At 43.9% G+C, this 60,948-nt stretch overlaps 1 protein-coding gene across 1 annotated transcript; it reads left to right on the forward strand.

Annotated features, from left to right (window-relative positions):
* Positions 1–22,411: 22,411 nt before the first annotated feature.
* rin3 (Ras and Rab interactor 3) lies at positions 22,412–59,167 on the forward strand. The gene is made up of 14 exons (XM_033988628.2): positions 22,412–22,488; positions 28,994–29,423; positions 32,925–33,033; positions 34,491–34,563; positions 35,038–35,129; positions 36,612–37,587; positions 38,297–38,477; positions 40,832–41,003; positions 42,370–42,491; positions 42,561–42,747; positions 49,128–49,259; positions 50,048–50,214; positions 51,099–51,240; positions 56,122–59,167. The coding sequence occupies exons 1-14, from the start codon at positions 22,460–22,462 to the stop codon at positions 57,006–57,008; spliced, it is 3,699 nt and encodes a 1,232-aa protein (XP_033844519.1). The 5' UTR covers positions 22,412–22,459; the 3' UTR covers positions 57,009–59,167.
* The last annotated feature ends 1,781 nt before the right edge of the window (positions 59,168–60,948 follow it).

Here is a 60,948-nt window from a genome sequence, read left to right on the forward strand (position 1 = left end):
CTTCTTTTTTTCTTTGCCCCCCTTTTCTCTCACTCCCTCTTTCTCTCCTTCTCTCTCATCCTCCTTCTCTCTCTGTCTGCATCTGTCTTTCTCCCTCTTTCTCTCTTTCTCTCCTTCTCTATATTGGTTTGATGAAAGGGAGTGGAAAAAATACATTTAACCATCAGTTCTGCCCTTCTCAATGTGACTGGATGCTATAGTGTCTCAAACACACAAAGTCAGACACATGCAACTGAGACACATACAAAATTAGCAGCATCCTCAAGCATCCATCCATCCATCCATTTTCTTCCGCTTATCCGGGGCCGGGTCGCGGGGGCAGCAGTCTAAGCAGGGACTCCCAGACTTCCCTCACCCTGGACACGTCCTCCGGCTCCTCCGGTGGGACCCGAAGGTGTTCCTAGGCCAGCCGAGAGACATAGTCCCTCCAGCCTCCCCTGGGATCAGAGAGAGGCTCTCCCGGAGGTGGGAGTTGAAGACCCCTCTGACAGAGGGCTCCGTCAGACGTTCCCAGCAGACCCTCACGATGCGCTTGGGTCTGCCAGGTCTGTCCGGCTTCCTCCTCCGCCAGCGGATCCAACTCACCACCAGGTGGTGATCAGTTGACAGCTCAGCCCCTCTCTTCACCCGAGTGTCCAAGACACGCGGCCGGAGGTCAGATGACACGACAACAAAGTTGATCATCGACCTCCGACCTAGTGTCCTGGTGTCACGTGCACTGATGGACACCCTTGTGCTCGAACATGGTGTTTGTTATGGACAAACTGTGACTAGCACAGAAGTTCAATAACAAAACACCACTCGGGTTCAGATCAGGGAGGCTGTTCCTCCCAATCACGCCCCTCCAAGTGTCACTGTCGTTACCCACATGGGCATTGAAGTCCCCCAGGAGAACAACGGAGTCCCCAGTTGGTGCACTGTCTAGTACCCCTCCCAGGGACTCCAAGAAGGCCGGGTACTCCGCACTGCTGTTTGGCCCGTAGGCCGACACAACAGTGAGAGACCTGTCCCCGACCCAGAGGCGCAGGGACGCAACCCTCTCGTTCACCGGGGTGAACTCCAACACGTGGCGGCTGAGCTGTGGGGCAATGGGCAAGCCCACACCAGCTCGCCGCCGCTCCCCGCAGGCAATGCCAGAGAAATGGAGAGTCCAGCCCCTCTCAAGAAGTTGGGTTCCAGAGCCCAAGCTGTGCGTGGAGGTGAGGCCGACTATATCTAGCCGGTAGCGCTCAACCTCCTGCACAAGCTCAGGCTCCTTCCCCCCCAGCGAGGTGACATTCCATGTCCCCAGAGCCAGTCTTCATGTCCAGAGATCCGGTCGCCGAGGTCCCCGCCTTCGACTACCGCCCGGATCTCTCTGCATCCGCCCCTCATGGCTCCTCCCGCAGGTGGTGGGTCCACGGGAGGATGGCCCCACGTCGTTCCTTCGGGCTGTGGGGAAAGGCCCGACCACCAGGCGCTCGCCACCGAGCACCCACCCCAGGCCTGGCTCCAGGGTGGGGCCCAGGTAACGCCAGTCCGGGCGACGTAACTGGCCTTGTTCTTTTTCTCTTCATGTAGGTCTTCTGAACCGCTCTTGAGCATGCCCCTGGTAGGGTCACCCATAACAAACAGGTCCATCCTCAAGCAGGTGTGGACAATCTCCTTAAACAGGGACATGGTGACGTGCACGATTGGCCAGGATTCCACGGGGAAAGGGGACAGGACTCAAGCACACACAAAACATCCTCCTCCCTCTTTACCCCTCTCCTTTCCTCTTTCTCGCTTACTCTCCCTCCTTACACATTTCCCTCTCCCTCCTTACCCCTCTCCTTCCCTCCTTCTCTCTCTCTCTCCCTCCTTACCCCTCTTCTTCCCTCTTTCTCTCTTCCTCTCCCTTCTTAGCCTCTTTTTCCCTCCTTCTCTCTTTCTCCCCCTCCTTACCCCTCTCCTGCCCTCGCTTCTCTCTTTCTCCCCCTCCTTACCCCTCTCCTGCCCTCTTTCTCTCTTCCTCTCCCTCCTTAGCCTCTCCTTCCCTCCTTCTCTCTCTCTCCCCCTCCTTACCCCTCTCCCACCCTCTTTCTCTCTTCCTCTCCCTCCTTAGCCTCTTCTCCTTCCCTCCTTCTCTCTCTCTCCCCCTCCTTACCCCTCTCCCGCCCTCTTTCTCTCTTCCTCTCCCTCCTTAGCCTCTCCTTCCCTCCTTCTCTCTCTCTCCCCCTCCTTACCCCTCTCCCGCCCTCTTTCTCTCTTCCTCTCCCTCCTTAGCCTCTCCTTTCCTCCTTCTCTCTCTCTCCCCCTCCTTACCCCTCTCCTGCCCTCCTTCTCTCTCCCCCCCCCCCCTTACCCCTCTCCCGCCCTCTGTCTCTCGTCCTCTCCCTCCTTACCCCTCCCCTGCCCTCCTTCTCTCTCCATCTGTCTGTCTCTCTGTCTGTCTGTCCGTGAGCAGCAGACAGCACAGGAGCCAGTGTAGACAGGAGAATCTCTCACACTTATTACAGAGCTGAAAAAGACATTTAGAGCTTTGAAATGTGAGAGAGTCTGAGCAAGGAGACAAGGAAGGGGTTAAAGTGACAAACAGCTGTTGAATGAAACATGACTTCATGTTTCTACAGCTTCAAAGGAGTTAAAACACAGGTCTGATGCACGGCTGCAGTGGAGTCAAAAGTCCACTACAGAAAAATGAACATAATAAGATAGAAATAATGTTTCGACAGTGAAACCAGAAGAGTTTGCAATGAGAGCACAGAGAGACAAACCTCCATCCAGAGCATACACTCTTTATATAAATGGGCATAGCTAACCTGCTATTCGCCACGTTACAAACAGGAAGTGATCATGGGTGCACTTCAAGCTCCATCAACTCTGGCTCCAATTCACTTTACATTAGAAAACTGTACATTAGAGCTTTACATTAGAAAACTTTACATTAGAACTTTACATTAGAAAACTGCAGCTCCGTCTGGAATCTGGAAAAGGGTTTTCGCTCAAACCCCCCCCCCCCCCCTACAAATACACCAAAGCCAACTAAATCTAGACAAATGTTCTGTATAAAAATGAAACCTAGAACATTATAATTCTAAGGCTGTCTACGTTACTGCTTTGCCTAAAATGTTCCATAGTATGTTCCATAGTGTGATATGTCTGTGTCATACTATGGAACCACACATTGGTATTGATATGTGGATGACAACTGGACTAAAATCAAAATTCAAGATCTGGAACACTTTACTGCACATATTAATGCTGTGGATCCAAACATCAAGTTCACATGGGAAGAAGCCAAGAAAAACAAATGGGCCTTCTTAGATTGTGCAATAGGAGAGGACAGGCGACTCCAGGTAGAAGTCTTCACACACACTGACCAATACTTGCTGTTTGATTCACACCATCCACTGCAGCACAAACTCAGAGTTATCTGTACTCTACAACAAGTGGTGCCCAGAAACACAGAGGGAAACGTAAAGGAGCAACAACACATGGAGAAAGCCCTCTCTGCTTGTGGATATCCAAAATGGGCCTTCAATAGATCTAAGAGAGCCAAAAAACAGGACAACAGGGAATCTGAAAAGTGTAAACCATCCCTTCCACAGCAGGTGTGTCTGAAAAACTTCAGAGAATCTTCAGACAGTATGAGATTCCTGTCTTTTTCAAACCCACAAACACTTTAAAGCAAAAATTGGTTCACTCTAAGGACAAAACCTCGAGCCATAAACAAACTAATGTAGTCTACTCCATTCAGTGTAGTGAAGAGTGCAGTGAGCGTTACACTGGAGAAACTAAACAGCTGCTCCATAAGAGGATGTACCAACGCCAGCATGAGAGTTCCTCTAGACCCCAGTCCGCCGTGCATCTCCATCTTAAAGACACTAACCACTCCTTTGAAGAAAGTGAAGTGCAGATCTTGGCCAGAGAAAATAAATGGTTTGAGAGAGGAGTTAAAGAAGCTATTTTTGTTAAGAAAGAAAATCCTTCCTTAAACAGAAATGGGGGCCTGAGACATAATCTCCCCCCATTTACATCTAGTTTCAGATGAAACCGGAGAGACAATAGATGTTTCCAGTTTCAGTGTAGTTCCCCCCACCCCCTTCGGATAGATGTAAGGCAATGGCTACCAGCATTCTGACCAGAACTGAAGAAATGGCTTGGATGAGCAGCAAAACGTCTTCACTCTTACAACGATTTGTCCAGTTGACAGATTTGAACTTCATCTTTTGCTATAGTGTGACATGTAATCCCACACATTTTCTAACACCCCTCATGTGTTTGAGACCTTTTTTTGCAATATAAATGCAAGATAGATAAGTTTAAAGCCATACTGTGGAACATTCCAGATAAGGACAAAACACAATGTAGGTTAGCAGGTGGCAAACCAGCAGAAAAATTACGTATTGAATCTTTAAGAAAAAAAAGTATGACACTTAAAGTTCACTGTGACTTTCTCTTTGAGAGTCTTGGTGCTTAGACTCTTAGTGTTATTGCTTTGCCTGTAATGTTCCCCAGTATGGTTTTAAACTGACTTATCTCCAAACAGACAAACAGGTGATGCCACTAGGCCAAGGTACAGGTCAGATCTGTGGAGAGGCAACCCCACTCACTGTAAGAATGCATGTTTTTCAAGGTATTTTAAATTTGAGCTGTAAAACACATGTAATTAAATAAATGCAGGAAATGTAATGGCTTATTGTGTGTCTCTGTCACTCTTCTTCTCTCTCAATCTTTCTCACACTCCCTCCATCTCTCTCTTGATCTTTTTCATTCTCCCTCCTTTTCTCTCGCTCTTTCTTACTCTTCCTCCTTCTCTCATCTCCTTCTCTCTTTTGATCTTTCTCACTCTTTCCCTATTCTCTCTCGACCTTTCTCTCTCCCTCTATCCCTCCTTCTCTCTCTCTCTTCTTCTCTCTCAATCTTTCTCTCTCTCCCTCCTTCTCTCTTGCTCTTTCTCTCTTTCTTCCTCCCTCTCCCTCCTTCTCTCTTGCTCTTTCTCTCTCGCTCTTTCTCACTCTCCCTCCTTCTCTCTCTCTCTACTTCCTTCTCGCTCCCGCTTTCTCTCTCTCTCCCTCCTTCTCATTCCCTCTTTCTCTCGCACTCATGTTTTTCGAGGTATTTTAAATATGAGCTACAAAAACAAATGTAACTAAATAAATGCAGGAAATGTAATGGCTTACTGTGGAACTTTCCAGGTAAAGCAATACCATCTTCATGGAGACAAGAAGCTGACTTACATAGTGTAACTTTAAAATGAGAAAAACTCTACTCCTAAGAGCAGCCAGAACACATGACATTAGTTTTATGTGTTTGTCTTTCATGTTTCAGATATTCAAAGGGCTGTTTGATTTTCCAGTAATATTTTCTGATGTCTCTGTCTGAAAACCCAACCTGCTGCTGTCAGATGAAGCCTGAGAATTACCATGTTGTCAAATGATGTCTTTTTTAATTTGCTCCTGTCTCCCTCAGCAACCATGACTCATAACAATAACAAGAGACGCAAAAGCCACAAACCAGGACTGTATGGAAGACCAAATATATTCTATACAAAACTGCAAAAAGTGGGATGTTTCAAGCCGTTTTCCCACTTCACACATACATTATTCTGCATTGTTTCTCTCTTTTTCATTTTATATAATTATTTTTTGCCTTTCTTATTCTGTAAAGCACTTTGAAATACTTTGTGTACCATTTGCACAAATACTATAAACTTGCCTCACCATAAATACAACTAATAAAACAGTCTACAGTTGTCTATCACTATATCACAGTTTACCCTTCACGGTCTCACTGTTTTGTGGATTTTTTTTTGGTGCAATGTTGCATGCTTTTTTTCCACAGTGTATGAACGTGCATTGCAGTCCTGATTGGCTGAGGGACGTGCCATGTCTCCTGTACAGTAGAGAATGCGTTCGGCCAAATTTACATTAATGTTGGATCGCAGTGTGACTCTGAAGTGCTGTATGTTTACAGATTTTCTCCTTGACAAAACCCACAACGACAATGAAACATTCTGCACTGACAAATTTCAGAAACACTTTGGATTTAAGTGTTTCTCTACATGAAGAGGCGCCTCTATGGATACCACTGGAGCAGAGGCACATGAACAACAAATTTAAAGCGATTATCAAACTTGAACTTTGAGTGTTTAAACAATAGAGAAATGTGAGAAAATGTCTGTCTGAGAAAAGTATATAAAGTGTGTGGTGAGGGGTTTTACAGCCTTAAAACATATATAATAATTGTAAAAAATAAAGTTTTCTACTTCGCGGATTTCGCCTATTGCGGGCTATTTTTATAACATAAACCCGGTGATAAACCAGTGAAGACTGTATTTAAAATGTTTCACTGGGATTAACTTGCATTATTTCGATCTTAATCAGTGTTATTGTGACAGGCCTAGTTGTGCACTGCAGACTCGCTGTTATGTGTCCAGTTGGAAAGTACAGAGATCAGGCCTGAGCCAATGAAACATATGTGAGGCTTCAGGCTGTGTTTGGCCTACATGTTTCCACAGGCAGGACCATGTACAAGTAAAAACATTCATAATTATATCATGTGATCAGAGATGAATCAATATGGTTTTCTTCATGTCTAAAGCGATGTTGCTTTTTAAAATCAAGCCAAACACTATATTTCACTTACACAGACTGAAGCATTTGCCTGAAGCACAGAATGACTTTTTCTGTTTCCCGCAGCTGCCTCTATAAGCTCACAGGGGAAGTGATGCAGTGCACATCCTGGTTCACTGGATCGAACTCCCTGAAAAGCCCCCATAACTAAACAGCTCAGGTTTCTGACCATCACAGCAGAGTCGGAAGGTGGATTATGCATCGTCAAGAAAGAGACTGACTCCTGGGCCCTGCGTGTGATTGGAGTGACGACCCAGAGCCTGGCTAATCCTGGCTTTCCACCTGTGGCAGCACACCTTAAAAGGAACCGCCCCCTGCCACTCCTGGCTGCTGGATTTCAGACTGAACCGCATGCCACTTGTAAATTGTAAAACTGTTGAACTTTAATCCTTGTAAAATATTGTAACCGACAGAACTAGAGAGTTAATGTTGAGACTGTGTAGTTTTGATCTTTTGTGTTTTAACTTTAACCAGTTTTGAACTCGCTGAGCCTTCTGTCGTTCATTTTTTACGGCTATTATGACACCCTCATTTACTTCATTATTAAAAGAGCCGCTTATTATTTACTGTTTTACATCCAGGGTCGTGTTACTTCCTTTCTACAATAGAAACATTTTTTAACACTCCAGTGCTTCCCAAACACCATCAGAGAAAAGAAATGTTTTATCTAGAGCAACCAAAAGGGGAAAGTGTCCGAACGCTCCTGCAGTTGGGCAAGAGTGAACATCAGAGCAGCATTTGAGAAATTTGGACACTTTTTGTCTCTTTGCCTTGTTATTGTCAATATAGTTATGATTATGACCCGTTCACAAGCTGCACTTGAGCCATGACGACATAGTGTCAATTGTTTTTAAATAAAGCTAATCATTTTTAGCCGCTCACGAGTTTACGACCAGAATGTAATCAAAACAGAATAAAGTTGATCAGGTTGTTTCTGGAGGAAGGCCGAGGAAGTGTCTTTGAGAGTTGTTTGGTTTGTGCTTGTTCAGGCCTGAGCACCGTGAACACATACAATACAACACTGCAGTTGCACTTCCGCGCCAAATGCGAAATACTAGAACAAAAAACGTAACTCCTGCATTGCTCCTTTAAGTTAATCAAAATCAAATAAAAAATTATCGCCTGTAGCAGGAACCATGAGCTGAAACCATGGATACCAACAGAATGGAATAAGAAAACACCATTGTCTTTTGTCAAAAAGCCTATTTTATTATCTGAAATTAAAAAAAAAAAGTTTTGAAATCCTCATTTAACATTGTAGAAGTGTTTGTAAAGTGCAGATCTGTAGTGATGCAAACAGCCCCGTCTTCAGTCAAATCAAACACTCCATTTCTGCTCAAACTGCTCATCACTTGTTCATTTATCGACCCGTGATTCAGATTCTGATTCACACGTGCTCACACCCACCCCCACCCCCTTCCCCTCTCTCTTTCTTTCTTTCTTTCTTTCTCTTTCTCCATCAGACAGTGGGTTTTGTGGGGTTTCTTTCTCTCTCTATCTCTCTCGCTCTCTGTCTCTTTCTTTCTCTCTCTCCATCTCTTTCTTTTCATCAGACAGTGGGTTTTCTGGGGTTTCTTTCTGGGGTTTCTTTCTCTCTCCTCTATTTCTTTCTCTCTTTTGCTCTCCTCTGTCTCTGTCCATCAGACATCTCTCTCTCCATCAGATGGTGGGTTTTGTGGGGTTTCTTTCTCTCTCTCTCTCTCTCTCTCCATCAGACAGTGGGTTTTCTGGGGGTTTCTTTCTCTCTCTTTCTCTCTCCTCTCTTTCTTTCTCTCTTTTGCTCTCCATCTCTGTCAATCAGACATCTCTCTCTCCATCAGATGGTGGGTTTTGTGGGGTTTCTTTCTCTCTCTCTCTCTCTCTCTCTCTCTCTCTCTCTCTTGCTCCTCTCTCTCTTTCTCCATCTCTCGTTCTCTCCATCAGATGGTGAGTTTTGTGGGGTTCCTTTCTCTCTCTCTCTCTCTCTCTCTCTCTCGCTCCTCTCTCTCTTTCTCCATCTCTCTTTCTCTCCATCAGATGGTGGGTTTTGTGGGGTTCCTTTCTCTCTCTCTCTCTTTCTCCATCTCTCTTTCTCTCCATCAGATGGTGGGTTTTGTGGGGTTCCTTTCTCTCTCTCTCTCTCGCTCCTCTCTCTCTTTCTCTCCATCAGATGGTGGGTTTTGTGGGGTTCCTTTCTCTCTCGCTCTCTCTCTCTCTCCTCTCTCTCTTTCTCCATCTCTCTTTCTCTCCATCAGATGGTGGGTTTTGTGGGGTTTCTCTCTCTCTCTCTCTCTCTCTCCATCAGACAGTGGGTTTTGTGGGGGTTTCTTTCTCTCTCTTTTTCTCTCCTCTCTTTCTTTCTCTCTTTTGCTCTCCGTCTCTGTCAATCAGACATCTCTCTCTCCATCAGATGGTGGGTTTTGTGGGGTTTCTTTCTCTCTCTCTCTCTCTCTCTCTCTCCATCAGACAGTGGGTTTTCTGGGGGTTTCTTTCTCTCTCTTTCTCTCTCCTCTCTTTCTTTCTCTCTTTTGCTCTCCGTCTCTGTCAATCAGACATCTCTCTCTCCATCAGATGGTGGGTTTTGTGGGGTTCCTTTCTCTCTCTCTCTCTCGCTCCTCTCTCTCTTTCTCTCCATCAGATGGTGGGTTTTGTGGGGTTCCTTTCTCTCTCTCTCTCTTTCTCCATCTCTCTTTCTCTCCATCAGATGGTGGGTTTTGTGGGGTTCCTTTCTCTCTCTCTCTCTCTCCCTCCTCTCTCTCTTTCTCTCCATCAGATGGTGGGTTTTGTGGGGTTTCTCTCTCTCTCTCTCTCTCTCTCTCTCTCCATCAGACAGTGGGTTTTCTGGGGGTTTCTTTCTCTCTCTTTCTCTCTCCTCTCTTTCTTTCTCTCTTTTGCTCTCCGTCTCTGTCAATCAGACATCTCTCTCTCCATCAGATGGTGGGTTTTGTGGGGTTCCTTTCTCTCTCTCTCTCTCGCTCCTCTCTCTCTTTCTCTCCATCAGATGGTGGGTTTTGTGGGGTTCCTTTCTCTCTCTCTCTCTTTCTCCATCTCTCTTTCTCTCCATCAGATGGTGGGTTTTGTGGGGTTCCTTTCTCTCTCTCTCTCTCTCCCTCCTCTCTCTCTTTCTCTCCATCAGATGGTGGGTTTTGTGGGGTTCCTTTCTCTCTCTCTCTCTCTCACTCCTCTCTCTCTTTCTCTCCATCAGATGGTGGGTTTTGTGGGGTTTCTCTCTCTCTCTCTCTCTCTCTCTCTCTCTCTCTCTCCATCAGACAGTGGGTTTTCTGGGGGTTTCTTTCTCTCTCTTTCTCTCTCCTCTCTTTCTTTCTCTCTTTTGCTCTCCGTCTCTGTCAATCAGACATCTCTCTCTCCATCAGATGGTGGGTTTTGTGGGGTTTCTTTCTCTCTCTCTCTCTCTCCTCTCTCTTTCTCCATCTCTCGTTCTCTCCATCAGATGGTGGGTTTTGTGGGGTTCCTTTCTCTCTCTCTCTCTCGCTCCTCTCTCTCTTTCTCCATCTCTCTTTCTCTCTATCAGATGGTGGGTTTTGTGGGGTTCCTTTCTCTCTCTCTCTCTTTCTCCATCTCTCTTTCTCTCCATCAGGTGGTGGGTTTTGTGGGGTTCCTTTCTCTCTCTCTCTCGCTCCTCTCTCTCTTTCTCTCCATCAGATGGTGGGTTTTGTGGGGTTCCTTTCTCTCTCTCTCGCTCTCTCTCTCTCTCCTCTTTCTCTTTCTCCATCTCTCTTTCTCTCCATCAGATGGTGGGTTTTGTGGGGTTCCTTTCTCTCTCTCTCTCTCTCGCTCCTCTCTCTCTTTCTCTCCATCAGATGGTGGGTTTTGTGGGGTTCCTTTCTCTCTCTCTCTCTCTTTCTCCATCTCTCTTTCTCTCCATCAGATGGTGGGTTTTGTGGGGTTCCTTTCTCTCTCTCTCTCTCGCTCCTCTCTCTCTTTCTCTCCATCAGATGGTGGGTTTTGTGGGGTTCCTTTCTCTCTCTCTCTCTCTCTCACTCCTCTCTCTCTTTCTCTCCATCAGATGGTGGGTTTTGTGGGGTTCCTTTCTCTCTCTCTCGCTCTCTCTCTCTCTCTCTCCTCTCTCTCTTTCTCCATCTCTCTTTCTCTCCATCAGATGGTGGGTTTTGTCGGTCACATACAGGGACAGACATCAGTGTGAAATCCAGAATAAACAAGTGAATAAGTGAGTCAAAGCCAAGCTCTTCAAACATCCTCTATTTTATGTCACATGTGCTCAGGAGTTTCACATCAGGGTTTTCAGGTGTTTTAAAAAACACCTGTACTTGAATAACAGATACATTTAATGCTATTTTGTGAAACATTACATGCAAAGACGTGGCATTGCACTGAGCCCCTTCTCTTTACGCTGTGGCCCTTGTGTGTCAGTGTTCAGGCGGGACGACAGTTCAGCATATGGTGCCTCCACCAGACCAGCTCCACCAGATCAGCTCCGCCAGACCACCTCCAATAGGCCAGCTCAAAACAGAGACTGTATATCTCAATTTGCATAGCTAACCTGCTAGCTGATGCGTTCCCAAAAGGAAGTGATCATGGGCACGCTTCCAGCTCAACTCTAATTCATTTTTACTGAAAAACTGTGTCCTCTCTCTCTGTAACTGCTGCAGTGAGCCTCATCATTTTGGTCTTAAATGTTCGTATTAACCCACTCATGATCCTGGGGATTTTATTTTGCTATTGTGTCTGTAAATCAAGATATGAACAATAATAACAGACAAATCAGGCGCCTTCTTTCCCCAAGGCCACTGTCGCGAGCATTAGCAACAGGTTTGATTTACAATGTTGCTTGCTCCCTGCTAAAATAATGGTTCGGGCAGGAAGGGGCGTTACCTTCAACAGCATGGCTCTGGATTGGCTCTTTGGTTGCTATGATATTCGCGGTTGTAATTTCAAATATAGAACTCTGCTCCAAATTGGCAGAGCTAGCCTCGATGAGCTTCATGATGTTACTGCATCATCAAGAAGTATCACATTCCTCTCGTGTAACTTCAAGGAGACAATCAGGTCATGACATAAGGCCAACTTACAAGTCAGATCTGTGGACAGGAGAGCTAACTCACTGTAAGAATACATGTTTTTTTCTGTGTTTTTTTATTTTATTTATTTATTTTTATATTTTTTGTAAATGCAAGATTGGTATGTTTAATGCCATACTATGGAACATTTTCAGGCAGTTTTTCATCATTCTGAGACACATGGATGACGTGCACGGTTAAAAATATAAAGCTTTAAATTTATTTTGAGAGAGAATTGAGTTTCTTTTAATGCTACTGCAGAATTGTGTAGTTTACTCAGGCTTTTGAATGGAAGCGTAGCCACCTGTCAGATATCACTACTGTGCTTTCTATTTCAGTCTGTGATTGGCACATTCAAAAGTCTAACAAAAGCTACAGAGATACAGACAGATTGCTATGTTTCCAAAATACAACTTTGCATATTTAAACAGAAGTTTTATCTGCACATTACAAGATATTTATGTGAGTGAAACAGACTTGCCTTTGTTCCACTTCACTCCTACTGATATTATGGTTTCTTTAGGCATGGGTAACACTGACAAGAATGATTTGTTTTGTCCCAGTAATGTTTATTAGGCAATATAATGGAATCTATCAGACAGAAATGAATGTAAAGTTATGGTGTAGCTTAATCGTTGGGTTTCAGATTCAGAGGGTGTTAGTTAAAATGAATATGGTTGAAATGCAGATTTTGCTGTAAGGGTTTGAGTTCTAGGGGCTACAGTCACAAATAGAAATGATCAGTTTTCAGTATTTCTGAATTTATCTTTTGGATATTATTTACAATGTAATCAAGAGGAAAAATTGGCTCTTGTCCTGCATCTGGGAGTATCAGAAGATTTTTATTGCCATTGTCAGTTAACACAACTCACAATCTAGGAACTTTCTTTGGTGATAAAGTGCAACATAAAAACACCGAATAATAATAATAATAGAAAAAAGTAGAAATATAGCTATTATAATAAAACAACAAATCACCATGGTGATCTACGTGGCGCCATCTTGGAAGATCAGTAGAGCCTTATCTGAAAACCACTATGGACTTAAAAACTAACATCACTGCGGACTTACAAACATTGTTTTTCAATTCTATTTATCCTGTGTGAGAGCATGAATGAGGAAGTACATAACACCATTGTACTACTATACACAGCGCCTTTCTTAAGTTATTTTAGAGACTCAGAGTAGTTTCGTGTGAATCAACATATCTGGTTTAACTGCACAGCTACAGGGAACCTTTGCGATCACTTTGAGGTAGAGTGGACTGAGCTGTGGCTCCCTCTAGTGCCTCGTTTTTGGTTTGTACTGCATTATGACGACTTTTTTTCCCCCATTCAAAAGATAGAATATTTAGATTGTAATTATTAATTGCCATGGCAACAATCATATATTTGTTTCCCTTTCTGTAACCCATGGATACTGTCTTTAGAGATGGGGGTGGGAACCAGTATAACAATTGTATCACAAGAATAAATATTCAAAAGTAAAACTGATAAAGGTTGTGTTTGATTATAACATTGTAAACAACTGTAATCATATCTGAAAGGTCACCTACAGTCAGGCAACTAAACCTAGGACCTTCTGGTTGCAGGGCAGGAACACTAACCAGGAGGAGGATGAGTGGAATGCGGTGATGTCATCTGAAACCAGCGTTTATGTCACACATTCCTGTCACAGGAAGCAGATGTGCAAAGATAGCACCACCTAACTCACAATACTCCACCATGTTTTTCACTGTAACCACAAAGCAGAACTTCAATGATACACGGACTATCACCTGGAGTACATGTGTAGTTCACATAGTTATTAAGATTTCACTACAAATTTTACCTAGTTTCCATAGTTTGACTTCCTGGCTGGGCATTGGCAGCAAATGTGATAACATAACTGCTACCTGGCAACCACACTCTAAACAAGACAAACCAAACGAGCCAAAGCTGGGCTCATTCACACAGTAGATATGACTTGACAAATACAAATATGTCAGCACTTAGATTTTGTTAAATGAAGTTTTAAACTGTCAGAGAAATGTGCTCTTTGTGTGTAAATGATCTGACCATTTTGGACTGAGTTTTGCAGATTATGACACAGATAGTCAGATTACTTTTGAGAACTCTGAGCTACTTCCTGTAATTTCTACTTTCCTCAATTTCTATTTTTTAAACTTCTTCTTCAGCTTCAGCTACTTCTTCAAAGGCTCACACTTAAAACCTGTTATGTGCGCTTTAAGTCGGAGGAGTTAACCACAAACTTACAAAGATATAGAGAGTTAAAATGAACTCTCAATATAAACATAAATGTATGCTACTGCTCCTGACCAAGATCCTTGCTGAAGATTTAATGATGCTCCCACTGCTCCCACTGCTCACTGAAGGACGGGTCAAATGCAGAAGGCAAACTAAGCCAAAAATACAATGTTGTTTTCAAACGCTGGGTTAGAGTTGTGTACTTAAAAATCTGGAGTGCTAAAAAAAAAAAGTGCTACAATGCTGATCATGTCAAAGGAACATAAAAGTGCATTCTTCTGTCTGAGGTGTAGCCTCGAGCATCTGGAAGTGTTTAAAGAGGAGGAAGAGGAGGAGGAGTAGGAGGAAGTAGAGGAGGAGGAGGAAGAGGAGGAGGAAGAGGAGGAAGAGGAGGAGGAGAAGGTGGAAGAGAAGGAGGAAGAGGAGGAGGAGAAGTGTAGATATAATATGATATAATGCAGTTCTGTTCTAGTTACACTGTAAAAATGAATCAAAACCAGTTGAAATCAAGTCTGAGATCTGAGCTGCTCTGTCTCATGCTTCCTCGGCTCACACACTATCTCACACTATTCACTTACACTGTTTTATGGTCAAAACCAGACTTGAAAACATGCATGTCTCCACAGATCTGACCTGACTTGTCTAGTGGGTCACTGCTATGTCTACATGGAGATTTGTTCAGTTTAATGCTATATTGGGAAACATAACAATCAAAGTAATACAATAAAATCACCATGGAGAAAATTTGGTGGCAGACCCCCCCTCATGAAAAATTACATAGTGCAGCTTTAATTGTGTTTTTTACTACTTCTCAGTTTAAATGCTTTTAAATTTAAATTATATTTTTTAAATTTCTCAAACAGAAATACATTTTTGCAGAGTAGGTCTTTATCAAATGCAAAAAAAAAAATATGGAAAGTATGAGGGGGATTCAGCTCTACCTTTAGTGTCACTGTTACAGAAGGAGGAGGGGGATTCAGCTTGAACTTTAGCGTCACTGTTACAGAATGAGGAGGGGGATTCAGATCGAACTTTAGCGTCACTGTTACAGAAGGAGGAGGGGGATTCAGCTCGAACTTTAGCGTCACTGTTACAGAAGGAGGAGGGGGATTCACCGCTAACTTTAGTGTCACTGTTACAGAAGGAGGAGGGGGATTCAGCGCTAACTTTAGTGTCACTGTTACAGAATGAGGAGGGGGATTCAGCTCAAACTTTTGTATCACTGTTACAGAAGGAGGAGGGGGATTCAGCTCGAACTTTTCTGTCACTGTTACAGAAGGAGGAGGGGGATTCAGCTCAAACTTTTGTGTCACTGTTACAGAATGAGGAGGGGGATTCAGAGCCAACTTTAGTGTCACTGTTACAGAAGGAGGAGGGGGATTCAGCTCTAAATTTAATCTCACTGTTACAGAAGGAGGAGGGGGATTCAGATCGAACTTTAGTGTCACTGTTACAGAAGGAAGAGGGGGATTCAGCTCTAAATTTAATGTCACTGTTACAGAAGGAGGAGGGGGATTCAGCGCTAACTTTAGTGTCACTGTTACAGAATGAGGAGGGGGATTCAGCGCTAACTTTAGTGTCACTGTTACAGAATGAGGAGGGGGATTCAGCTCAAACTTTTGTGTCACTGTTACAGAAGGAGGAGGGGGATTCAGCTCGAACTTTAGCGTCACTGTTACAGAAGGAGGGGGGGATTCAGCTCAAACTTTTCTGTCACTGTTACAGAAGGAGGAGGGGGATTCAGCTCGAACTTTAGTGTCACTGTTACAGAAGGAGGAGGGGGATTCAGCTCGAACTTTAATGTCACTGTTACAGGAGGAGGAGGGGGATTCAGCGCTAACTTTAGTGTCACTGTTACAGAAGGAGGAGGGGGATTCAGCTCGAACTTTAGCGTCACTGTTACAGAAGGAAGAGGGGGATTTAGCTTGAACTTTAGCATCACTGTTACAGAAGGAGGAGGGGGATTCAGCGCTAACTTTAGTGTCACTGTTACAGAAGGAGGAGGGGGATTCAGCGCTAACTTTAGTGTCACTGTTACAGAAGGAGGAGGGGGATTCAGCTCGAACTTTAATGTCACTGTTACAGAAGGAGGAGGGGGATTCAGCTCAAATTTTAATGTCACTGTTACAGAAGGAGGAGGGAGATTCAGCTCGAACTTTAGCGTCACTGTTACAGAAGGAGGAAGGGGATTCACCGCTAACTTTAGTGTCACTCTTACAGAATGAGGAGGGAAATTCAGATCCAACTTTAGTGTCACTGTTACAGAAGGAGGAGGGGGATTCAGCTCGAACTTTAATGTCACTGTTACAGAAGGAGGAGGGGGATTCAGCTCAAATTTTAATGTCACTGTTACAGAAGGAGGAGGGAGATTCAGCTCGAACTTTAGTGTCACTGTTACAGAAGGAGGAGGGGGATTCGGCGCTAACTTTAGTGTCACTCTTACAGAATGAGGAGGGAAATTCAGATCCAACTTTAGTGTCACTGTTACAGAAGGAGGAGGGGGATTCAGCTCTAAATTTAATCTCACTGTTACAGAAGGAGGAGGGGGATTCAGATCGAACTTTAGTGTCACTGTTACAGAAGGAAGAGGGGGATTCAGCTCTAAATTTAATGTCACTGTTACAGAAGGAGGAGGGGGATTCAGCGCTAACTTTAGTGTCACTGTTACAGAATGAGGAGGGGGATTCAGCGCTAACTTTAGTGTCACTGTTACAGAATGAGGAGGGGGATTCAGCTCAAACTTTTGTGTCACTGTTACAGAAGGAGGAGGGGGATTCAGCTCGAACTTTAGTGTCACTGTTACAGAAGGAGGAGGGGGATTCAGCTCGAACTTTAATGTCACTGTTACAGGAGGAGGAGGGGGATTCAGCGCTAACTTTAGCGTCACTGTTACAGAAGGAAGAGGGGGATTTAGCTTGAACTTTAGCATCACTGTTACAGAAGGAGGAGGGGGATTAAGCGCTAACTTTAGTGTCACTGTTACAGAAGGAGGAGGGGGATTCAGCGCTAACTTTAGTGTCACTGTTACAGAAGGAGGAGGGGGATTCAGCTCGAACTTTAATGTCACTGTTACAGAAGGAGGAGGGGGATTCAGCTCAAATTTTAATGTCACTGTTACAGAAGGAGGAGGGAGATTCAGCTCGAACTTTAGCGTCACTGTTACAGAAGGAGGAAGGGGATTCACCGCTAACTTTAGTGTCACTGTTACAGAAGGAGGAGGGGGATTCGGCGCTAACTTTAGTGTCACTCTTACAGAATGAGGAGGGAAATTCAGCTCGAACTTTTGTGTCACTGTTACAGAAGGAGGAGGGGGATTCAGCTCAAACTTTAGTGTCACTGTTACAGAAGGAGGAGGGGGATTCAGCTTGGACTTTAGTGTCACTGTTACAGAAGGAGGAGGGGGATTCAGCGCTAACTTTAGTGTCACTGTTACAGAAGGAGGAGGGGGATTCAGCTCGAACTTTAATGTCACTGTTACAGAAGGAGGAGGGGGATTCAGCTCAAATTTTAATGTCACTGTTACAGAAGGAGGAGGGAGATTCAGCTCGAACTTTAGCGTCACTGTTACAGAAGGAGGAAGGGGATTCACCGCTAACTTTAGTGTCACTCTTATAGAATGAGGAGGGAAATTCAGATCCAACTTTAGTGTCACTGTTACAGAAGGAGGAGGGGGATTCAGCTCGAACTTTAATGTCACTGTTACAGAAGGAGGAGGGGGATTCAGCTCAAATTTTAATGTCACTGTTACAGAAGGAGGAGGGAGATTCAGCTCGAACTTTAGTGTCACTGTTACAGAAGGAGGAGGGGGATTCGGCGCTAACTTTAGTGTCACTCTTACAGAATGAGGAGGGAAATTCAGATCCAACTTTAGTGTCACTGTTACAGAAGGAGGAGGGGGATTCAGCTCTAAATTTAATCTCACTGTTACAGAAGGAGGAGGGGGATTCAGATCGAACTTTAGTGTCACTGTTACAGAAGGAAGAGGGGGATTCAGCTCTAAATTTAATGTCACTGTTACAGAAGGAGGAGGGGGATTCAGCGCTAACTTTAGGGTCACTGTTACAGAAGGAGGAGGGGGATTCAGCGCTAACTTTAGTGTCACTGTTACAGAATGAGGAGGGGGATTCAGCTCAAACTTTTGTGTCACTGTTACAGAAGGAGGAGGGGGATTCAGCTCAAACTTTTCTGTCACTGTTACAGAAGGAGGAGGGGGATTCAGCTCGAACTTTAGCGTCACTGTTACAGAAGGAGGAGGGGGATTCAGCTCAAACTTTTCTGTCACTGTTACAGAAGGAGGAGGGGGATTCAGCTCGAACTTTAGTGTCACTGTTACAGAAGGAGGAGGGGGATTCAGCTCGAACTTTAATGTCACTGTTACAGGAGGAGGAGGGGGATTCAGCGCTAACTTTAGTGTCACTGTTACAGAAGGAGGAGGGGGATTCAGCTCGAACTTTAGCGTCACTGTTACAGAAGGAAGAGGGGGATTCAGCGCTAACTTTAGTGTCACTGTTACAGAAGGAGGAGGGGGATTCAGCGCTAACTTTAGTGTCACTGTTACAGAAGGAGGAGGGGGATTCAGCTCGAACTTTAATGTCACTGTTACAGAAGGAGGAGGGGGATTCAGCTCAAATTTTAATGTCACTGTTACAGAAGGAGGAGGGAGATTCAGCTCGAACTTTAGCGTCACTGTTACAGAAGGAGGAAGGGGATTCACCGCTAACTTTAGTGTCACTGTTACAGAAGGAGGAGGGGGATTCTGCGCTAACTTTAGTGTCACTCTTACAGAATGAGGAGGGAAATTCAGCTCGAACTTTTGTGTCACTGTTACAGAAGGAGGAGGGGGATTCAGCTCAAACTTTAGTGTCACTGTTACAGAAGGAGGAGGGGGATTCAGCTTGGACTTTTCTGTCACTGTTACAGAATGAGGAGGGGGATTCAGCTCTAAATTTAATGTCACTGTTACAGAAGGAGGAGGGGGATTCAGCTCGAACTTTAGTGTCACTGTTACAGAAGGAGGAGGGGGATTCAGCTCGAACTTTAATGTCACTGTTACAGAAGGAGGAGGGGGATTCAGCTCAAATTTTAATGTCACTGTTACAGAAGGAGGAGGGAGATTCAGCTCGAACTTTAGCGTCACTGTTACAGAAGGAGGAAGGGGATTCACCGCTAACTTTAGTGTCACTGTTACAGAAGGAGGAGGGGGATTCGGCGCTAACTTTAGTGTCACTCTTACAGAATGAGGAGGGAAATTCAGCTCGAACTTTTGTGTCACTGTTACAGAAGGAGGAGGGGGATTCAGCTCAAACTTTAGTGTCACTGTTACAGAAGGAGGAGGGGGATTCAGCTTGGACTTTTGTGTCACTGTTACAGAAGGAGGAGGGGGATTCAGCTCTAAATTTAATGTCACTGTTACAGAAGGAGGAGGGGGATTCAGCTCGAACTTTAGTGTCACTGTTACAGAAGGAGGAGGGGGATTCAGCTCGAAATTTAATGTCACTGTTACAGAAGGAGGAGGGGGATTGAGCTCTAAATTTAATGTCACTGTTACAGAAGGAGGAGGGGGATTCAGATCGAACTTTAGTGTCACTGTTACAGAAGGAGGAGGGGGATTCAGCTCTAAATTTAATGCCACTGTTACAGAAGGAGGAGGGGGATTCAGCTCTAACTTTAGTGTCACTGTTACAGAAGGAGGAGGGGGATTCAGCTCAAACTTTAGTGTCACTGTTACAGAATGAGGAGGGGGATTCAGCTCAAACTTTAGTGTCACTGTTACAGAATGAGGAGGGGGATTCAGATCGAACTTTAGTGTCACTGTTACAGAAGGAGGAAGGGGATTCACCGCTAACTTTAGTGTCACTGTTACAGAAGGAGGAGGGGGATTCAGCTCGAACTTTTGTGTCACTGTTACAGAAGGAGGAGGGGGATTCAGCGCTAACTTTAGTGTCACTGTTACAGAATGAGGAGGGGGATTCAGCTCGAACTTTTGTGTCACTGTTACAGAAGGAGGAGGGGGATTCAGCTCGAACTTTAGCGTCACTGTTACAGAAGGAGGAGGGGGATTCAGCTCGAACTTTAGCGTCACTGTTACAGAACGAGGAGGGGGATTCAGCTTGAACTTTTGTGTCACTGTTACAGAAGGAGGAGGGGGATTCAGCTCGAACTTTAGTGTCACTGTTACAGAAGGAGGAGGGGGATTCAGCTCTAAATTTAATGTCACTGTTACAGAAGGAGGAGGGGGATTCAGCGCTAACTTTAGTGTCACTGTTACAGAAGGAGGAGGGGGATTCAGCTCTAACTTTAGTGTCACTGTTACAGAAGGAGGAGGGGGATTCAGCTCAAACTTTAGTGTCACTGTTACAGAATGAGGAGGGGGATTCAGATTGAACTTTAGTGTCACTGTTACAGAAGGAGGAGGGGGATTCAGCTCGAACTTTAGTGTCACTGTTACAGAAGGAGGAGGGGGATTCAGCTCTATATTTAATGTCACTGTTACAGAAGGAGGAGGGGGATTCAGATCGAACTTTAGTGTCACTGTTACAGAAGGAGGAGGGGTATTCAGCTTGAACTTTAATGTCACTGTTACAGAAGGAGGAGGGGATTCAGCTCTAAATTTAATGTCACTGTTACAGAAGGAGGAGGGGGTTTCAGATCGAACTTTAGTGTCACTGTTACAGAAGGAGGAGGGGGATTCAGATCGAACTTTAGTGTCACTGTTACAGAAGGAGGAGGGGTATTCAGCTTGAACTTTAATGTCACTGTTACAGAAGGAGGAGGGGATTCAGCTCTAAATTTAATGTCACTGTTACAGAAGGAGGAGGGGGTTTCAGATCGAACTTTAGTGTCACTGTTACAGAAGGAGGAGGGGGATTCAGCTCTAAATTTAATGTCACTGTTACAGAATGAGGAGGGGGATTCAGATCGAACTTTAATGTCACTGTTACAGAAAGAGGAGGGGGATTCAGCTCTAAATTTAATGTCACTGTTACAGAAGGAGGAGGGGGATTCAGATCGAACTTTAGTGTCACTGTTACAGAAGGAGGAGGGGGATTCAGCTCTAAATTTAAAGTCACTGTTACAGAAGGAGGAGGGGGATTCAGTTCTAACTTTAGTGTCACTGTTACATGTGAAGGAGGCAGACTGAACAGAGGTAGAGGCGGAAGTTAGGTCAGTTCGCTCAGCTTCTTCCTGTCTGACACTGTGGAAGTACACACAGAACTACAGCCACGGCCACACTGCAAAAACAGCACATAAACATGGCTTCATACTACTCACTGGGTGTAATACACTAATCCTTAGTTTCAATCTGATGTATCTGGCAACATTGCAGGAACATTCACAATTAAATGGTCTTTCTGATTTTGGCTTGGTTGGGTCTACTAGTCTATGCTAGTTTAATCCTGGTTCGGTCCTGATGTAGTCCTAGTTAAATCTTGATGTACTCCAGGTTTAGTCCATGCTAGATTAGTCTTTATTTAGTCCTGGTTTAGTTTATACTTGTTTAGTCCTGGTTTAGTCCTGATGTAGTCCTGATTTAGTCCTGATGTAGTCCTGATTTAGTCCTGGTTTAGTCCTAGTTTAGTTCTGATGTAGCACTGATGTACTCCTGGTTTAATCCTGGTTCAGTGCTGGTTTATTCCTGGTTTAGTCCAGTTTAGTCCTGGTTCAGTCCTGGTTTAGTTCTAGTTTAGTCCTTGGCTTAGTTCTGGTTTAGTCCTAGTTTAGTCTTGGTTTAGTCCTAGTTGAGTCCTGGTTTAGTCCTAGTTTAGTCCTGGTTTAGTCCTGATTTATTCCTGGTTTAGTCCTAGTTTAGTCCTGATTTATTCCTGGTTTAGTCCTAGTTGAGTCCTGGCTTAGTCCTGGTTTAATCCTAGTTTAGTCCTGGTTTAGTCATAGTTTAGTCCTGTTTTAGTCCTGGTTTAATCCTGTTTTAATCCTCTTTTGGTCCTGGTTCAGTCCTGATGTAGTCCTGGTTTAGTCTCAGTTTAGTCCAGGTTCAGTCCTGGTTTAGTCCTGGTTTAGTCCTGGTTTATTGATTAAAAATAAACCGTATTCTCCTTTTGGTCACCTGCTTGTCTCCATATAAATTCCCTATCCTTGAATTCCCCGCAATATAGCATTAAACATGTCTAAATATCTTCATGAAAACAACCATACTGATGTTGCCAAGTTACAGGTCAGATCTAAGGAGAGTCAAGCCCACTCACAATGAAAATGTTGTTCAATGTACTGTTTTAGCAGCAACTGTAATGGAATAACTGCAAGATGGATATGTTTAATTCCCTACTGTTGAACATTTCAGACAAAGCAAGGAGCACAAAAGTTACAGCCTGAGTTTAAAATCACTTAATCTAGGTCTAAACAAATATTACCTAGTAGGCACTACTCTATGCTAATGCTATAGAACTCATTTGAACTTTTCTACAGTGTGGTGACAAAAGCATTTTCCCCTTCGACTTTTCCCTTATTCAGGCTTGAAGCAGGAAGAAGGGAGGAGGAGGAGAAGGGGGAGTCAAAGAACCTAAAGGGGTGTGGTTTTCTTTTTTGTACAGTATAGTGACATAGTAGGAGCCTCTAACAAAACTTAAGCAGTGGTGCTGTGATGGAGGCGAGCATTGTTGCAGACACTGGGTGAGTGTAAATGCCTATGTGAAGTAAATGGGAGTATAGATGTAGATTTAAAAGTACTGCGTAAAGTTCTTTGAGTTGTGGGGGTTGGGGAAAAGGAGGAAGGGGGAGGCAGAGTAGAGCTGCCAAAGCACACAAAACAGATGTGAATCATTTGACTAACATATAGGTCAAAGCGAGACCAGTCGTTTTGAATCGCAGCTTTTGTTCAATGTAAAAAAAAATGGCATTATAACTCATAAATTAAACAATAGTATGTTTCATTGCAACTATGTGTTCGATTTGGAGGAACTCTTTAGGGTAGTTCAGACGGCATTATGTTCTGTATGGACCTAATTTAGTCCAGGTTTAGACCAGGTTTAGTTCTGGTTTAGACCCTAAGACCCATAATCCCTCCCTTTATCCAGCGAAATTCCATTTTAGACTTGGTTAGAGAAATAGTCTTTAGTCCTGTTGTAGACTGTGTTGTTTATCTAGACCTATCTGTGCTGATTTTGACCCTTTCAGTCCTATTTAAGAGATGTAGACGTGTTTTAGTTCAGACTTTGTTAAATCATGTTTTAGACCTGGTTTACACCCAATTTAGTCCTTGTGTAGACTGTGTAGACATGTTACATGTTGTTCCTGGCTTAGTTTTGGTTTAGTTATAGTTTAGACCTGGTTTATTTCTGCTTTAGTCCTGGTTTAGAGCTGGTTTAGTCCTAGTTTAGACCTGGTTTATTTCTGCTTTAGTTCTGGTTTAGACCTGCTTTAGTCCTAATTTAGTCCCGGTTTAGACCTGGTTTAGTTCTGCTTTAGTCCTAGTTTAGACCTGGTTTAGTTCTGCTTTAGACATAGTTTAGTTCTGGTTTTGACCAAATTTAATCCTAGACTTGGTTATGTGCTGTTTCAGAGTACATTCACATTAGTCCTGGTTTGATCCTAGCTTTAATCCAGTTTAGCCTTTATGGAGACTCAGTTTGGTCCTGGTCTAGTCCTGGTTTAGTCCTGGTTAATCCTGGTTTAGTCCTGGTTTAGTCCTGGTTTAGTCCTGGTTTAGTCCTGGTTTAGTCCTGGTTTGGTCCTGGTTGAGTCCTGGTTGAGTCCTGGTTGAGTCCTGGTTTAGTCCTGGTTTAGTCCAAGTTTTGATGTATGCAAGCGTGATCTACTTAAGTCTACCTAGTTTGTGTTAATTTTGGTTTGTGTCTGATTTTAGAACTGGTTTAGTTCTAGAGTAGTCCTGGTTTAATCCTTGTTTAATCCTGGACAAGTCCTGGTCTAGTCCAATTTTTGATGTATGCATGTGTAATCTACTTAGGCCCTGGTATGTGTTACATAGTCTGATTTTAGAACTGGTTTGGTTCTAGTTTAGACCTGGTTTAGTCCTGATTTATTCCTGGTATAGTCCCGGTTTTGGTGCGTATGCAGTTTGCCTGGAATGCATGTTCAAAGGTTGACTTTCATAACTTAAAAAACAGATGTAACTTTGTGGCAATTCAAGACATATTTTCCATTAGCTGTGAGACGTCTCAGGTTCAAATCAAAACCCCCCTAGCCACTGAATAAACTCTTTTGACTAACGCAACAGTATTTCATAAAGAATTTTTCACTTTTGATAAAACATAGCTTTTGCTGGGAAGGATAGGCTTTCACAGGGTCAAATGAGGCAAGCTCCATTTGTTTACATAGAAGATTAACATGTCGGCTGGCCCACATCTGTTTCCTACCAGAGCTAATGTACAATACAGATTCATTTATGTGAGTGCGAGGTGTTAACAAAGAGCTTCAGACACAGGTTAAGTCCTTGTATAGACTTGGTTATGTCCCCATAGTTACGCTCTGTTTTGGTTTAGACCTGGTTTAGTTCTGGTTCAAACCTACTAGGTGCACTATGCAACCTTTGTGGAGGAGGGTATGTGACCTGCTTGTCACATGGGGGCGATATTGCTTTGTGCAGAATGTTCCACAGTATGGCATTATCTTGCATTGGTTGAGTGGCAAGTGTTGTATTGTTTAAGAAATGCATTGACAAACATGCATTCTTACTGGATGCGGAATCAGCTCTTCACAGATCTGACCTGTAACTTGGCATGGTGTTGTCATCTACTTGTCTCCACGGAGCAGGTGGCAGACGCTCCTCCAGAAAAGTTACATAGTGCAGCTTTAATTGTGGTTCAGATCCACTTAAGTCCAAGACCTGGTTACGCACATAAACAAGTAGGTGACATGTTATTCATAATTTGTCACAATATCTACATTAACAAGACTTTTTTGTATTTGTATTTGTAAGTAATTTGTAAGTAGATTTAAAAAAAAACGATACATGATGCAAAAATATCAGAAAGTGGATCTGAAAAATACTTGAAAAACTTGAAGTAGAAAAAAGACAAAATGCATGCTGGGAGAAAGAAAAAATACAGTATTGAACCCAGCCTAAAATACCCTTATATTGAAAATATCATATTGCAAACGACAAAAGTCAACAAATTTTGAAACATCTCTCCATCCATCTTCTCCTGTTTATCTAGCATTAACAACAGGTTTGATTGATAGCGTTGCTAAGTGCCCACTCCCTGCTAAACCAGCAATGTGAGCGTTACCTTCACTAGCCTCACTCTGGATTGGCTCTTTGGTTGCAATTCCAAATATGGAACTCTGCTCCAAATTGGCCCCTATAACTGCTAGCCTTGATGAGCTTTATTTGACTAGAGCCGAAGTCTGTGATGATGTCACACTTAATCTGCTTCTTGATATCGTCTGTAGTCTCAGACTGATCTTCTAGAGACTTGGTACAGGGTGAGGCCTCCTTTCATCTGTGTGACCAACAGTAAACACAAGCGCTCTTCAGAAGGGACCATCTCTCCCTGATTCTCTTTCATTTACTCACTTTAACAAATACCCTAGCCACCACTAGCATGTAGCACTATCCTCAACTAACCATTGTAATTAGAGAGTTGTTACCACACGGAGCCTGGAGCCTCAGATTGACTTAGACAAACCTTGGACAAACCTTGGACAAACCTCTTCTCCACATGTGCATGTGTTTGTGTTTTTATTGTTTTATTGTTATTTACCTTTGTGTCATAATTTATGCATTTCTGTTTTTGTCTGTTGTTGTTTATGTGAAGCATTTTGGGCAGCTTAAATTGGATTTTAAATGTGCTATAGAAATAAAATTTAATTGAATGTGTGTTTAAGTCCTCAGATCGTGTAGTGTGACATCCAAATATCTTATAAGGCAAAAGACCTTAAGATTTTGACTTTTAAAAACAGCCTTTACATCGACCCTGCTTTGGACACTGCATTACAAAGCTCACTGAGGGAAGCCCAAGGGTTTGCAGTGCTGTCCACAAAGCAAAGGGTGAATATAAACAAAAATATTTTGTAGTCATTTCACTTTTATTTTCTTTGCCACATAAATCTATACATCTTACACCATATACCTGATGTCTTCTGTGTGTATCTGAAATGTAGAAAGTGGTAAAGAAAAGGTAACATATCACAAGATGATCAGCTCAGATGTGAGATGCTATTTAAAGTAAACCACAAACCACAGGAGACTTTAGGCCCCTCTGTGCACAGTGTTAAAGCGTTTTCACTTACACAGCAACCACTGATGAAGGGACCCAAAGGGCAGATTACAGCAAGGATCAGAAACAAGTGCTTCTTTTGTTGTACTTTGACAGGTTTTATTTGTTTTGTATCTGCTACAAAAATGTTCATGTTAAAATATATATATATATATATATATATATATATATATATATATATATATATATATATATATATATATATATATATATATATATATATATATATATATATATATATATATATATATATATATATATATACCTGCGGATCATTATGTTAGAATTTACACATTTTAAATCACAATATTCATCTAAAAACGACTTAATAAAAGCAACAAGTCCGCCGACTTCTGCATTAGAAAACTGCGGTGCCCAGTGGGAGCTGAAGTCACCGTAAACGTCATCACAACAAAGTGCCGCATGCTGTCGGCGCCCCCTATGGATAACTGCACATCACACTAGCGAGCAACAAATTTTTTTCATTTGTACCAGAATGACTAAGCAACATTGCCAAATCCTACGAGTATCACCGATTAAGGAAATAAAATTGTAGAACAACGTGAGTACAGAGAGGGGGCGTGTACTGGTGGCGGTAACAGCCTCGTTTCCATAGGGCCCCTCTTAGAAGGCTGGAGGTACAATAATAGCACTATTCAAGGACTAATTCTAGGACTAAACCAGGTGTAAACCAGGTCTATAACAGGACTATTCCAAGTCTAATCTAGGACGAATCTAGCACTAGACTAGGTCTGTTACAGGACTTTTCCAGGTCTAATCTAGGGTGAAACCAGCTCTAAACTAGGTCTATAACAGGACTATTCCAGGTCTAATCTAGGGTGAAACCAGCTCTAAACTAGGTCTATAACAGGACTATTCCAGGTCTAATCTAGGGTGAAACCAGCTCTAAACTAGGTCTATAACAGGACTATTCCAGGTCTAATCTAGGGTGAAACCAGCTCTAAACTAGGTCTATAACAGGACTATTCCAGGTCTAATCTAAAACTAATCTAGTACTAAACCAGGTCTGTAACAGGACTAAACCAGGTCTATAACAGGACTATTCCAGGTCTAAACCAAGTCTATAACAGAACTATATCGGGACTAATCTAGGGCTAAACCAGGTCTAAACCAGGTCTTTAACAGGACTATTCCAGGTCTAATGTAGGGTGAAACCGGGTCTAAACAAGGGCTGTAACAGTACTATTCCAGATCTAATCTAGAACTAATCTAGCAGTAAACCAGGTCTATAACAGGACTAAACCAGGTTTGTAACCACCACATTTTACAGGAAAAACTTTGCCATGTTGGGGTTTCCAATCAATCTCTGGCATGGTTCTCAAATTTTCTAGTAGACCGAGTATAACAGGTAATGATTGCCTCTCAGCTTTCTCAACCTCTCCATGTTTCCAGGGGAGTCCCTCAAGAGTCAGTCCTGGGACCAACTCTCTTTTCCATTTATATTAATGATATCCCATTGTCTGTTAGCAAAGGAACTGTTCACCTGTATGCAGATGATACAATTTTATATTTCTTAATGTAGAGAAAGCCTTTTTGCAACTGGACTTGACACTAAATGCAAAAAAAAAAAAAAACAAGGGCAATCTGGTTTAGTCGTATTAAACTATTGCTCATTCTCATAAACCTTTTCTTGGCACAGCAGATGGAACCACCCTTGAGCAGGTTAGAGATTATAAATATCTGGGAATCTGGCTAAATAGTACATTAGCTTTCCATCATCACATTGCTGTCTTAGAGGCAAAGGTAAAGGCTAAATTGGGGTTTTTGTACAGAAACCGCTCCTGTTTTACAATCCCAGCTAAACGTGCCATTGTTGAGATGTCCATTCTTCCACAATTTGACTATGGCGACATCATTTGTCGACGTGCTTCCAAAAGTAACCTTGCAAAATGAGATACCATTTATCATTCTGTGATCCATTGTGTTAAAAATGCCCCCTTTAGGACACATCACTGTCGCTGTACACTCAGGTGAGCTGGCCCTCACTGCAGTCTCGTCAAAATAAGCATTGGCTTATGTTTGTCTATAAAACCATGCTCTAAGTCAGCTGCTCGTACAAGAGTCTCCCTCCAGATACAACACTCGGTCCTCACAGCTCATCAAACTGAAAGTTCCTAAGTCTAGGTCTTCTCTTGGCCTCATGTCATTCCGATGCGCTGCTGCTAATGATTGGAATTTGGCTCAAAGCTCACTTAAACTGGACTCCTTAATTTCTCTTTCTGCTTTTAAATGTAAACTGAAGATAATTTTTAAAGACATGTGTAAATGTTTTACTAATGATACGAAAGGAGATTTTTAGAGACAGATGTAAATGTTTGTTTTATGTTTTAATGAAATGATGTTGAGTGTTTTATTGTGTTAACTCCCCTTCCTCTTCCCTTGGCTGCTCTGGCATGCCCAGGCCAACATTGTAAATAAGAAAATGTTTTGCCTGGTAAAATAAAGGTAAAATAAAAATTAAAAATAAATGTAACAGGACTATTCCAGGTCTAATCTAGGGCTAAACCAAGTCTATAACAGGACTATTCCAGAACTAATCCAGGGCTAATCCAGGGCTAATCCAGGGCTAATCCAGGGCTAATCCAGGGCTAATCCAGGGCTAATCCAGATCTAAACCAAGTCTATAACAGGACTATTCCAGGACTAATCCAGGGCTAATCCAGATCTAAACCAAGTCTATAACAGGACTATTCCAAATCTAATCTAGGACTAAACCAGGTCTAAACCAAATCTATAACAGGACTGTTCCAGGACTAATCCAGAGGTAATCCAGGTCTAAACCAAGGAGGACAGAAAAGTGGATAATATAAACTCCAACCCACAAACTGAATAGCTGTCTGATTTCCACCTGAAAGAGCTCGTTTGAGAAACACTGTCCGTATGTATTTCAAATGTGTTTTTTTTCTTGTGTGTTGCAGGCAGTCTGGTCCTCTGATCGCCCTCTCCTCTTCCCCATCTTCTCTGTCTCCCTCCTCTGCTCCGTCACGACCATTTCGACCCAAACCTCCTCCCCCTCCCACTCCAAAACCAGCCCCACACCTACCCCGCTCTCCCTCTCTATCGCCCCCTTTACCCCCCACAGTCAAAACCCCATGCTTCAACCCTCCCCTTAACTTACCCCCTCCTCTGTCTCCCACCCCTGTAAATCCAGTGCCTCCTGTCCATGATGCATCCCCACCAACCAAAATATTTCCTAAGTCTGATTCTTCAACTTTTGACCCTTTGAAGACCTCTGAGACTCCAGCTCTGAGCCTGACAGACAAGCTTGAACAGACCTCTCCAATATGGCGGCCAAAAGGACTAACCCAAGACCAAGTTACCAGCATCTTGAAGGAGGAGCAACCTGGGGTAACTTAGATTAATTTAAAGGAATGTGAATCTGTTTTCATACTGATCCATTGCGATTTGTGATTTCATTAGGTCTTCAGTTCAATTTCAATTCAAGTTATTTTTCTAAAGCCCAAAATCACATCAGCAGTCACCTCTTAGGACTGAACAAGATAATTGATTTAACCAACAGAAAGTTTGAAAATCGACAGTGAAACAGACAAAACAAACAAATGGAGAACTGTCCCAGAGGGCCCCCTGTCCTTAGACCCTCCTCCTGCAGGAAAAACTAAAAAATTAAACACAATCGAGGAGAACCACAGTGATTCTCAAGGAGAACCACAGTGAAGGAGATATCTACTCCCCAGGACAAAAACAAGACTAAACCAGGACTAAATCAGGACTAAACCAAGACTAAAGCAGGACTAAACAAGGACTGAACCAGGACTAAACCAGGTTTAAACCAGGACTAAACCAGGACTAAACTGAGACTAAACCAGGACTAAATAAGGACTGAACCAAGACTAAAGCAGGACTAAACAAGGACTGAACCAAGACTAAACCAGGACTAAACCAGGACTAACGGGAGGAGGCCCCGGGGAAGACCCAGGACACGCTGGAGGGACTATGTCTCTCGGTTGGCCTGGGAACGCCTTGGGGTCCCACCGGAGGAGCTGGAGGACGTGTCTGGGGTGAGGGAAGTTTGGGAGTCCCTGCTTAGACTGCTGCCCCTGCGACCCGGCTCCGGATAAGCGGAAGAAAATGGATGGATGGATGGATGGATAAACAGGACTAAACCAGGACTAAACCAAGACTAAACCAGGACTAAACCACAACTTAGCCAGGACTAAACCAGGACCAAAGCAGAACTAAACCAAGACTAAGCAAGGACTAAACAAGGACTAAACCAGGACTAAACCAAGACTAAACCAAGACTAAACCAAGACCAAAGCAGGACTAAACCAAGGCTAAAGCAGGACTAAACAAGGACTGAACCAGGACTAAACCACGACTTAGCCAGGACTAAACCAGGACTAAACCAGGACCAAAGCAGAACTAAACCAAGACTAAACCAAGACTAAACCAAGACTAAACCAAGACTAAACCAAGACTAAACCATGACTTAGCCAGGACTAAACCAGGACTAAACCAGGACCAAAGCAGAACTAAACCAAGACTAAACAAGGACTAAACAAGGACTAAACCAGGACTAAACCAAGACTAAACCAAGACTAAACCAAGACCAAAGCAGGACTAAACCAAGGCTAAAGCAGGACTAAACAAGGACTGAACCAGGACTAAACCAGGTTTAAACCAGGACTAAACCAGGACTAAACTGAGACTAAACCAGGAATAAATAAGGACTGAACCAGGACTAAACCAGGGCTAAACCAGGATTTAGCCAGGACTAAACCAGGACTAAATCAAGACTACACTAAGACTGAACCAGGACAGAACCAGGACTGAACCAGGACTAAACCACTGCTTAAATCTTTTCGCACTACAACAAAAAATACCCCAAATCTTCCAAGTTTTAAAGACAAAAAGTCCTCATGATAAATACTCAGCCCCAAAATATATAGTTCCAGCTTCATATATTGAATGATGAGTCTATGTTATCATCGTGACAGGCCTAGACATCACACACTATAGTCACATAACAAGAGTCAACAGTTTAAAACATGAATTAATTTTGTATATAAAGTTTTAATTAACTTCAATTCATCATCGAGATCATTCCAAAGTCCTACTCTTAAAACAGACACACATCTTTTGATCACATTAGTTCTTAAGCTCTACCGACTGTTTGTTCATTGAAAGGAGGACTGCGTCCCGACAGAAGTATTCCTGTTCACAATACAGCGCAGAACTCTCAAACCTATTAACTTCACTATGTCTATACATTTACATACATACATATTCATAGATTTATTCATGCATTGCCGTGATCTGTAGTTTAACTATAAGATCTATGTTTGTTTTACAGGCATTTCCTCACATTTCCGAGCAATAAGACAGACAAGGAAGCACAAGTGATGCATAGAATCTAATAATAACATACATACAGGCATTTCTTATTCTATACAGATTTGGTTATATAAAGTATACCAACAGTTTTCCATATTTACTCCTGATGTACTGTACCTATGGCTTTTAGCATATCTGATCATCTATGAACACTTCCAAGAACCCTGTCTCATAAACCTGTTTTAATTCAATTCCATTCCAAAACAATAAAAAAGTAATAAGAAGAACATCCCCATCCTTAGACCCTCCTTCTTGGCAAGGCCAAAAAAACAAAACAGTGAAGGAGAGATCCACTACCATGGACCAGGACTAAAGCAGGGCTAAATCAGGACTAAAGCAGGACTAAAGCAGGACAAAACCAGAAATAAACATGACTAAACTAGGCCTAAACAGGACTAAACCAGGACTAAACTAGGACTAAACCAGGACTAAACTAGGACTAAACTAGGACTAAACCAGGACTAAACCAGGACTAAACCAGGACTAAGCCAGGACTAAACTAGGACTAAACCAGGACTAAACCAGGACTGAACCAGGATAGAACCTGGACTAGTCCTGGTTTAGTCCTGGACACACCTGCAGCCTAACTGTCTGACCGAACCAGGACTGACCCAGGACTGAACCAGGACTAAACCAGGACTAAACCAGGACTAAACCAGGACTAAACCAGGACTAAACCAGGACTAAACCAGGACATAAAAAATGTACTTTTCTAGCAGCATACTTTTAGTTGTAGTAGTTTGTAATATTTGTATTGAAGTAGCAGTATTCTTACTCGAGTAAATGTTGTGGTTTCTCTTCCCTCTGTGAGTGTGTCTAAAGTGACTTGAGTTTTATGTAACAATATGAAATAATTTGAACATTTGTGTTTCTTGCAGCTCATTCAGATATGATTTAGTTTTTCTGTCCTTTGAAAATGGTAGAATTTGTGCATTATTTCATGTTTTGTCCTTCAAATTACAAAAACTTGTTACCTCCCGACAGTTACTGATCGGATTTATGGTGAATATGTCTGTAATTACATTCTATGTCAGTGCATATTAACTAAGATGGTGCATTATACAAGTGTTATAAGTAGAACGAAATAACCCATCCCATCATTATCTGGACTTTTTTCTCCTTCTGGAGTAATTTTGTGGCCCACTACGTTGTACTTCTACTTGAGTAATATTATTCTGAAGTAACCTTACTCTTACAAGACTTTGCTTCAAACCGCATGGTTTTACTGACAGAGAATTGGCTCTAGACTCTTCCATTAAAAACCCAAGCTGATTATTAACAATCAGACATGACTGAATTTGGAAGTCAATACAAATTTGATTGATCCTGCAGCCCTAGTCTCCAACCACTCATACACAAAGGAGGTGGTGGAAGTGTCTTGCTCAATGACACAATAACAGTGTTTGTTTTGAGTTTGATGTGGCTGTATTCCTGCTGTTGCCTTGTGTGTGTGTGCTCTGACCTGAGTGCTGACAGCTGTGTTGGTATTCGCAGGTGTTCTTGGTTCACGGCGCAGAGGAGAGGGGTGTGACGCTGTCTGTCCAAAAGTCCGACCAACACGACTCAGCGGTGCAGAACCTGACAGTGAAACAACACGGGGCATGTGAGGACTTCAAAACACGAAACTCAGACAGAATGCTAGAAAGGTGTCTGTGTAATCCCCAGCGTTGGAAGTAACTGAATACATCTACCAAGAAAACATAGTCTGAATACTAACTTTGAGTAACTGTATTCTTGTACAGCTACTATTTTATTTGGTGCAGTATATGGCAGTCCCTGATAACACAAATTAGGCTTCAAACTGCACAATTTGAGAGAGAGAAATAGAAAATGTTGCATTTGTGGTGAGGCATGTGCAGTCTTTCTCTCTCCAATGAGTTATAAACAATTTCAGAACAAACAGCAAAACAAACATACAGCTGTTTTTAATCCTATGTTGCGTTTTTACACTATAATTGAAATACAGCTTGGTGTAAAAGTATTCAGAATGCATTACTCTGATTGGACCATGTACCAGAATGTGTCACAAATTAGGCGTTTTATTTCCCTGAGGTCACTTCCGCTAGCATTAGCTACAGGCTTGAATGACAAAGTTGCTAAGCGCCTGCTCCCCGCTAAACCAGTGGTGTGAGATGGAAGGACCACTACCTTCCACTGCTCCAAATTGGCTGCCATAACTGCTAGCCTCAATGAGCTTGTGGGTGATATCACACTCAAGTTCTTTATACACTCTATGGTTCAGAGCAAAAGAACATTGAGTTGTTAAGAGTGAATATTTTTATATTTGTGTCCATTTGACAGAATATAACTTTATTTTGCTACAGTAGGTTGTGTTCACTTGACATCACAACTTTCTAATCTGAAAACTGACCTTGTTTATAGTGAAAATCTGTGTAATTTCAGGGTAGGGTCTAAGGTGGCTGCATTAGGCAAACATCATTATATGGACTTGTCTATAAAACAGTAAATCTCCCATATTAGCACTTTGCAGCTGATGTCATCAACATTCCCTGTCGGTGTGAAGCTAACTGTAGGCACTGCTCTGTCTGAAGCTCTGTAACTCAAGTTAGACTTAGTTTTGTTTGAACACAATCTCTCCATAAAGACCAAATGTCCCTCTCACATAACATTACAATCACAAGCTAGCTAGCATTAGCCAACAGTCTGTCACTCTCAACTTAAACTCCTTAACAGGACCATAAATGCTCAGATTGATCACAGGCACCTGGAAATGTGCTCTTTAAATCTGTTCACCATGGTAACGGCTGAACATTCCACCACTGACATACATGTTAACACCCCGCTCGAGCCTGATGTCACTGCAAAGTATCATTTATGTATTAAATAGGCTTCTGCGTTCCATCTGAATTCACAGCACTGTAGAGTAATGTGAACTCAACCAATTTATGAGAGCCAACAATTCAAGAGATAGAATATGTTGTTGTGAATTGTTAGTCGCTATAGTCGCTATGCTAATCTAATCGCACTGAATTCTGTGTATAATACATGCTAACCACAGTTTAGCCCTGACTGTAGTCATGACTGTATTTCCTGTTTTAGTTCTCCATTTGGACGGTTCCTTCCTGTTTTTTGATGACATCGTCAAACTCATCTCTTTCTACTGTGTCAGCAGGTAACACAAACATGCCTAAAACAAGACACACTCTTCCTAAAACTGCTAACACTCAGGGTGTAGTCACAGTTTTTCACACACTGGATTAACATATGTAGCACTTTGTAAGATACTTTATATTGCACTATTCCTTCACTGTTAATACTGAAGCCTCCACAGCCCAGGGGCAGACAGACGGTCAGGTGGCTGCCAATATGTGCTAATGTCCTTTCTCAGCAGGACCCTTCTTTTCTGAATGAGACAAACTTGTATGTGTGCTCTATCTGCAGGTTTGGGCTCTAGCAACACAGGTTCAGTTGTAATTGTTATACCATATAAACTGTGCAGAAAGGCTGTATGCAGGTTACAAATGGGTACTTTAAATAAATATAAAAATAACACGTGTAAGCAAAATAATGACACACTTTACTCCTATTGTTTACTCCTATTGCACTAGTTTCTGTTTTACCGTTTTGTCTTCATTCTCTGATCCAGGGACATCCTTCCTCTGTCGCTAAGGTTACCGCAGGCCATCACCACGGCAACAAAAAGGGAGGAGCTCGAAGTCATCGCCGCCACTGGAAAAAGTAAATATATTAGTTTGAGCTGAATGAGAGGGTCAAGGTAATGATTAAAGGTTAGGCTTACAGTACACAGTTCTACAGGGCCCTCTCTTTTAGTGATGAAATGTGTGGTGAGGACGTGAATATAGAGACTCAAAATACAACTCAACTCAAAAAGCATTGTGCTGATTACATTTGAATAACTGCAATCATTTTGTTGTTTTTTTTTTTTTTTTTTTTTTTTTTGAAGATGTAGATAACATTTATTTAGAAGTAAAGGCAATTCCTGCTTCTCTATGTGGAGTTTGCATGTTCTCCCTGTATTTAAATAAGTTATTTTTGTGTACTCCAGTTTTCCATACAATTATAAACATGGGTTCAGACCCTTTCAAAGAAACTGTATTTAAGGTTTAGATTTCAAATTCCATAAACATGATCTGTCTATGTCCCCAGATACAAAATAAACATGTTCAAATGAAATATAGTTTTTATTAATAACAGTTGTCATACTGATCTATTCTTAATTACAAAAACTGTTGGTTCGAACCTAAAATGCTTCTCTGAATCATCACTATTTAAACTCCAGTGCCTCCTGCCAATCATGAATCACTTCTGCAGTATATGCTCTTCATACACTGAGGATGAAAAAAACATAAAGAACTAGCAAACCAGGATCAGCTGCGATTGTAATATCTTTTTAAAACTGTAAGAGCACAGACTACATACAGTTCCTTTAAAGCCAGAGTATGTAACTTTTTAGCCAAAAAATAGGCTAAACTGATAGCATGTTTTTTTCATTTTGGTTGTGCATATTACACTGAAAAAACATATGAAAACATGCATCCTTATTGGCAGTGAGCTTGCATCTCCACAAACTCTTATTTGACCTGGAGGTGAGCCTAGGTAGAAATGTTGTTCCTTTCTTTCTTTATCTTTATTTATACACGGTAACCCAATGAGAGCACCTGGGCTCTCTTTTCCATGGGCGCCCAGTTTTAAATACAATACAAACAAAACAAGTACACAAGTCCATATAAAACATTAAAAACTGGAGCCGGTGTGTGCGCAATAGTTTGTTACCAGATTATTAAAGTGTGATTGTGTCATTAATGCATCCAGCTTTGCTTTTCCATGTGTTCCATTTTTGTGAAGCAAAATAGCGAAAAGCTTTTTTCATGTCTCTGTTTGGTGCGGCTCGTCCTTAGACGTATGCCGTCATGTGATCTGGTATTAAATGTTCTGGTATCAATGATTAACAAGCAGGTGAGGCATTCTGGCAGTTTTTGAAGTAGTCCCTTATAAATACATGTCATACAATGCTGTTCTCTTTTAATAGACAGTGATGGCCAATCTTTGACTGTAATATTCCACAATATAGCAGAAAATGTATCTATGTCTATGCAGAATGTTCTGAAAACAAACATTGAATAAGAAGTTGTAAATCTTAGTGGTAACACTTTGGCTCTGTCATATGTCAAACTTAGCACATTTCTCTGTTGTTTTTAGATTTCTGGACATCAGACCTGCATCTTCATTCTAAAAACGACTGCAGCGGCTCGGAGTGGAGCAGGACCTATTTGCATCTGAATCCAGTTATTGTTGAAGAAAATCCAATTACACCAGACAAGCCTGAGACATGTACCTCCCCCAAACCTGAAGAAGCCACCTCCCAGAACACCACATCACCCCTGCACAACGGAGAAACCCCCGAGAAGGTCAACCTGGGGGTCAAAGTTCACAGCAATCCCCATTTGGAGATGAAATATAAACGTCCCCCTCCGCGACCTCCCAGTGTTTCGGGTGGGATGGGTCTCCTGTTTTCACCTACACCATCATCACAATCTTCGGCACCTGACAAAAAGGACGAAATCAAAGAAATCAAAGTAGCAGAAGATAAAACCGATAAAAAATCCACTTCAAATGCTCCGTCACGGCCTCCTATGCCTCAGAACCGAGCAGGTCCGCCAGTCCCTCGCGCTCCCCTACGCTCCTCCAGGAAAAGCAGTGATAGAGAGAGGGAAAAAGCAGAGGGGATGGAGAGAGAGAAGGGACATAATTTGACAAATGAAAAAGAGGGGGCAGCAGTCGGAGAGCAGGGAGAGGAGAGGAGTGAAAGAATCAGGGCAGCAGCACAATTGGAAAAAGAGAGCGGTTGCCAACAACAACGGGAAGAGGGGGATGCAGAAAACGATGCGACAGAGGATAAACAAAAATCTGGCACTTCTTTGTTAGTAAAGAAACCAAGTCGCCCAGTACCCCCACCGAGACGCAAATCACAGACCCCCGATTCTCCTCACTGTCCTACCCAGGCAGGAGCAGGGGGAGGAGGAGGAACAGAAGGGGACAGGTTGCCCCCTCCTTCTGCAGGACGCCGGCCCGATGTGTCGCTATACTCACCACAGGGGGGCGCTGTCTTGGTAAACGATCCAGACTCAGCCTCCACGAGCAGCACTGAGGAAGAGGCAGAGGCACATGAGCAAAGGTATGTTGACTTAATACTTACAATATCGAAAATTTAACAGTGTTCATGCTATACTTAGTTAAACCCTTATTTCAATCAAATTAATATTCCTTTAGTAGTGTATACATTTGAAAAAGTATGTATATTACACTTATTTCAATTTTTTGTTTTTATTTATACTTTTGGATACATTGCCTTTAGTAGCCTATTTAACATTTTTCAGTTATAATAAAAAAAATTGCATATAGAAAATTGTACCCACTATTAATTTGTATGACAATACTTGTGTGAGTCACCCACTTCTGGCAGCTTGGGGTAATGGAGCTTGTTTAAATGGTAAATTTGCAGCATAGCTATTAGCACTATGATTACAACAGATGTTTTGTAGTGAAGGGTTTTAAGTGCTGCTAACAGGACCAAAGACTTTATGGTTCTATGTGAACCAAGGCAGAATGACTTGAACATTTGGGAAAGAAACAAAAGCTTTTCCATATAATTTTGAAGTAGAAACAACATTATAACACAATTATCACTCCTGCCTTACGGCAAGAAGCCTCTGTGCAGATTCAAATACCGATTTCTGTGTGCAGTTTGGTTTGTGTCATGTGCTCAGATAATTAAAATCAAGAACGAACACCATCAAGAAAAACTTGCAATGAATTGTGTTGCCATGTTGAGGTCTAAATTGTTCTGACATAAACCTAGCTTGAGTTGTATTGTTTTCATGCAGTCGTTGTGCAGAGAGCCGCAGCCCTAAAGCCAGAGTGAAGCGGACTCCAACCACAGTGATACTCGGCCGAGCTCGTCACCGTTTGTCCTCAGTCCTGACCGGCCTCATCAGCCACGACCGGCGTCTCACACAGAGGATAGTGGAGCTCGCAAGGGACCCCTCCAGCTACTTCGGCAATCTGGTCAGTCAAGAGTGATGATTATGATATTTGTGCCATATTACCTAACTAAAATGTATTTATTTTATATATATATATATATATATATATATATATATATATATATATATATATATATATATATATATATATATATATATATATATATAACAGATAAAATAGAACATCAAACAATGCAATAGTATTAAAAATGAAAACAAAATAGAAATACCTAAAACATAGGTCCCAAGCCACTAACCCAACTCTTGACCCCAAACACACGCAAAAAGTCAACATAAAGCAAACAATCAAAAAAGCTAAGAGTTTTAAAAGTTCGAAATGGGATAAGACATAATTCAGACAAGACAAGAAATGAGACTGAGTCCAAGCGAAGGACACAAGATGAAGTTTTGACACCACTATTGATAAACTAATAATGACTATATATAAATGGACGTAGCTAACCTGCTAGCCGCCACGTTCCAAATAGTAAGTAAGCAAGGTAAAAAAGTGCGCTTCCGGCTCCATCGAAATCATCACCCCTCTCTCTGTAATTAATGCAGTCAGCCTTGTCATTTTGGTCTTAAATGTTCGTATTAACCCGCTCTACATGATCCTAAGGTTTTTATTAGGCCCGAGCCCATACGTAGGGCCTATTTCTTCCGCAACGATGAGTGCATGGGCGAAGCCCTGTCGCACCGTGCACAGACTCCTGTATCCTAGCAACATGCATATTTGTTCTTGCTAGCATGTCAGCGTCAACATTGTTGACGCACGCAGCGCGAAGCGCTCATGTCCCCAAACACACTCCTGACATCGAGCTCTATCCAAGCCCCCATGCCGCAGGCATGGGCCATCTTTATTACTGCTAAAATGAATGGAAGTCAATGGGAGGTCTATGGCGGACCCCGACGTCATGGTGAATGATGGCCGCGTTAGTGCGCAACTTCATGGCACCGTGCTTCTTCCTGTATCCTATCAACCCATGCCGTAGGCATGGGACATGCATATTTGTTCTTGCTAGCATGGAAGCATCAACATTGAGTCATTGGGCGAAGCCCATTGACTCAATGTTGACGCACGCAGTGTGAAACGCTCATGTCCCCATACACACTCCTGACATCGAGCCCTATTCAAGCCCCATTGCCGCAGGCATGGGCCATATTTGTTACTGCTAAAATGAATGGAAGTCAATGGGAGGTCAATGGCGGACCGCGACGTTATGGCGAATGACGGGCGTGTCTGCGGTGACGTGGGGAAAGTCCAGAGCTTTCAAAAAACGTATAATATGTGTTTCTAATGTTATCGGGTATATTGTTTTTGCTAAAAATATTATTTTTTTTTTATTAGGCCCGAGCCCAGGGCCTATTGCTTCCGCAACGATGAGTGCATGGGTGAAGTGCACAACTTTGTGGCCTTGTCGCACCGTGCACAGACTCCTGTATCCTATCAACCCATGCCGTAGGCATGGGACATGCATATTTGTTGTTGCTAGCATGTCGGCACGCAGCTCGAAGCGCTCATGTCCCCAAACACACTCCTGACATCGAGCCCTATCCAAGCCCCATCATCTTTATTACTGCTAAAATGAATGGAAGTCAATGGGAGGTCAATGGCGGACATCGATGTCATTCGCACAAAAACACCGCACAAAACAGCCCATGTTATCCTAATGGGAAAATTTCCAAATTTTTGTACATTTCAAAGTCTTATAACGACTTATTACCTTCAACGACGAACATGAAATTTGGCACAGTGATTCTTCAGATTGTTCCCGTCAAAAAAGTCCAGGGGGCCAACTTTGTATTTTGCACAGTGTTGCCATGGCGATGCCTGGAAAAAACCTTATTTTTCCATTTTGTGCATCAGCGCTTCGAATGTCTTTTGACTTGTTTGGTGGCAAATGCAGCCCAAAGCCGTAATAAACCAGAGGCAAGTGGCGTGTCAGCGCCACCCACAGGAAGTGCTGGGTCGGCCGAGTGCAAAGCACGGCCCGCGAGGGCCGTTCGATGCCGCTTGCGGCTTTAATTTCACTATTGTGTCTGTAAATCAAGATATGAACATTAATAACAGACAAATTAGTTGCCTTCTTTCCCCGGGGTTGCTCCCGCTAGTGTTAACAACAGGTTTGCTTTTTTAAAATTATTTATTTGTTATTGTGCCAGGCCTAGCAAAGAACAAAACATCCTGTATTTTTATTGAACAATGCCGCTGTATCTACAAACATGTTCTGAAATGTATAAGTTCTGTTTTCTTGTATAAGTTTATCAGTTCATAATCACAAGAATGTGATTTTTTCCCTAAATTGTGCAACCCCACAACCACAAACAAAATCTTGAAAATTTTGAGATGTCATTAATAGGAGCTCATGTGTTCAGGTGAAGGAGCACCGTGCCTTCACCCTGGAAACAATGTCAAGGCATGCCTCCTCCACAGAGCTGCTCCAGGAGATCAGACAGATGATGACTCAACTCAAGAGCTACCTCCTGCAGAGCACAGAGCTACACAGCATGATGGAACAACAGCACCAGTATGCTCAGGACAAACTGGGTAATGCCTCAAAAATTCACACTGACAGGAGCAGGGGCAAGAGCAGGGGCAGGAGGAGGGGCAGGCAGGAGCAGGGGCAAGAGCAGGGGCGGACAGGAGCAGAGGCTAGAGCAGAAGCAGGGGCAGGGGGAGGAGCAGGGGCAGACAGGAGCAGAGGTAGGAGCAGGGGCAAGAGTAGGGGCAAGAGCAGGGGTGAGAGCAGGGGCAGGCAGGAGCAGGGGCAAGAGCAGGGGCAGACAGGAGCAGGGGGGCAGACAGGAGCAGAGGCTAGAGCAGAAGCAGGGGCAGGGAGAGGAGCAGGGGCAAACAGTAGCAGGGGCAGCCAGGAGCAGGGACAGGAGCAGGGGCAGGAGCAGGGGCAGACAGGAGCAGAGGTAGGAGCAGGGGCAAGAGTAGGGGCAAGAGCAGGGGCAAGAGCAGGGGCAGACAGTAGCAGGGGCAGCCAGGAGCAGGGACAGGAGCAGGGGCAGACAGGAGCAGAGGCTAGAGCAGAAGCAGGGGCAGGGGGAGGAGCAGGGGCAAACAGGAGCAGGGGCAGCCAGGAGCAGGGGCAGACAGGAGCAGAGGTAGGAGCAGGGGCAAGAGTAGGGGCAAGAGCAGGGGCAAGAGCAGGGGCAGGAGCAGGGGCAGGCAGGAGCAGGGGCCAGAGCAGGGGCAGACAGAAGCAGGGGGGCAGACAGAAGCAGAGGCTAGAGCAGAAGCAGGGACGGGTGGGGCAGGGGCAAACAGGAGCAGGGACAGGAGCAGGGGCAGGAACAGGAGCAGACAGGAGCAGAGGTAGGAGCAGGGGCAAGAGTAGGGGCAAGAGCAGGGGAAGAGGGAGGGGGCTACATCAGACCAGAGTATGCCTGTCATAATAATAATTATATTAACTAATTGTTGCCAGTGACTGAGCAGCTGGCACTCATTCTTCGCACCTTTTTGTGTGAAGTTTGCATGTTTCTCCCCGTATGGGTAACCTGGCTCACACCAGATTGATGTGTGTAACTCTGAACTGAGTTCTACACATTATCAGCCTGTAACGGTGAAAAGGCAGAACGTCATGACATAAATTTGAATCTGATTGGTCGAAGTGTCAACAACAGAACATCCAGCTAAGAGAAAAGCACAGACATCTCTGTCCAAATGCATAAAGCTCTGACCTTCTGCATGTTTTTTACTAACTAAACAGTCCGTCTCTGTTACTGGTCCAATCACATCACTGTGTAAGGTTACTGTCTGCTCTGGTGTCCTCCAGTTTCCCTCTGACTGTCTTTAGTGGTATATAACACTTAAGAGTACATGTGTTTGCATGTTTTAATCATGCAGATGTCAACGTGATATGAACTTGTTATCAATAATAATCACATTATTGTGTATTTTGCAGAGAGTATTGCAGAAGCTGCTCTGTGTAAGAGTGTGTTGAAACCTCTGAGAGAGCCCATTTACCAGTGTCTGGAGAAACTACACAGTGACAGTGGCAGCCTGGAAAAACTGGCCCAAAATCAAGTACAACACAAACAGTTTGAACTCTACGCATATGACACATGAGTCTTTAAATACATTTTGTTCCCTCAGTCTACTGTCCTGAGCAGCACCACCACAGCTTTAGGAGTGACCACTGCTGTCCCCGAGGCTTCAGCCATGGAGAAGATCAGCCTCAAACTGAGTAACCTTCACCTCGAGTATTCACCCCAGAGGAAGATCGAGACGCTGCTCAAGACCTGTAAGATCATCTACGACTCTATGGCTGTCAGCTCATCTGGTGAGTACCAACGCCTCACAACAAGAGGGTCTCAGGTTCTATAGGTTATGGTCTAGAATTTGATGATATAACTCTATGGGAGAACTATGGTTTTTGAAAGAAATATTGACTCTCAATAGTGCTTGTTTGGGATTGGCTACACACACTTGCCATATTAATGTTATGGCTTTCAACTGGCAACAACCACATCTTGTTGTTGAATAATGGCACCGCTTTATGAAGCTATTAACACAAGTTCATCTTAGATGACGCTGAAGTGTCACGGTTCCTGCTCTGCTCTCCCCGTGTCCTCGTCTTCCCCCCTCCCTCACCTGTCTGTCTCCGGAGCTGGGCGGAATCCGGACTCCTCCCACGCGCACCTGCTCCCCATCAGCACAATCAACGCCACCTGCCGTGGATAAGAGGGGTTCGGACGAGTCACTCGGCGCCGGAACGTCCGCGTTTCACATCTCCGTCCCAGAACCTGCTCCAGACTACTCCAGACTACTCCAGCACCCGCACCTCCGCCCTGGTACGTCTTGTATCTTCACTGCCGTGCACTGTGTCCCTCTGCGCTCACGATCCGCACCCACGCTCCCCAGCTACGTTGATTAATGAGCTGTGTATACCAGACGCTACGTTATGAAGCTACCTCGTTTTCCCGGCCATGGGGATCTATGAACTCTGGTTTCTATGAACACTTCTATGAACTTTGATTTCGATGAACATTTATTGTGAATAAAGACATTGTAAAACTTCGTGAGTCCCGCAACTTTGGTCCTTACACCCTGCTGGTTACGACAGAACGTTCCGGCCAGAAATGGACCAAGCGGACTCAAGACCAGACACCACGCTTCAGCAGGCGTTTACGCACCACGGTGACGTGCTCGGTCAGCACGAGAGGACCATCCAGAACCTGCTGCAGCAGAACCAGTCCCTGGTGCAGCAGGTGTCCCAGCTCAGCAATCAGGTCACCACGCTGCTCACGCACCTCTCTCCCGCTGCTGTCGCCGCGGGACCCGCTGCTCCGCTCCACCCTCCGGAATCCAGGAGCACCGATCCGGAGCCGTTTGCGGGGCAGCCGGACCTCTGTCGGGGGTTTCTTTTTCAATGCCGCTCCATGTTCCAGCAGCGCCCGGCCCGTTTCCCCACCGATGCATCCAAGACGCGTTACGTATGTGGGCTGCTCCGGGGCAGGGCGCTCCAATGGGCGGAGGCTAGGTTCTCTAACTCCGCGTTGGATACTACGGACTTCGAGGCTTTTATTAATGAGTTCAAGCTCATTTTCAGTCACCCTCACTATCGTGCGGACGCCGCCTCCCGCTTACTCGCCATCACTCAGGGCTCCAGGACTGTGGCGGATTACACCGTGGAGTTTTGGACACTCGCCGCGGAGGTGGACTGGTCCGACAGCGCGCTTAAAGCGGTTTTTGCCAAGGGGCTCCGCGACACACTTAAGGACGAGTTGGCCTCACGGGACGAGCCCTCGGACCTCAAGGCGTTGGTCACGCTAGCCAACCGCATCGACAACCGTCTGCAGGAGCGGCGGCGGCAGGCTCGACACTCTCCCGTGCGGTCCACGGTCCGTTCCCCGTCACCGACTGCGGAGGAGCCCATGCAGATCGGGAGGGCGCGTCTCACGGCCGAGGAGCGCATACGACGCCGTGCGGCTGGGGAGTGCTTCTACTGCGGGCGGAGGGGACACTTCGTCGCCGCCTGTCCAGCCCGGCCAAAAGAGAGAGCCCACCAGTAGCCCTGGGAGTACTGGTGGGTCAGTCACAGATCCCAGCGAACTGTAATAGACTGCAGCTCCCGGCCACCCTCTGTCTCCACTCTAGGACTCTGCCTGTCCAGGCCTTGGTGGACTCCGGGGCCGAGGAGGATTTTATCGACCGCCACTTGGCGGAGCAGTGGGGCATCAGCCTGGAGCCTCTGAATCACCCCCTCACTGCTCGCGCCCTCAATGGTTCGCTGTTAGCACGAGTAACTCACGTCACGGAACCTGTTACTCTGCTGTTATCCGGGAACCACCACGAGTCCCGCAGATTCTACGTCATTGCCACCCCTTCCTCGCCGGTGGTGCTGGGCTACCCCTGGCTTCGGGCCCACAACCCGGTCGTCGACTGGGTCTGGGGCAAGATCGCGGGGTGGAGTTCCGACTGCCATGCTGGGTGTCTGCGGTCCGCCCGGTCTCCTGTGGAGGGGGCCTCCCCACTGAGCGGTCCCGTTCCCAAGGCCCTGGACCTGTCGGTGGTTCCGGAGGAGTACCAAGACCTGCGGGAGGTCTTCAACAAGGACCGGGCCCTCTCCCTACCTCCGCACAGCCCCTACGATTGCACCATTGACCTGTTGCCTGGGGCCCCCTTACCTGCGAGCCGCCTCTACAATCTGTCCCAGCCCGAGAGAGAGACAATGGAACGGTATATCCGGGACTCCGTGGCCGCAGGTATTATCCGCCCGTCCTCCTCTCCCGTGGGGGCGGGGTTCTTTTTTGTGGCCAAGAAGGACAAGACTCTTCGCCCTTGTATAGACTATAGAGGTCTTAATGAGATAACTATTAAGAATAAATACCCTCTGCCCCTCATTGACTCTGCGTTTACCCCTCTCCACGGTGCCACTATATTTTCTAAGTTGGATTTACGTAATGCTTATCATTTGGTGCGGGTGAGGGAGGGGGATGAGTGGAAAACGGCCTTTAAGACTCCTATTGGACATTTTGAATACTTAGTTATGCCCTTTGGACTCACTAATGCCCTAGCTGTGTTCCAGGCTCTTATTAACGATGTTCTCCGTGATTTTCTGAACCAATTTGTGTTTGTTTATTTGGATGACATTCTGATTTTTTCCAGGTCCCTGCAGGAACACAGACAACATGTCCGCCAAGTGCTCCAGCGCCTGTTAGAGAATAGACTCTTTGTTAAAGCAGAAAAGTGCGAGTTTCATGCCGATCAGGTTAGCTTTCTGGGGTTCATTATAGGGCGGGGCCAGGTGAAGGCGGATCCGGAGAAGGTCAAGGCCGTTAGGGACTGGCCAGTCCCTACCAATCGGAAGCAGCTCCAGAGGTTTATTGGGTTCGCCAACTTTTACAGGAGGTTTATTAGAGACTTTAGCAGAGTTATTGCCCCTCTCACGAGACTTACATCCCCTGCTCAGACGTTCACCTGGTCTCGGGAGGCCCAGGTCGCCTTTGATAGGCTTAAGACTATGTTTACTTCCGCTCCCATCTTGCATCAACCCGACCCCTCTCGACAATTTATAGTGGAGGTGGATGCCTCCGACACAGGTGTCGGGGCGGTCCTCTCCCAGAAGTTCGTTCCCCACGACCGACTGTTCCCCTGCGCCTTCTTCTCCCGGCGGCTGTCCCCAGCGGAGGTGAACTACGATGTGGGGGATCGCGAGCTGCTCACTGTCAAGCTGGCCCTGGAGGAGTGGCGGCACTGGCTGGAGGGAGCAGAACTACCATTTCTGGTATGGACAGACCACAAGAACCTCTCATACATTCAATCTGCCAAACGCCTTAACTCTCGCCAGGCTCGCTGGTCCTTGTTTTTTAGCCGCTTTAACTTTGTTCTTACTTACCGGCCGGGGACTTGTAATGTGAAGCCGGATGCCCTCTCCCGCCAGTTTGCTCAGGAGGAGGCCAGTACTGCTCCGGAGACCATCCTCCCCTCGTCCCGTGTGGTTGCCGCTCTCCGCTGGGAGATTGAGGACTTGGTACGGGAGGCCCAGCGCGATGACCCAGCTCCAGGTAACGCGCCCCCCGGCACACTATTTGTCCCTGACTCTGTTCGCTCCCAGGTATTGCAGTGGACTCACGGATCCCGATTTGCTTGCCACCCCGGAGCCTCCCGCACCCTGTCGTTACTCAAACGACACTTCTGGTGGCCCACCATGGACAAAGACACTAGGGCCTATGTCTCTGCGTGCGAAGTGTGTGCCCGGGGGAAGTCGTCTCAATCCCCGCCGTCGGGATTTCTGCACCCGCTCCCGGTTCCGAAGCGACCATGGTCCCATGTAGCCGTGGATTTCGTGACGGGCTTACCTCCGTCCCAGGGTAACACAGTCATTTTAACCATTGTTGACCGTTTTTCCAAGGCAGCCCACTTCGTCGCCCTATCCAAGCTTCCTACTGCTAAGGAGACGGCTGATCAGCTCACTAATCATGTGTTCCGCCTGCACGGCATCCCAATAGACATTGTTTCCGACCGGGGACCCCAGTTTACCTCCCAGGTCTGGCGCGCCTTCTGCGAGGGGTTGGGGGCCTCGGTGAGCCTCACCTCGGGATTCCATCCGGAGTCGAACGGACAGACCGAACGCACCAACCAGGACCTGGAGAGGGCTCTTAGATGCGTGGTCTCCGCCAACCCGGCCGCTTGGAGCACCTATCTCCCGTGGATAGAGTACTCCCACAACTCCCTGGTGAGCTCAGCAACGGGAGTCTCCCCATTTCAGGCCTCGTTGGGGTACCAACCTCCACTCTTCCCTTCCGAGGAGAGGGATCTGGCGGTGCCTTCCGTCCAGCACCACCTGCAGCGCTGTCGTCGGGCCTGGCGGAGGACTCGGGCGGCGCTCCTCAAGGCGGGGGCCCGCACTAAGATGGTGGCTGACCGCCAGCGCATTCCAGCTCCCAACTATGCACCCGGGCAGTCGGTTTGGTTGTCCTCGAGGAATATTCCGCTCAAGACGGACTCACGCAAGCTTTCCCCCCCCGATTCCTTGGTCCGTTCAAGATCGACAGGGTCGTCAACGACTCTGCGGTACGACTACAACTTCCCCCCTCGCTCCGCATTCATCCCACGTTCCATGTCTCACAGATCAAGCCGGTCCGCACCTGCGCTCACGATCCGCACCCACGCTCCCCAGCTACGTTGATTAATGAACTGTGTATACCAGACGCTACGTTATGAAGCTACCTCGTTTTCCCGGCCATAGGGATCTATGAACTCTGGTTTCTATGAACACTTCTATGAACTTTGATTTCGATGAACATTTATTGTGAATAAAGACATTGTAAAACTTCGTGAGTCCCGCAACTTTGGTCCTTACACCCCGCTGGTTACGACATGAAGTCTGTGCTTGTTTTTGTCTCATGTGGATAGGCCCAGTAATTACAGAGATATTAACCATAAACCAGGTCAACAAGTCTGCAATCTGACAAATTCCACCACAGAATTCTTCTGACCTATCTCCAGCTCAGTTTTAACCTATACTTCCTATATGAGCGCAAAATATTCTTAGCCTACAATAGCTCTGAAAGTGATTAGGATCTTATCTTAGGACATGTCCGGGGTGGGGAAGTCTGGGAGTCCCTGCTTAGACTGCTGCCCCCGCGACCCGGCTCCGGATAAGCGGAAGAAAATGGATGGATGGACTATGGGCAGAGCAACAGACAAAAAGTGTTTCTTTGCTTCTTTGGCCTAATCTTTGTCCCTGGAGCTATTGATCTTAGCTCAAATTATCTTTATATGGCAAAATGGAAACAAAATAAAAGTACTTTGTCCGTTGCTGCTGTGACTGCGCCAAGCTTAGTTAGCTTGTTTGCTAATGACATAAAGGAAAGGTAAAAATGGTATAAAGGAAAGGTAAAGGCCACGTCAATGCACTCACAAATATATCTTTAACTATATCTTCAACACACAGACTCAGATGTAATGTATGTCTGATCCAAAGTCTGTGTCAATGAAGATTGTGAGTGTGTCTGCAGTGTCCCTGTAGTTTCACTCTTCACGTGTTTTCTACTGTTGACTTGCTTATTTTGTTTTAGATGCTAGCTACAAACTAAATATTTAGCTTAGCTTAGCTGTAGCATTTTCGATTCAGTGTTTGGTGCTTTTACAGCAGAAAATGTCATTACCGCAGACAATGTTGTCACCGTAGAATCACATTTCCGGCTCCATCGACTCTGGCTCACTGTCACCCTTCTCTCTGTTACTGTTTTTTTTTTTTTTTTACTATTTTGTCTATAAATCAAGATATGATCATTAATAACAGGTGCCTTCTTTCCCCAAGGTCACCCCCACTAGTGTTAGAAACAAGTTTGACTAACAGTGTTGCTAAGCGCCCGCTCGCTGCTAAACCAGCGAAGCGGGCGGGAAGGGGCGTTACCTTCAACAGCCTGATGCCAGATTGCTAGCGTTGGTGAGTTTCATTTGACTGGAGTTGAACGCTGTGGATGATGTCACACTCAGTCCACTTTTTTATACAGTACGGTTGCCACTCAGTCTAAAAATTTGCAATGTTGTGAAGTCATCTGCCTAACCTCTATTAAATCCTTAAAATCCAAATGATATAAATAGTCAACTAAGAAAACATTTGGTCACCTAGGAAACCATAAAGGCATAAGATCTATAGAAACATGCTCTAAGACTGTTTCATTGTAATCTGTGGTATTGTTTCTGCAGGGCGGGTTCATGGTGCAGATGACTTCTTACCTGTGATGATGTATGTTCTGGCCCGGTCAAACCTCTCCCATCTGCAGCTGGACGTGGAGTACATGATGGAGCTGATGGACCCAGCGCTGACTCTGGGAGAAGGTATACACATTTAAATTGATATAAAATACAACAACAAACACTGTATCTGTTGTCTCCATCGGCCACTTTATTCAGGCCCAGTTTCGTACATATTACGCTATTTTGTGACCTCTGTTCTAATGTCGTTTCCTCATCACAGGTGTGTTTTGTTACATTCACACATGTTTAACATCGTGTGATGTCATGAGGTAATACAGAAAGTGCTCCACTGTGTTTTTAAACAAACACCTTCACTAGAATTGTTTGGATAATTTCAGCACTGAAATTGCCAGTCTCTACTGAACTAAAGGTAAAAGCAGCTGTTAACTTGAAAACTACCACTTCATGACATCACAAGGTGGATGTAGACAGACTAATAATAAAGTGTTATTCAAATGTGTGAATGACACAAAACACAACTCTGGGTATGTTTGTGAGGAAATTACAACATTATAACATGGCTTAAAGCTCAAGAGTCACTTTTGCTTAATATGGGACCTTTAAGACCTGGTTTACTTCAGGTTTGGCCTTGGTTTCTGCAGATTTGACTTAAGTCTGGGTTAGTTTTAGTTCTTTTTAAAACTAGTTCAAGTTCTAGTTTCACTGTAACATAGATGTGGTTTAGTCTTGCAGTCTGAAGTCTTATAAACCTGTATTTTACTACCCATTTTACTCATAGTTGTTCCTGTCTTTAGTTGTGTTTAGTTACAGTTTAGCCCTGTTAAGGCGCAGTTTATTTCATTTGCACTTTTAACGCCTGTGTTTTTTACTGCTGTCAGTGTGATACTAATGTGTGTGTATATGTTTAGGCTCATATTACCTGACCACCACATACGGAGCTCTGGAGCACATAAAGACATTTGACCAGCAGAGGTCAGCAACACGGCAGCTGAGTAGAGAGGTGCAGGACTCCATCCACCGCTGGGAGAGAAGAAGAACCCTGAACAAGGACAGCACCACCCAGGCCTCAGTGCGGGTAAAGACAGAAACAGCATGATTGATGACTTACTTTAAAGGACAGTCCTATACTATTATAAATTCTCAGACTGAACAGGAAAAACATACAAAAGAATCAAGAATACTAGCCCCTGCCCCATCTAAGAAAAGGACATCACCACTGACTGAATGCATTGTATATGTGTCATAAGGGCAGCACCCAAATTTGAGAGTAGTGCTATATTTCAAAAACAAACCCTGTTTCCTAATAGCTAGTTCTGTAGTTCAGACACACAAAGATGTCCCTGTAATCTTAAAATGTATTATCGCAACATTTTTCAAAAAATTTCCCAAATTTTCACAAGACTATGCTATGAGTCTCATCTAAATATATACCTATACAATATACCTGATTTATATATACAGTCTATGGCTACAAAGGGAATCTATCATAGACTGTATACATGAATGTCCATAGCTAACCTCCTAGCCTCTGCATTCCAAATAGGAAGTGAGCATGGGCACACTTCCGGCTCCATCGACCAATTCACATTACATTGAAAAACTGTGGGCCCCTCTGACAACTGCTGCTGTCAGACTCGTCATTTTGGTCTTAAAATGTTCGTATTAACTCGCTCTACATGATCCTGGGATTTTTATTTCACTATTGTGTCCATAAATCAACATATGAACATTAATAACAGACAAATCAGGTGCCTTCTTTCCCCACTCCCACTAGCGTTAGCAACATGTTTGATTGATTCCTATGATATTTGCACTTGGAATTCCTCATAAGCTACATTTGACTGGAGCTGAACTATATGGTTGACGTCACACTTAGTCCACTTCTTTATACAGTCTATGTTTGTAACACTGCAGTAACGTATCGCTCTGATATTCTACATATACACTTGTGTGCCTTAGGACTTCCTGACCGTCTGCTGTCCGACTGTGGGAGAAAACCCGAAAACTCTGGGAGTGCTCCCGACAACCACCATCGAGCAGCTTAGTGAACAGTGTGCCTCACGTTTCAAACAGGAAATAGAGCATCAACTATCTGCCCCAGGTACAGTCCAAGGCCTGTACTCACTACACTGATTATTGACACAGTCCTGCCTGTTTTCATGTTTATCCCCAGTGGAGCTCAATTTAACAGCCAATTGCGGTCTTTCTTTTGCTACTTCTCTGTTCATTTTCTAGTCAGCCCAGGGTAGCCTCTATAGACTGTTGATCAGTCAAGAGAGATATGAACTAATGCCAGTGTAGGGAATATGTACAGTGAGGCAAATAATTTGAACACCTTGTGATTTTGCAAGAAATCATGGAGGGGTCTGAAAATTTCTTTTTAGGTGCATGTCCACTGTGAGAGACATAATCTAAAAAAAAAAAATCACATAGTATGATTTTTTAAATAATGTATTTGTATGTTACTGCTGCAAATAAATATTTGAACAGCCAAATCGCTCACTCCAGCCGGTCGTCGCCGAACCATCACATCCACCACAGCTGGAGAATTTGTTGCTGCCTTCTAGAACACCACGCTTTATTCCCAGGGCCCTTTTCCTCTGTGCCCAGAGGATTTTATCTCCTCCTTTCATTCCACCTGTTCAGGGATTCTTAACATCATTGCTCCTTTCAGATGCATGTCTTCCAGATCCAAACCAGACCCCTGGCTTAATGACACCACCCGCGCCCTCAGACGGCAGTGCACACAGGCTGAGCGCAAGTGGAAGAAGGACAAGTTACATGTATCACTGGGAATATTGAGGGACAGTCTCACTGACTATCAAAATGCGGTCAAAGCTGCTAAATGTCAGTATTTATCAAATGTTATTTCCACCAGCTGCAATCGCCTCAGAGTGCTATTCAGTACTATTCAGTCTGTTGCATGTTGTAGAACATCACTAGATGGGTTTGTAACAGAGTCAACCTGTGATGACTTTCTTCATCATTTTGTTGAGAAAGTAGCCTCTGTTAGACAGAGCATTAACAATATGTGTAACAGTTTTGATTTGTGCTCTTCTCCTGGACTCTGAGTTTAATGTGTTTGAGCCAGTGTCACTGTCTCTCCTCTCTGAGGTGGTCCAGGGGTTGAGACCGACTAACTGTCCTATGGACATTATTCCATCCAAGATACTCAAGCAGGTTTTTAACACAGTGGGTCCTTGTCTCCTCACATTCATAAACAGCTGCCTAAGATCAGGTTTTGTACAGACTGTTTTCAAGCATGCTGTGGTCAGACCTCTTCTAAAAAAAAACAACCTTGATCCTGCTATTCTGACAAATTTTAGACCTGTGTCCCACTTGCCGTTCCTGTACAAGGTCTTGGAGAAAATTGTTTTCTTATAGTTACATTCTTTTCTGGAAAACAATCACATTTTTGAAAAATTCCAGTCTGGCTTCAGGACACGACACAGCACCGAATCTGCATTGCTCAAAGTGCAGAATGACATTCTTTTATCCCTTGATGCGAAAAAACCTTTACTGCTAGTCATGTTGGACCTTACTGCAGCGTTTGACACCGTGGACCATTCGGTCCTCCTAACACGTCTGGCCCAACAGGTCGGCCTTCAGGGACCTGTGTTGCAGTGGTTTAGGTCATATTTAACAGATAGGACTTTCTCTGTTATGATTGGTGACCTCTCCTCCTCCTCAGCCCCTTTGATCTCTGGTGTGCCACAGGGATCCATTTTGGGCCCTGTTTTATTTTCTCTATACATGTTGCCCTTAGGTGCAGTTATTTCAAATCACAATGTGTCCTTCCATCTGTATGCAGATGACTTACAAATCTACCTGCCAGTTGTTCCTGATTCCTCTGTCAGTCTGGAATCCATCAAAAGATGTCTAGATGATATCAAACTGTGGCTGTCTCAGAATTTCCTCTGCTTGAATGAGGACAAAACTGAATGCATTGTGTTTGGAACATCCAACCTGCCCAGTATCTCAGCTCCTGGTCTTATTGCTTTGGATCCCCATTTTAATCATGTTGTCAAAAACTTGGGGGTGAATTTGGACAGTGGTCTAAAATTTGACAAACAAATAGACTCTGTGGTCAGAGCAAGCTTTTTTCAGCTCCGCCTCCTGGTGAAAGTCAAATCCTTCTTGAGCCGTGGTGACCTGGAGAAAGCCATCCACGCCTTCATCAGCTCCCGCATAGACTATTGTAACACTCTCTATGCAGGGATTAACCAAGCTGATCTTCACCGCCTGCAGCTCGTGCAAAATGCTGCAGCCCGCCTGCTCACGAACAGTCACAAACATGATCACATCACCCCTGTCCTGTACTCTTTGCACTGGCTCCCTGTCCAGTTCAGAATTAATTTTAAAATTGTAATGTTTGTTTTTAAAGCACTAAATGGCCTTGCACCTTCTTATCTGTGTGCGATTTTGACCCCTCACCATCTGCTGCAACATCTGCTGGAGGTCCCCCGGTCCCGGTGCAAACAGTGGGGCGATCGTTCTTTTGCAGTGGTGGGTCCAAAACTCTGGAACTCATTGCCCATAGAGTTGCGTTCCATCTCTGACCTGCCTCTGTTTAAAGCCAAACTCAAAACTTATTTATTTAGAACGGCTTTCAGCACTTAGTGGCCCTGTTACTCTTTCCTTATTTTAATGGTGTAATATGCTCTGTTGATTTGTATGAAGTTTATTGTTTTTAATCATGTTTTTAATGTTGTACAGCACTTTAGGCAGCTTTGGTTGTTGGAAGGTGCTATAGAAATAAAGTTTGATTGATTGATTGATTGAACACCTGAGAAAATCCATGTTAAAATTTGGTACAGTAGCCTTTGTTTGCAATTACAGAGGTCAAACGTTTCCTGTAGTTTTTCACCAGGTTCGCACACACTGCAGGAGGGATTTTGGCCCACTCCACCACACAGATCTTCTCTAGATCAGTCAGGTTTCTGGGCTGTTGCTGAGAAACATGGAGTTTGAGCTCCCTCCAAAGATTTTCTATTGGGTTTAGGTCTGGAGACTGGCTAGGCCACTCCAGAACCTTGATCTGCTTCTTACGGAGCCACTCCTTGGTTATCCTGGCTGTGTGCTTCATTGTCATGTTGGAAGACCCAGCCACGACTCATCTTCAGTGTTCTAACTGAGGGAAAAATCTCGCAATATATGGCCCCAGTCATCCTCTCCTTAATACAGTGCAGTCGTCCTGTCCCATGTGCAGAAAAACACCCCCAAAGCATGATCCATGCTTCACAGTAGAGATGGTGTTCTTTGGATGGTACTCATCATTCTTCTTCCTCCAAACACAGCGAGTGGAATTAAGACCAAAATGTTCTATTTTGGTCTCATCTGACCACATGACTTTCTCCCATGACTCTGGACCATCCAGATGGTCATTGGCAAACTTAAGATGGGCCTGGACATGTGCTGGTTTAAGCAGGGGAACCTTCCCTGCCATGCATGATTTTAAACAATGACGTCTTAGTGTATTACTAACAGTAACCTTGGACACCGTGGTCCCAGCTCTTTTCAGGTCATTGATCAGCTCCTCCCGTGTAGTTCTGGGTTGATTCCTCACCTTTCTTAGGATCACTGAGACCCCACGAGGTGAGATCTTGCATGGGGCCCCAGTCTGAGGGAGATTGACAGTCATGTTTAGCTTCTTCCATTTTCTAATAATTGCTCCAACAGTGGATCTTTTTTCACCAAGCTGCTTGGCAATTGCCCCATAGCCCTTTCCAGCCCTGTGGAGGTCTACAGTTTTGTCTCTTGTGCGTTTTGAGAGTTCTTTGGTCTTGGCCATGTTAGTAGTTGGAGTCTTACTGATTGTATGGGGTGGACAGGTGTCTTTATGCAGCTAACGACCTCAAACAGGTGCTTCTAATTTAGGATAATAAGTGGAGTGGAGGTGGACTTTTTAAAGGTGGACTAACAGGTCTTTGAGGGTCAGAATTCTAGCTGATAGACAGGTGTTCAAATACTTATTTGCAGTAGTAACATACAAATACAAATAATACAATGTGATTGTTTTTTTTTTAGATTATGTCTCTCACAGTGGACATGCACCGAAGATGAAAATTTCAGACCCCTCCATGATTTCTAAGTGGGAGAACTTGCAAAATCACAGGGTGTTCAAATACTTATTTGCCTCAGTGTATGGACTTTCCCCCTCAATACAGAGTTCGCTTATTACAACACTGATAGAATTGTGTTATATATCTGTTATTAAACCTGCAAATAACTGCTGAATAGCTCTGTATGAATAAAAGTCCAAAGATTTTGAGAGGACATGGGCCAGCATCAGCCACTACTCACTACAGTGAGTTCTTGGGTCTAGTCAGCGATATAAATGATCAGATTCACATTTGTAAATTTACATTTTCGATATTTTATGGCAAAGTACAATCTAATAAATAGAAAAAAATGGTTCTTGCGCACTCATCTAGGAGTATGACATCATCACATTCTAGAATCTGAAAACCTCCAAGTAAAGGCCCAAACAGGATATCGAGTTACCGTGGAACAGATACCTCCAGCACCGATATCCAATACCAGTATTGTATCATTACATCAAACATTAAGTGGTATCACCTGGTTGTTTCCATAGAGATAAATAAGTTAATTGTCATACTGTGGAACATTGTAAGCAAAGTATCTCCATGGAGAGTAAAAGCCAAAACCACCCGTTTGGCCGCTCATCCGTTCTGGTCAGATTGCTGGTGGATACAGCCTTATATCTGTCTGAAGAGAGGCTAGGTCAGTAGGTAGTAATCAGACCAGAACTGAAGAATGGATGAGCAGCCAAACTCACTCCTACAATTTATTGTCCAGTTGACAAATTTTACTTTTGGCTTTTACTATGGATCAGACTTGGACAACTGAGGGATTACACAGATATCTCCATGGAGATAAGCAGGTGGCATAACCTTCACTAGTAAACCTTAACCACACCTTTCCAGTTAGCTAATGTTCATAATGCATCATTGTTTTGCAGACTCCTACATTCTCAGTGTGGTCACTGATGATGAGAATCGGCCGCTGGTTCTTACTGAAGTGGCTCTAAGTGTGAAAAACAGCTGTACGCCCGGAGCCTACTGTTTCGTTTACCACCACAAAGATCACCCAATCACCCACCCTGCTCGGAGCGGACCCAAAGACCCTCCCCCTGCACCCCCACCCACTGCCCCCCCAAATGTGCCGCCGCCAGTGCCTACTACATCAATGATTCCACCCAGCTCATGTTCTTCTCCACCAGTCCGACCACCAAATGTGCCCCCTCCAATGCCTACTACACTAATGGCTCCACCCAGTACCCCACCACTTATATCAGTCCAAAAACCTATGCAATCCCCTGCTTCTCCACCAGTCCGACCACCAAATATACCCCCTCCAGTACCTACTACATCAACGGTTCCACCCAATACTGCACCACCTACTATCCCAACCCCCAGCTCTCCTGTTTTGCCTACTCCACCAGTCCGTCCCCCAAATATACCACCCCCAGTGCCTACTACTCCATCAATTGTTCCACCCAAAACTCCTCCACCCAGTGTCCAACCAATTTCTGTTCAAACGTCTAACCATTCTCCAATTCCTCCACCCTCCCGTCCACCAAATTTGCCACCTCCAATACCTAGTCTACCGTCCACACCACCATCAATTCCTCCACCTGTGCCTTCCCCTGCACACGTTTTAGTCCCACCCTCCGTACCCCCACCCTCTTCCTCATCCTCTCCTTCACTTGTCCCATCCGATGCTGCTCCTACTCCAACCCTTCCTCCGAATGATTCTTCCCTGCCAGAGAGCACTTCTTTGGGGGACACCACAGCCACAGACCCTGGGATGGAAATCACAGAAGAGGGGGTCCTCATCAGTCTTTAGTTAAATCCAGATCAATTGTTTATTATAAGATTTGTCACCATTTCATCAACCATCAACCCTTGCCTGTGGATAGTTTCAGTAAGGAGTTGTAATCAAAATCAACTAAAACAGAGCTATAATACTACAATCTACATTCACCTAAAGGATTATTAGGAACACCTGTTCAATTTCTCCTTAATGCAATTATCTAATCAACCAATCACATGGCAGTTGCCTCAATGAATTTATGGGTGTGGTCCTGGTCAAGACAATCTCCTGAACTCCAAACTGAATGTCAGAATGGGAAAGAAAGGTGATTTAGGAAATTTTGAGCGTGGTCTAGTTGTTGGTGCCAGACGGGCCGGTCTGAGTATTTCACAATCTGCTCACTTACTGGGATTTTCACGCACAACTATTTCTAGGGTTTACAAAGAATGGTGTGAAAAGGGAAAAACATCCAGTATGTGGCAGTCCTGTGGGCGAAAATGCCTTGTTGATGCTAGATGATGAAGACCCCACCGGGTACCACTCATCTCCACTACAAATAGGAAAAAGAGGCTACAATTTGCACGAGCTCACCAAAATTGGACTGTTGAAGACTGAAAAAATGTTGCCTGGTCTGATGAGTCTCGATTTCTGTTGAGACATTCAAATGGTAGAGTCAGAATTTGGCATAAACAGAATGAGAACATGGATCCATCATGCCTTGTTACCACTGTGCAGGCTGGTGGTGGTGGTGTAATGGTGTGGTGGATGTTTTCTTGGCACACTTTAGGTCCCTTAGTGCCAATTGGGCATTGTTTAAATGCCACGGGCTACCTGAACATTGTTTCTGACCATGTCCATCCCTTCATGACCACCATGTACCCATCCTCTGATGGCTACTTCCAGCAGGATAATGCACCATGTCATAAAGCTCGAATCATTTCAAATTGGTTTCTTGAACATGACAATGAGTTCACTGTACTACAATGGCCCCCACAGTCACCAGATCTCAACCCGATAGAGCATCTTTGGGATGTGGTGGAACGGGAGCTTCGTGCCCTGGATGTGCATCCCACAAATCTCCATCAACTGCAAGATGCTATCCTATCAATATGGGCCAACATTTCTAAAGAATGCTTTCAGCACCTTGTTGAATCAATGCCACGTAGAATTAAGGCAGTTCTGAAGGCGAAAGGGGTCAAACATCGTATTAGTATGGTGTTCCTAATAATCCTTCAGGTGAGTGTATATTCACTGACAAGCGTGTTTCTGGTAAAAAGAATCAACTACAAATCAAATACTTATAATCTGTTGGTAAGCTCCACTTTTGGCCCCTTTGCCCTCCACCAACACTCACTCACACCAAGGCAAGACAAGTTTATGTGTATAGCACAATTTGTACACAAAGTGATTCAAAGTGCTTTACAGAATAAAAAACACATTAAAATCACAATACACCAAATCAAAATATAAATAATCATCATAAAACTGACATTAAAAGAGAAATGGGGGAATTAAACCCTTTCACTCATATGCACAGCTAAACTGAACCATTTGGAGCCTGGATTTAAACATTGTCAAAGTAGAGGCCTGTCTCACATCTTCAGGAAGACTGTTCCAGGTTTTAGCTGCAGAATACTCACAAACTGATTCCCCTTGTTTAGTCCTGGTGTAGTCCTCAGAGTGTGAGATGGTTCATATGGCTCCAACATGTCGTAGATGTATTTTGGTGCTAGACCATGGAGAGACTTGTACACAAGCAGAGCTGCACCACATTCATACGAGGCATTGTATGTGAAGTTTTGCCTAAGAACACAAAGACCACTGCCGCCCCACTGTGGCACTTGGTATTGCCGGGGCCTCCCATCCAAGTACTAACCAAGTCTGGCCCTGCTTAGCTTCTGAGACGTGTCAAGATCAGGCTTTGACAAGAAGTTACTTCCAATGATTAAACAAATGATTTAACATGGGACAATGCAAAAAACATGACTGTTGAATGTGACAAAGACGTTTTATATAATTCACTTTCACCTTGGGGTCAGGAACCCTATGTACTGAATCAAGCATGTTTCTGTTACATTTGTGCACTTTTTACCTTTTTATATAGTTTGCTTACAAAACTTGCTTTAAGTTTGTTGTGATGCTAAAAGCTACAGCTATTCGATAAAGCCAGTATATAACCAAACAGTATTACAATGAATGTTTTACACAATGTAAAGTTTGTATTAATTTACATTTTATATATAACCATAATTTGTTTTGTAAATAAACTATATCTTAAAAATTGTTTCAATCTTTTCAGTCTTAAAGATATAACATCAGAGATATAAGATATGCCTTTATTTGTCCCACAGTGGGGAAATTCTAATGTGTTGACTCTCCCACTCATTTCCATATAAACGTATATGTCTCTTGTGTATTGGTCAGACTTGTTATGCACTGGGGAGGTTAAGTGAAGTCATTGTTAAGACCAGCTGCTTCCTGTTGCAGATCATTATATTCAACACAGTCCATAACAATCTGCTAACATGGTTGCGTGCTTCCGGTGAGCCACAAAAGGCTTTCATCACTTCTAAAGATAGCATTTTACACACACACATTTAAGTATAAAAACTGTATTGTTGAACCTGACAAAAACATTACCAATTAAACTAATCTGTTATATTGATTATAATTGCTGCAGATAATGTGGTGTATTTTTGGTTCACTTTCCCACTACAACAGGAAAACTGGTTCTTTACAAGCACTGCAAGACTCATCACAATTGCATCTAAAACGGAGGCAATTAGTAAATCCCAATGGCGGCCATTTTTTAACTACCATCATTTCCTCCATAAACAAAATCTCCTGTCTCATTCTGCATAAAAACTGCCAACTCTGTAGTTTAAATGTATACAAAGATGCTCTGAAATGTCCCTAAGTATGAGATGCCCTCTGTGTCTCCATGGGGACAAAAAAGCTGCTAACCCTGTAGTTTAGACCTATTGTACTCCTTTAGTCAGTTCTCCAGGACAATATTTATTATGGGTACTTTTTCGTTGTTGTAATGGGAAACGTTTTGTTATTTTTTTGTACTATGTAAGTAAGTATGACTTTTATAGATATGAACTAACTACTTAAAGTATTTCATTTCACCATTTTTGCAGCTTTTGTTTTAATGATATTCTAGTAGTAGTAATGGTTCTGAGGGATAATGGTAATAGTCACATTTTTATGTACCACTTTTCCACGTTTAAGTCACTCAAAGCACTATACATCAAGGAAGCCATTCACTCACACATTCATCGCTTATTTTCAATATTTTCTTCAGCAATATATCGCACTTCAAAATGTGTCCTGACAGGCCTAACCACACACAGTCAAGGAATTAAAACTGCAACCTTTAGCTGTGGGGTCAGACGTCAACCCATTCATAAATGTTGTTGCAATGCTTTTATTGTGATAATTAATTCTGAATATTATTCACAATGAGCCACATTGCTCTAATGTGTAAACAGATAGTGTATTTTAAAAGTCCTATATTATACCAAACGGACAGTTGTGAGCTTTAAGCCATGTTGTAAAGTTTGTTTTGTTATTGTTTTGTTTAATTCAGACATGTTTGAGTAAGACTTTGTTGCACCTTGCGATGTCATGAAATGGTAGATTTCAAGTTAACAGCCCCTTTTATCTTTAGTTCAGTAGAGATAGTCAATTCCAGAGCTGAAAGTATCAAAATGATTCTAGTGAAGCTGTATGGAGTTTAAAAACACAGCGGAACACATTTTTACACACATTTTTACGCACATTTTTAAAAACACAGTGGAGAACATTTAAGAGCTACATTTTTAACTTTAGTCCAGTAGATAATGGCTAGATAATGGCTTCAGTAGATAATGGCTCTTTCAGGGCTAGAAATAATCCAAACTGAAATGTATCAAGTTTAAAAACACAGTGGAGCACTTCCTGTATTACCACATGATGACATCACAAGGTG

Source organism: Periophthalmus magnuspinnatus, chromosome 22 (genome assembly GCF_009829125.3).
Source record: "Periophthalmus magnuspinnatus isolate fPerMag1 chromosome 22, fPerMag1.2.pri, whole genome shotgun sequence".
In the NCBI taxonomy this organism is placed as follows: domain Eukaryota; kingdom Metazoa; phylum Chordata; class Actinopteri; order Gobiiformes; family Gobiidae; genus Periophthalmus; species Periophthalmus magnuspinnatus.

Excerpts from the sequence above, each read along its gene's own strand:
- rin3 (XM_033988628.2), top strand. The coding sequence starts at position 22,460 with ATGGAGGCGAGCATTGTTGCAGACACTGG. Across the intron at positions 35,130-36,611 it reads CATCGCCGCCACTGGAAAAA|ATTTCTGGACATCAGACCTG; the intron begins GTAAATATATTA and ends TGTTGTTTTTAG. Across the intron at positions 51,241-56,121 it reads GCATCAACTATCTGCCCCAG|ACTCCTACATTCTCAGTGTG; the intron begins GTACAGTCCAAG and ends ATTGTTTTGCAG.